General features: G+C 41.7%; 1 protein-coding gene across 1 annotated transcript; it reads left to right on the top strand.

Annotated features, from left to right (window-relative positions):
- The first annotated feature begins 4,510 nt into the window (after positions 1-4,510).
- C13H18orf63 (chromosome 13 C18orf63 homolog) lies at positions 4,511-35,906 on the top strand. The gene is made up of 13 exons (XM_060029576.1): positions 4,511-4,644; positions 7,096-7,174; positions 9,114-9,170; positions 10,941-11,052; positions 11,957-11,998; positions 13,457-13,533; positions 20,972-21,081; positions 23,706-23,802; positions 23,914-23,999; positions 25,185-25,368; positions 33,049-34,047; positions 34,238-34,327; positions 35,808-35,906. Exons 1-12 carry the CDS (start codon positions 4,511-4,513, stop codon positions 34,292-34,294), a joined length of 2,034 nt encoding a protein of 677 aa, XP_059885559.1. The 3' UTR covers positions 34,295-34,327; positions 35,808-35,906.
- The last annotated feature ends 36,183 nt before the right edge of the window (positions 35,907-72,089 follow it).

A 72,089-nucleotide genomic window follows, 5' to 3' on the forward strand; every position in this document is an offset into this window, starting at 1 on the left:
GACCCGCTTTAACCTCCGGCCTCGCGTCCCTACCTCTCCTTCCAGCTCCACTGCAGCCAGCTGGTCACCCTCCCGCCTGAGGCAGGCGTTCTGCTTGTACTCGGGATTCCCTCCCTTACAACGTCCTCCCCCGACCTGTGTGTGGCCGCCCACTCCCATCTCCTTTCTGTCCTACATGTCACCTTCTCCATGAGGCCTCGCGACCTCCGAAAGGGCCTCTCCCGGCACTCCGTCTCCCTGTCCCAGCGCACCTATCAGCATCTTCCAGACCGACATTTTACGCATTTATCGTATTAATCTATCCCCCAACCCTCAAGTAAAATGTAAGCTCCAGGAAGGCAGGGAACGCTCGGAACGCTCTTAGTTCAATGCTCCATCAGTGACTCCTACAAAGCTCCGGGCACACAGCAGGCGCTTAATAAATACCTAGGAACTAGCCCTTGCGCCCGGCTTCCGCTCCACGCCACGCCACGCTGCAGGGCCCCCCACTCAGGAAGTTCCACCGCCGGACATTAAGCGGATTCAAGGGCCGCCCTGCGCATGAGGCCGAACAGCCCGTCAGTGCGGCGAGCGCGGGGCTCGGCACCTGTGGCTCCCCAGCGGCCATACCGCTTAGATGCATCCTACCTCTCTCTGCAAGACAGCAAGGGCCTCGAGACGGGCCACAGCAGCGCCAACGCCGGCTCTTCTCTCGGGGAACCACGAGCGTCGGCAGAACAGCGCAGGCAGTCAAAAGCTTTGGCGGGAAAAAGTACGGCGCGCGGGGCATTCTGGGAACGCTCGGGGTTACGCTTGGGGTCGCGGGGGGCGCAGGGCATTCTGGGAGCGGTACCTCAGTGACGCCGGGAGGACGCTGAGGATCGCAGGACCGCGGCCCGGGAGACTGAGGTGAGGAGGTCGTTACCCGGGAGACCAACTTCTTGTCTGAGCCAGAGACTGAGAGGGCGAGCGGGGGAGGTCGCTGCAGGCCGGGCCGCTTCACCGCGAAGCTCGTGCGTTCGCGTCAGGGGGCGACGGCTCTGAGGGCGTTGCTTTGACAGGACACGCGTGCTGAAGAGCTAGTTCTAGCTTGTGAAAAGGGAAAAGGAAAGGAACAAAGAGTCGTTCTTTCACGAAGGCCCACAGGTTCCAACAGTAGGGCACCTTATTTAATCGGTAACTTATAGAACCGCCTTTTAAATAAGGTGCTTAAGCTAAATAAAGACCTTGGAGATGTTTCCACCAGTTCCATGCTGTGTGTTAAGAAGATGGGGCCCGGCGGGGCGGGGCTGGGGGAGCTGGCCTGTTGACCTTGGGAGCCATCCGTGGGCCCGCAGGAATCCGACCTGCAGGCAGGCTTTTTCCCCCCGAGGGCCCCAACAGAGGGAGAAACTGCAGAGGGGCCGAAAGTTGCTTAGACCTCGCCGCCCGGGCGTGCACAGCGAGTCTGGTTCTCCTGGGGTTTTTGAGTCATCACATGGAGAATCTTGTAGGTACCTGTTCCTTACTGGTAACACTTCACCAGGGCAGAAATGTGGTCAAAATTTTATTTTGGAGTCAGCAAGTTTTCCATTTGTCAGCTTGGACGTGAAAGATGCTAGTCTCCGATCAGTATGTTAATTAACAGTTTATCCATATATGTTATATATAGTATATCCGAGTTTCGAGCCTTAACGTTACAGTTCGTATACAATCTAGGGGAAAAAACCCAAACTTTTAATTTGTAAGTTTTGCCAATTATGAACTGAAAAAAAATTGTTTCAATGTAGTTCTAAATAGTAAAGTTAAATAAATTCTCCCCTATTCCTGAACAGGTCGGTGTTGTTTACATACAGTTTTCCGAGCACTCTTGGAAGATTGACAAGAGAAGGGGAGGACCACTCGCAGGAATTTCTTGGTGACTTTGCTGGAAGATATTTAAAGGAAAAGTGAGGCAGAAAGTACTTTTAGTGGGAAATGTGTTTTAGAAATGGAAGTAACAAATCTCTAACTTTCGCCCATGTCTTTGACCTATTTCCATTCAAATATGCACAGTTGTACCTCTGGGCCCAAGCCATAATCAGTTCTTTGTTTTATATTTTACTTTATATATTACTGATGCCCTTTACCAAAACGCTTCAGAGGAAGTGAATTTTAGCAGAATTGTGAAGTAGATTGTGTTGGCCTTGGAACTTTGTACTTCATTTTTATTTTATTTATTTATATTTTTGGCTGCACTGGGTCTTCGTTACTGCGCGCGGGCTTTCTCTAGTTGCGGCGAGCAGGGGCTACTCTTCATTGTGGTGCGTGGGCTTCTCATTGCGGTGGCTTCTCTTGTTGCGGAGCATGGGCTCTAGGCATGTGGGTTCAGTAGTTGTGGCTCGTGGGCTCCAGAGCGCAGGCTCAGTAGTTGTGATGCACGGGCTTAGTTGCTCCACGGCATGTGGGATCTTCCCGGACCAGGGCTCGAACCCGTGTCCCCTGCATTGGCAGGCGGATTCTTAACCACTGTGCCACCAGGGAAGCCTTGTACTTCATTTTTTTAAAAAAATTTCACAACAGTAAGCATTTACATAGGAGAGTAGAAAAGCAGAGAGAAGGAAGGACTGTTTCTATTTTTAATATCAGAAATCATCTTGATTAGGTATTTAACACCTTATGTGACTTTGTTTGTGTTAATCATTTCCAAGAGTACTTCCACTTTTAAAAGAATCTAAGTGATCTTTAATGATGAAAATTTCAAGCACTGTGGTACTTGAGTGAGAAAGATGTGTGGGGAGCAGAAGGGCATTGCCACTATTCCTCGAATGGCACTACAGAGACATTTGGCTACTGAGATCAGACCTAAGGCTGGTCACACTCCAGGTTCCAAGACTGATATGTTACTACTTTTCTTCTTAAAGAGAGAAAATATGTAGGTGTTTAAAGGTTTGAAGTACTAGAATGCCAGTTACCTTCCCTGGATGTATTTGTGTGCCCTAGAGAAATTGAGCTTAAATTATATGCTTTATTTTTATATTGCAGTTTTCTTTTCTGTTATACATAAGATAGACTCCAAAGATATGCTCTGTGAATTATCAACTGTAAAATGTGTCCCACATAGAAGTTTGAAAGCCAGATAATTAGTGGAAAAGGAAACTAGATAAAAGTTTAGAGATCTCAGTAAACATTTTCTTTCGTGTAAAATAATGAAAATATATTCTTCAACTTTGAAGTGCTTTATAGAGGTAACCTAAAACAGCAGAAGACTTTGCTATACATTTTTATTTTTTAAAAATTATTCTTGTCGGGCTTCCCTGGTGGCGCAGTGGTTGAGAGTCCGCCTGCTGATGCAGGGGACATGGGTTCGTGCCCCAGTCCGGGAAGATCCCACATGCCGCGGAGCGGCTGGGCCCGTGAGCCATGGTCGCTGAGCCTGTGCGTCCGGAGCCTGTGCTCCGCAACGGGAGAGGCCACAACAGTGAGACGCCCGAGTACCGCAAAAAAAAAACAAAAAAATTATTCTTGTCATAGGAAAGATTTCATTTTCCTGAAAACAAAATGAAACTTAAGAATAGCCAGAAACTTTAGAAGGAATTTGTTAAATAAAAACAATATAGTAGGGCTTCCCTGGTGGCACAGTGGTTGAGAGTCCCCCTGCCGATGCAGGGGACACGGGTTCGTGCCCCGGTCCGGGGAGATCCCACGTGCTGCGGAGCGGCTGGGCCCGTGAGCCATGGCCGCTGAGCCTGCGCGTCCGGAGCCTGTGCTCCGCAATGGGAGAGGCCACAACAGTGAGAGGCCCGCGTACCACCAAAAAAAAAAAACAAACAAACAATATAGTAGAAACATATCTAGTACCCAGAACAGAGTAGGCATTTAATACACATTGCTGGGGGGTTTTACATTATTTGTATTCAAATTATTCTATTTGTTGTTTAGAACTGCAGGTTTAAAATTCTAGCTTATATTTTTGGGGTGACAAAAGTGTTCTAAAATGTATCGTGATGGTTGCAACTCTGTGCATATAATAAAAACCATTTAATTGTACACTTTATTTATTTATTTATTTATTTTGCGGTACGCGGGCCTCCCACTGTTGTGGCCTCTCCCGTTGCGGAGCACAGGCTCCGGACGCGCAGGCTCAACGGCCATGGCTCAACGGCCATGGCTCACGGGCCCAGCCGCTCCGCGGCACGTGGGATCTTCCCGGACCGGGGCACGAACCCGTGTCCCCTGCATCGGCAGGCGGACTCTCAACCACTGCGCCACCAGGGAAGCCCTAATTGTACACTTTAAATAGGTGACTTGTATGTTATATGAATTACATCCTTATAAAACTTGTCCCCCCCCCAAATTCTAGATTATCGTTAGAACACCTCAAAGGTAAAATGTGAATGATATTTAACTGCTGATGTTTGCTAACTTGTTTTTATCATCTTATACTAACACAGTATCAAATATTCTGTAATGAATTGGTATTGAAACCCTATTGGTAAAATAGTTTGCTACCCTTTTATTGTTGTTTATTTTTAAAGGCCTGATTACTGAGACATTCAGTCAACAAGGAAGTATGAATGACTCTAGGCAGCAGTCACTGTTCTTCATCGCACTTCCAGATTTACACAAACTCTGTGCTGTCAGGATAATATTGAGTAATGGAGTGGCAGATAATGAGATGAGGAGTACACAGCTGAAGATATGCAGGTAAAAAAACACATCTTATAAATAAGACTTTATAAACTTTTTGAGACCTTTAAGAGCTGTTTTAGTAGTATCTCCTTTAAAGCAAAATACTCATTTACTCAATCTGTTTATATAATTTTGAAATAAAGGAATTCAGTTTTGTTCTAATCAGGTATATTGAATTACATTTAGGGGAGGACTTGAAATACTTGAGATAGACTATCTCACTGTTGAGTTTTTATATTTGTGGCTTCTTGTCTGATATTTTAATTTAAATATTTTATAGACATTGATGAATTAAATCAGGGTCCCAAAACATAGAGATAGTAATAAATATATATGAAATACCTACTGTTTTTGAAGCACTTTAGGAGATACTGTAAACATTTTAGATTAATATAATTTTTAAATTTTCAGGTTGATATAAGAGTATTTCTGTAGAGTATTTCTCCAAGAACTATCTTGAAATATGACCCAAGATAGTCTTCGAAAAACAGCTTAGTTGAAGCCTAAAGTATAACACTGTGATTACTGAGGTCCCACCATGTATTCGTCCCTTAAATTGTTTGAGACATTCAAAAAAGAACTCTTAGAATACGTAACAATATTATATCTGTAACTGAATTTCTTGGAGAGGAACAAACACGTATAAGATTGCTAGGGGCCAGAAATAAGACACTCTTGGGGTGTCCTCCATTTTGCTCTTATTTATAAAACTTTTCTCCTGCCCACTGTATATTTTCCCACTCAGGTGCAGCCAGGAGTCTGTACCCTTCCTGCTAAAGTACAATTTGATACTCATTGAGCATTCACTTGTGACCCCTTTGGGAAACAAATAAGTAGAAAACCTTAAGAGAGATTTTTTGCTGTTCACCCTCATATGGGTCATGCCCAAAGAGAGGGGTGTTCTGACTCATCATTCCAATCACTGACAAAGAGGCTGGAACAGAGACAGCAGAGACGTGGTTGTGTCAGACAAAGGCAGGCCTTGCAAAAGCACGTACCTGCTGCACCACAGTTCCAACAAAGATGAGGCCACCAGAAACAGATTGACCCATCTCACCTTTTGATGTAATCCCATACACGCACACTCCTGGTTTTTAAAATTTGTTTCCTTGATGATTAATAATTTTGAAAATTTTTACATTTCTACCTCTATTCCCTTTTATGTTTTTCCCATTTTTTCCAACAAAATTATTGATGGTAATTTGAATTGTAATGATTGTTGTTGTAAGTTCATTTGGCTTTTGAATACTGAACTAAAACTGCTACCCCACTTCATTCTGGCTTGGAAAAAAATTCCTTTTTGAAGAAAAAGCATCTAGTCAATAGTTCTCACACTAAAGTAGTTGATAACTTCACTGATGGGTGAATCCTTAGACTCTTTCCTCAAGTGCTTCTGACCACTACTTTTAAAAAAAAAAAAAGGAAAATGGAAGAAACAGGAATTTAAAAAGCTGGATTCTTCACAGTGGTTAGACTTTTTCAGGTCTATACTTAAGATAAAATTGGAGTTTGTTTTTTTTTTTTTTGCTGTACGCGGGCCTCTCACCGTCGTGGCCTCTCCCCTTGCGGAGCACAGGCTCCGGACGCGCAGGCCCAGCGGCCATGGCTCACGGGCCCAGCCGCTCCGTGGCATGTGGGATCTTCCTGGACCGGGGCACGAACCCGTGTCCCCTGCATCGGCAGGCGGACTCCCAACCACTGCGCCACCAGGGAAGCCCAAAATTGGAGTTTTAAAAGAGAAACTTTGGGGACTTCCTTGGTGGTCCAGTGGGTAAGACTCTGCACTCCCAATGCAGGGGGCCTGGGTTCGATCCCGGGTGGGGGAACTAGATCCTGCATGCATGCCACAACTAAGAGTTTGCATGCTGCAACTAAGAGTCCGCATGCCGCAACGAAGATCACACGTGCTGCAACTACGACCTGGCGCAGCCAAAATAAATAAATAAAATTAAAGAGAAATTTTGGTTCACAGATGAAAGGAGTTAGGAAACAGATGCATGGACAAGTTTTCATATTAATATATCTAAAACTTTATAATTCTTGTAATTCAAATCTTGCCTGATTGCTTACAGTGTTCAAGGTAACATGCTAAGTGTGGGGAGAGATACAGAAATCTATAATACAATCCTTGGCTAGAAGAAACTTAAACTTTTGATTGGAACTAGGCAATTTTTTTTTTTTTTTTTTTGTGGTACGCGGGCCTCTCACTGTTGTGGCCTCTCTCGTTGCGGAGCATAGGCTCCGGATGCACAGGCTCAGCAGCCGTGGCTCACGGGCCTAGCCGCTCCGTGGTATGTGGGATTTTCCCGGACCAGGGCACGAACCCGTGTCCCCTTCGTCAGCAGGCGGACTCTCAACCACTGCGCCACCAGGGAAGCCCGAACTAAGCAATTTTTAAATGTTCTGGTAAAGTAAAAACAGAGAGTGGGCAGTCCACTTTAAAATTAATACATTTCATCTCCACAGGCAATTGCTGTTTTTGCACCAAGATATCCTGACATCACCTGTACCTGAAATATTTACCCAAATTTGGGTGGTGATGGCGGTTAGTATTTTAACATTTTATAAAGTATTATTACTAATTATTGGGAGCAATATTGATAAACATTAATTCAGGTATTAATTATAGCTCAAATTGAACATGGTTTATGAAGACAAATTACGTTGTGTTGTAGGTTGATCAAACCATTAACAGACTTTAACTTTGATATACCTGATGTTTAAGATCCATTTTTGTGGCTCTAAATTCATATTTAGTTTTCCCTGTCATTAATGTTAAGATAAAGATTATCGATGAATAAAATACGTTACAGCATAATTTCAAGATAGCACAGACTTAATCCTTTTCTTATATTTTATTCTTTAGAATTACATTTAATATAAAAGAAGAAATTTCTTGTTCCAGCAGATCTCCAATTGTTTTTAAAGAACTTAAGTCAATAGGTTTTTTTTTCTTTTGAATTTTATTTTATTTATTTTTTTATACAGCAGGTTCTTATTAGTTATCCATTTTATACATAGTAGTGTATATATGTCAATCCCAATCTCCCAATTCATCATACCACCACATGCTAAATAGTTTTTTTTAATTTGGAAATTTCATTAAAATTTTTTCTTAGTAAAATTAGAACAAGAACTATATTTCCAGTGCTGTATATAACTGGGAATGATAAATGAAGTACCAAGAATCTTTATAAAAATTATATTATCCTGAGATTTTTGTCAAAAATCTTTCTGAAAATCCTCTTATTCTGAGATTTTAATTCCCCAGAATCTAGTGAAATCAATATTTAATAACAATGCTGATAGACCATTCAAAATCTTCTTCAGGTCTTTTATTTTTCTTCTAGGTTTTATGGTTGTATGTCCATCTTTTATCTTTTCATCCTTAATATAGCTTTTAAGAAAGACAAGCTGTTGGTGAACCAGTAGACAGTAAAGTCTCTTATTTGTGTTTTTTTCTACCTGAAAAATTATGAAACAAGGAGGACATTGTTTTAGAGTTCTAGTAAATTCTAGTATCCTAATCTTAGCAAGAATAGTAAGAGGAAAATTGCCATCTAGAAATATGTTTTACTTTCTTACAAAGATATTACGCGCTGTAAAAATTTTTACAAAAATATTTAAAATAGAAAATGGGATTATTATACATACTATTTTGAAACTTACCTTTTATTTCCCCATTAGCAACCTGGGTATTGTTCTGTGTCAGTACATATATTTTACTAATTTTTAAGGATTTCATTGTATGGGTGTATAATAATTTAATTATTACCTTCTAATGCTCATCTGAGTTTCTAGTCTTGTGCTATTATAAACAATGCTTCAGAAAGTGGAAATTATATCATTTTTATTTATTTGGTAGTTTCTGTGGGTTAAATTCTCAGATGTTGGATTTCAGTACATTTTAAACTATAATCTACATGCTGCTAAATTGTGCTCTGAAAAGCTTGTACTAGATTACATTTAATAAATAGTGTATGAGAGAACCTATATTTCGACATCCTCATAAGCACTAAATATTAGCAGTCTTTGCGTATCTGCCAATTTGTTAGGTTAAAAATATCGATGATATCTTCTTTTAATTTCTGTTTCATTGGTTAGTTGGAACACCTTGGCCTTTTGAACTTTCTCTTGATCTTCCACTTGTGTCCATTTTCCTTATTCATGTTTAATAAATTATTGTTTATTAGGAAAGGTATTAAATGTTTATTATATGAACTTCATTGGCCTTTTCACTTATATGGTTTCTGGATTCGGGTCACTCCCAGAAAGGCTTTCCTCACTTTGGAATGTACCCACGGATTCTATTTCAGGAAGAGAAGAATGATTATTACCTGCTTCTTTGTCCTGGGCATAGAAACTGTTGAGATGATGGCCCTCTGCTTTGCTCTGCTGTATAATGTTTAAATTCTTTATGTAGTGCATTATTTAATAATATATTTATGTTAACTCCTTCTTATCAATGTGGATTTTTTTAATAGATACCATTTTATAAAGCTGGAAAACTTAATGCTTATATTGAAAAATATGGAGCTAAGGTAAGTTTTAAAAAGGATAATAATTCCAGACATTGTTTATATTGATTTTGTATTCAACTTCTTTTGTGAGTAAACAAAAATTGGAGTATCTTTCTCATAAGTTATTGCTATGCATGTGAAAGAACCCAACATTTTTTTTCCCAGAACAATTATTTTGTGCACATTTAGTAGAGAAAGACGGGAAGAGTCTTAATTTTGTTGGGTACTTTCTTGCAGGCATTTTATGTGGCATAATTTCACTTATCATCTGTATCTTCCAAGAATAAAATATCCCCATTTTTACAGGTGAAGAAAATGAAACCCAGAGAGGTGAAAATATTGTCCACAATCATATAGCTAATAAGTAGGGGAACAAAACAGTATAGATTGTATTTCCCGTGGTGGTGAGTGTCTGGATCTTAGCAAGAAAAAAAAATGAATACGTGGAGTTGAGCACCTGTCATGTCTCAGTTGCTCAGGCCGTGGAGACTTTGCTGGAGCTCCCTTCATGTCTCTGCATTGATCTCTGAGGCACTGTATTCTTGGTTATTCTGGCAGCCCATCCAGGCATCACTGCTGGCCTCTGTTCCTAGACCTAGTGGGGTTAGGGTTAATGAGGTTTTCGGTCATCTCCAAGATGAGATGCTTTCTTTAAGTTCTAGGATGATAAGATCTCAACAATACCGGGAGATTGTTTGCAGTTCCCTGAGAAATGTTTGAATAACCTGAAAGCTGGTTTTAGCCATCATTTACAATCTGTGGGAAGGCAGTATTCTTTCCCACCCTTGTGGAGACCTCATGATTATGCTCAGTTTTTCTTTATATAGATATTTTCTACATGATAATAATCACAGTAGGTATCTATAATATACTGAGCACTTTACTTGTTTCTGGAGATAAAGCTGTGAACCAGATAAACTTCCAGCCTTCAGGAATCTTAAAGTAGGAAATAATTCCCTCCTTTTTACTTATTGGGTGACAGTTACTTTGGCTCGCTCACTTTTCTACATGCTAGCGAAGGCAATGGCAGTGTTTTCTTCTGGGCTACATTTGTAAGGACGTTTGTATAGCAAACAGCCCTGAGAAGTTTCCTCATATGCATGTGCTATTCCATATGTAACTGAATACTCAAGGAGGGACTCCGCTGATCTCAGAGTTTCTCTCTATGCAGCTCTCTTCTCTCAATACTTAACCCCCAAACTCTACCTTCTTTGGCCTCCCTGGACTCTCAGTTCTGTCTGCTCAACCCACAGAGCCCACTGCCTCTTCCAGGATTCCTCCTCCCTGCACTGCAGCCTGGAAACCCTCTTTAATCAATATGCTGGGGGTACTCATGAATTTCCCATCTGATCATTAATTCTGTACAAGTAGAGATACTCTGCTGGTTGCATGTGTGCCCATGTAAATATTTAATTGTTTTGTGATATTGAACTAGAGTGAACCATAATGAGAAATATTACAGTGTAGTTCTGGACTTGTTTCCTTTGTGTACAGCAAAATACAAAGTAAAGTTTAAGGTCCTAGCACTGGAGCTCCAAAAATTTAGGCTTATTGAGCCAGGATAAGCAGGTAGAATTTGCCCATTATAGTCATAGTTTCAAAGTGAATATATTTTAACACTTCTTTAACTTTAGAACCAGATAGGATTAGCTGTAGTGATGACTATAACTTATATCCAGGATATCCCAGTTTGTTAGGTGGTGATCTAAACACACAGACATTTTTCTCTGAGTTTATAGGGACATAACAATTGCTGTGAACTTGCCCATATTTTGTGCTTTAATATTTTAGGTGGAGGCTCCACAACGAGTAATTCCTGTAATTCTTCAAAACTGCCTTTCATATTCACTCACAGCTAGACTTGCTCCAGCCTGGAATAAAGCTGGCCATCTCTTGGTGCAAGGTGACTTTATCTCTTTCAGTCATTGGGGCTTTCTGAACTAGCTTACTGCTATTATGTACATGTGTTTTTAATTTTAAGATACATTATTTTTAGGGAATGGTTTTTAAAGCATAGCCCCAAACAAGGATTCTCAAGCAAGCCCACATCAACATAAGTGTCATCTCCTTACTTTGGGATTATATCTAGAGGGCTCCTAGTGTTTCTTTGAAAAAAAATGTTTTTATTATAGAATACTTGACGTTTAAAGAGGAATAAATATAAGTTATGTAGCATTATAATAAAATGAACACAAATTACCAGAATTGTTGGAACCAAAAGTCTGTTTGAATTTTTTGTTGAGATCTGTTCTCTAAATATTTTATACCAGGAATAAATATTTGAGGGAAGAACTGGGTATTTCTGTCCTTTTAATTGAAGAGATACTTTTTGAATGATTATATTTTTTCTCTGAATTGTCATTAGATATTCATATAAAACTTCATTTTATCTATTTATTCATTTATTTATTTTGGCTGTGTTGAGTCTTCATTGCTCCATGGGCTTTCTCTAGTTGCGGCGAGCGGGGGCTACTCTTCGTTGCGGAGCACGGGCTCTAGGCACACGGGCTTCAGTAGTTGTGGCACGTAGGCTCAGTAGTTGTGGCTCATGGGCTCTAGAGCGCAGGCTCTGTAGTTGTGGCGCATGGATTTAGCTGCTCCACGGCATGTGGGATCTTCCCAGACCAGGGATCGAACCTGTGTCCCCTGCATTGGCAGGTGGATTCTTAACCACTGCACCACCAGGGAAGTCCCTAAAATTGTATTTTAAAGCATTTTTCATAGCTTTGATAATTTTACATAAAAAGGTTATATTAAGCATGATTTATAAGTTTTAATAATATGGCATATCCTATGAATTTTTTAAGGAAGAGAATTTCTTTCTCAGATGGGAAAGCAAAGTGCTGTTGGTAAGTAAAAATACATAAGTTAATAGTTAAAACATTAATATAATAACAGTTTAAAGAATGGTACAGATGGTTAGGTTGTTAAAATCTTGATGATTAGGTTATATCAGAATTTAATCATATATTGTTATAATCACAGTTTTACTCAGGAAGTCACCTCTGGTTCAAAATATACGTTCTACTTACATAAGAAAAAAAATTCACTTCTCTTAATTGGAATAAAATCTATATTTTTAATTTCTCTACTTAAAGAAAACTGTGACCAAAAAGGAGTTTAATTCTGCAGGCATTTATAAAGTATAGTTTCCAGAGCCATATCATAAGAATTCTTTAGTACTGTTGTAAGTAAAAACTTTCTTTTGAGTACATGATTCTTTTTCTTCTTAAAAAAAAATGATTGTCTAAAGAGACACACATGATCTAAAACACACAGTTTACAATATGGTTTAATCTAATTCTTTCATTGATGTGCATGGTTGTATTGCAGGTAGACATGTTCCTAAATAGTAGTCCAGAGATAGCAGATGGGGGAAATCCTGAGCCAAGTAGACATTATTGTCAGTCATGGTAGCTTTTACCACCATTTGGCCATAGCCTTAAATCTCAGACTAGCACATGTAATCCACAGAGTATTTGCTCTGAGTTGACTTCTAAGCTGAAGCCTATTTGCCCTCATTGCTCTGGTTTTATGTTTAAGTTGGACAGTGGCAGTCACTGTGTATTAGCTCTGGATGAACGGGTTCATTACCTAAGTTTAGTTCCATCCCCAAACACTGTCAGGAGACTACAGCTGTCGGAGGTTAAAGATAACAGCTTAGGAGAGCAAAATTCCTCGCTCACGTGTTAGAATTTTTTCTTCTAGTTTTACTGAATGTAATATTCTATGGCAAAACTGACAAATTGTAGATGTGTAACACTACCAGTACACCAGAAACCCCCTCGTGCTTTATTCCAGGTACCACTATCTGACTTGTATAAGTAATTTTAATCACAAGAAAGCAAGATAGAAGCCTTGGGGCTCTGAAATATCTGCAATATATCTGCCAGTATATTTGAGGACATTTGTTAGTAAGACTAGTGAAGTCAAAAGCATGGCCTGGTACCTCTTCTAATTTAAGAAGAGCCTTCATCTTTCACATATAATAGATGTCAGACTTCTAAAAAGTATTTGTTGAGTTTTCCTCTCAGTTGTGGGATGTCTCATTTTTCTTACTGTAACCCTACCCTACACATGCATACCCACATATGCTTTTGTCTTCTTTTAGGTGTCTCATCTATAGACCATCAAATATTATATGGTGATTATTTGAATTTTACCATGTGTGAAAAAAATCCGTTCTTAACTGAGTTTCCAACTTGAATAAATTGAGTTAAATTAATTTCTTTTGTTACTAAAATACTTAATTTGATAGGATGGAGTAATAATTCCGGAAAGTTCATGGTTAATAATTTTATTTTCAGTATTAGACATCAATGTAACAGAAACTCAAGTTTGTCTAAGCATAGAAGCTTACACAATCAGACTGCCACCACCTCAGGTACCACATATTTTGATTTCTATGATTAACCTTACTATACTTACTGTATAATTAATATATTTATTATTATTACTGATATGCTAGGAGGTTTTAATTTTTAACAAGAAGAGTGATAAAGTTTTTATTATCAAAATCCATATTATTAAATGCTTGCTATATTGATATTGTCCTAAATCTGTTTACCAAAGAAAACACAATTCTGTCAGTTTAACACAGATCTAATTATATTACTCCCTTGCTCAAAAATCTTTTTAGGTAGCATTCAAGACTCCACAACCCTGCCCTGCCTCAGCACCCACTTCGTGCCTCTTCTTTCATCTCCAAATATTAAAAATGCTATTTCAGCTCATACTAACTGTAATAACCCCCCATTGGCATTATTAGAGCTTTTTCTTTCTCATCTATTTTTTACACGTAACAGTTTTTTCCTTCTTAGTGGAAGGATGTATCTTTTATTTTGCTGATTCTCATAGCACCCAGCATAGAATCTTACACATTAATGGTAACTCAGTAAATGTTATTTTCCTTCTTCTATGACAGTGGTTCTCAACAGAGAAGGGTGGAGGGCAAAATTAGTGATTTTGTTCCCCGTGAGACATTTGTAATGTCTGCAGAAAACTTGGCTATCACAAAGTGGGAGGGGTGTGTTGCTACTGGCATTTAGTGGATAGAGGCCAGGATCCTGCTAAATATTCTATAGTACACAGGACAGCAACCCCACTCCCATCCCCACAGAGTTTTCCAGCCCAAAGTGTCAGTAGTGTCCAGATTGAGAAACCCCACTCATAGCACAGATGACTCTTCCTTTGCTTAGAGTGCCCCTCTGAGTGGCTATACATTATGCTTATTCTTTAAGAGCCAGCTCAAATGCTACTTTATTCATTTCTCTATAATTTTTTGATTACCTGTTACGTTGAGGCAATAGACAAGTCAAAAACGAATAGGATCTACTTTCTGGCCTTCAAGAGTTATGTAAGCCAGTAGGAAAGCTGAATATAAATAATTGGAATCGTTACTGAGTCAAAGCTGGTACTGCCTGCTGCACAACAGTCCAGTAAATTGAAAGTTGAGGTGTTGGGGCAAGGAGTAGTCACTTGCCAGCAGACCGAGACTGTGGTGGACTAGTATCCCAGAGACCCATTTTACCTGAGTTAGAGTTCAGGCTCCTTTTATACTAAAAAGGGAGGGGTGTGGCTAGTTGTTGCAAACTTCTCCGTGCCGAATTCTTTGTTCTTGCAGCTGTCCACGTAGGTCAGGTCACTGTGTTCCTGTAAACCTCCAACAAGACAAGTGTTATTCTCTGTTCCACAACTTTTTATCTCTATATGAACGAAAAGTGTTATACCTTTAAAGGTCAAACCTGGGAGGCAGAGCCTTGAGAATGGGCCATCGTGTATATTTCAAGTTTGTTCTTCTCTGTTACAGATTGGGCGGCATAACATGAGTATCTGGTACTGATGAGGAACCTTCCCAAGGCTCCAAACCCACTGTGGTCTCTCACCCTCTTTTAAACCTTCACACTACTCTTCACCATGCTCACATACTTATTTGTATTTTTATTTAGTTAGTTACTTTAATATTATTTATTTATTTGGCTGTGCCAGGTCTTAGTTGTGCCACGTGGGATCTTTGTTGGGGCATGTGGAATGTTTAGTTGCGGCATGCAAACTCTTAGTTGCGGCATGTAGGATCTTGTTTCCTGACCAGGGATCGAACCCGGACCCCCTGCATTGGGAGCACAGAGTCTTAGCCACTGGACCACCAGGGAGGTCCCCCTATTTGTATTTTTAGAGTTATACTCATTTCTGTATCTCCAACTTGCCTTATAATTAGCTTCTTAGGGACCAATATTGTGTTTTACTGCCCTTTGAATTTCCTACAGATGATACTTCTGTTTTATATATCTGAGATTTGAACCAATTAGAGAATGACAAAGAAGAGTATGACATATAGAGATCAGAACACCACCTTTAGTACTAGGATGAGAATATAATTTATCATCCAAAATGAACACTTTTGAGAGTGAAAGGGGCACTAGCTAACCTAATGGGATACTGGCCCAATGTGTATGAACTGGGATATGTTAAAAATTAAAATGAGATCAATCAAAATTGTATTTATTAATTTATTGTGCATAAAGCTATAGTTTGTGAACTGGGAGTCTTCAAACCAACAGTGGAATGAAGCTCAGAGGTGTGTTGTTATAGGACGGCTTATATAGCAAAAATGTGGAAGCTGTTTAATCTTTATAATGATTGGTTATAGCAGTGGGGTTTCCAAATGACAGGGGATTGGTTAAAAGTTATTGTAGCATACCACTTTGGAAAACAGTGTGGTTCATTTATGATTTTTGGAGGCATTTACAAGAAATAATCTAAGTTAAATTTTGCTTGGGTTGCAGAATAAGCTAAATTAGGTTTTGCCTTTGTAACTTAACTGGTATTGTCTGCCTAAGGAATTTTCAAGTTTGGTCTCCATTTTAATTATTTTAACAGATATACGGTCACACTGTTTATTACTGAAAAAGAAAAACAGCTACTGGAGAATGTGACCTGTCTGAACCCTAGAATTAGGTAGATTGACCCACGAACTTATGGCAGTAACAGAAACCCACAGATTCACTTGGGAGATCAGGCACCATTCCCAGTATGACTGAGAGAATACAGAACACTCTTTGCCAGCAGGCCAGCTCCCAAGAGGACGAGGTAGGAGTTGTCCCAGTTTAACCAACCAGATAAGCCATCCCATCTGCCCTGGGAGGGGTGAGTGAAGGAGGAGAGTGACTTCATGAATATGTGTTAGTACATCGTTCTCGACATGGAAGCAAACACCAGAAATGGGGGCGATACGCTCCTCTCTTCTGTTCAACATTTACACTCAACAGATGCTTGTTCAGTTTATTTAAATTGATTCCCTAAATTATAATTCCTCATCAGTTCCTCTAAATCTCACTTTACTTATACTTTTGATATGTCATTTTTCACCTCCAGACTGCTATAAAAATTAGTTTCATACATGTCTATGTTCCTACTAAGTTGTAATTTCTTTGAGAGTCTGGGTCCTGCCTTATTTACCTTTGTTCCCAATATACTAAAAGATAATTGGATTGAATTTTCATTTTATCAAAATCTAGTATTGGTTATAGGTCCGGAGGGGGGAATAAAGGTGAGGAGGAGGATATTTACCATCTCTCTTCTTTCCAGTTCATCTTCTACACTTTCATTCTCCTTATTAAAAATCTACCATGGCTTCTATTATCAATAAGATAAAATCTCAAAACTCTTTAGTATAATATACCAGTTGACCCAAATTCATCTCCCCCATCATTGCTCTCCAAGTAGCCAAACTACTAATTGTTTCTCAAAGATAACATGGTCTTTCATACTTGCATGTGTTTGCTCATACTGTTCTCCAAGCTTGTCGTGTCCATTCTCTGGCTTATCTTCCCACTCGTCTTTCAAGGCTTATTTCAGATATCACCCCTCTGTGAAGACTTACACAACTCCCAAGACTCATCTCTCTCTGTGCTCCCCTGGCCATGTGTATCACATATTCTTGTCCACGTAACTATCTCATTAAACTTAGAAGTCTTAGAAGGAAGGGCCTGTGTCTTAATTGATTTTTCTATCATCAGAGCCTACCATACTACCTGTCACTCCAGTAAATATTTGTGGAATGAGTGGAAGGTTGAGTCGAGTAGAAGACTAATTTATATGTTGAACTAAGTGACATTTGTTTCTGTATCCTATTTAATTCCTGTGGGCTACAAATTAGTAGTTTTCTAAATTCTGATCTTTGATCCTATCTAGGCAAATTTTAAGACAGTTTATCATAATTCATTATGAGAAATGGGATTTTAGCCTTTATCTTTAGAGTTTAAATGGATTCAAGAAGTATTTGAAACAATAATTTACTCATTTATCAAATTTTAGACTATTTTAAACTTTAAAATAATGCATTCCTGACAGTTAAGTGTTTAAAAAGAAGTTTATATGCATAAACTGCCGTTTTACTGGTTGATGCTTTACAATTATAATTGAATCCACAGTTACATGAGGAACATATTCCAGAATAGCATTATGTAATCTTAATGCCTTGATCATTTAATTATACGGAAAATTTGGGAAATGGGCACCTGGAAACAAATTTGTATTTACTCCATAGACAACTATTTATTGGTTGTCATTATGTATATGTGCATGGTGCTGATGGAAGACATCTTTTCCTTCCAGAAGTTTTTATCTTGGTCAGAAGAAAAGGCATGCGCACACAACTTACCAGGAGAAAGGAACATTTCCTCAGCACCGGTTAAATTCACACACCGAAAAAATTCCGTGTAGGCTTAGAACTACATTAAAGTCCCCAGTTCTGCACTTAGTAGCAGTGCCTCTCTGGGCATGTTACTTAATTGCCCTGGATCTCTTGTAAATTGAAGGTAATGATATTTACCTCATACAGTGTTAGGAGGTTAATGGGATAAAGTACATTAAGTGTACATAGTAGAGGTTCATAAAGGATGGCTATTGTTATTACTTTATAAGTAAATCGAGACACAGAGTTTAAGTAATTTGCTGTAGGTCATAAAGGTGAATAGATTCAGGATTTAGATTTTGTCCTTCCACTCTCTTCTTTCTACTACACTACATCATACTTCCTTCACCTAGGCTTGGGTTCCTTGGCTCAAATTTTTATGTCCCAAAGAGCCTTACAGAAGTACATACCTAATAAGTATTGAGTAAAAAACACAACAATTGAATAGCAATTTTTTTGGCAATAGAGTATCAAAATAATTGTTATAGGAACTATGTTTCTTTAGGAGTTCAGAGAAAAAGGAGATGTCTGAGGGAATTCATATTTGAAACCTTTGGAACTTTGACAAAATTTTCCTCTCTTCTTGAATCAGCTCCTTTTTTGATTTCTCTGAAACTGTTTTGGTTTTTTTTCCCCAGAATCTCCTCCATCCATTCATGGCTCATCTTTCTCTTATCACAGTGTAAATGTTGCTTATCACACTGTAAATGGAACCCTTGGGTTCCATTTTCAGCCCTCTTTTCTTCTCCTTCACAGGCTCACCCATTCCAGTGTTGAACCTATACAATGATACCTCCCAGACATCCTTGTGTAATTTCAGCTTGTCTGTCCTTTCTCTGATACTTTCACATGAATGTACTAATGGTACTCAGACCCAGTTGTGTCTAAAACTGAATTATTTACTTGTCACCCTCCCCAGCCCCAACTCTGCTCCTCCTTTGAATTTACTCTTTTGGTCACTGGCATCAACAGCCAGTAAGTTACCCAGCCAGAGGCTTCAGGGTCATCTTTGGTTCTTGCTTGCTATATCCAATCGCTCTTCAATAGTCTACCTTTGTCTTTGAAATCTCTTCCTCTCTGTCTTCATTTCCAGTGCTCTAATTTAGACTCCTTTCCTTTCCTTGAACTATTAAAATGGTCTCCATTTTGGCCTTCCTGTTTCCAGCATTTTTCCTTCTTGTTCTCTAATTTTTCCTCACAGTGTCAGCAGAGTTCTCTTTCTAAAACAGATGTCCCCAACCTAAATATCTCTAGTATCTCAATGTTGCCTAGGAAAGATAAAGTCCAAATTCTTTAGGTTGGCATTATAAGGAGGAAGTGATATTTATTGAGTACCTTCTTATGTGGGTTTGCTCACATAAGGACACAAATATTTGTTAAGTAAATAAATGCAAAGAGTTAATAAATGATAGGTAAATCAGAGTCTGTTGGAGTGTATAGTGAAGAGGTGAGTGGTTTGCTGGTCTTCAGAAAACTCTTAAGTTGCGAAAGACCAATATAAACATAGTGCTAGTATCATGGAGATCCCTGCAGCAATTGCCTTGAGTCCCTGAATAGTGTAGAAAATACTCAGAAGGATATAAACACAAGCTGTGTAAGTAGATGTATGTTAGAACTCATAAACTGCAAACATTTGGAACTGATACCCACCTTCTCTGAATTCGATTTCAGGTTCTCTTTTCCCTTAAATAATTTATTCATCCACCTGCAGCCAGTCTTTTCTAACAGTCATAGCCATTCCTGCACTGACCATCTTTTTCTTAACACACAGCTCAGGCAACTAATCTCAAGCACAGAGTATCACAGCACAAGATTTATTTCCAGTGTACAGCACAATAGGTATCTTTTCATTCTTGGTGTCCTTTCAACATGACCAGCGCTTATCATCTTCCTCTTCCTACATCCATGGTTTTTTGCTCTGCCCTGCTCCCCATTTCCGTTAATCTAATAAATGCAGTAGAAATTCAGAGAAGGATAAGTCAGTGAATGTGGAGGAGAAGGGTCTAGATTTAGGCCTGTAAGGTTTGTATTGGTAGAACTCAGATAAATCAGAGTGGGGGCAATGCTTTAAGCCAGTGCATTGTTAAAATGCTTATGACTTGTCCAGGCAGTAAAAAATTGGCCAGGTTAGCTGGACTTCATTGAAAAGCAGTAGGCAATAAAGTTAGAATGTTGTTTCCCAAAAGATGGATGATAAGGGCAAATGATTGTGAACCGTTCTCTCTAATCTTAATACAGTGTCCTCTCACCCATTAATACTATATTTTCCACCTCACTTGAGGTCTCTCTAATCTCTGGCTCACTGTAAGAAAATGCCCCACACTTCCCAGGGTGAGAAAACTTTAAGTGGCAAGTTGTTGGCTGCCTACAGGCTTAAATACCCTACAGACAGGGCACCTGAGGACTGCAGAAAAAAGCATTCCAAGACATGGAAAAGGGATACAAAAGCAGAGTGAGAGTATTGGCTCTGTCCTCTCGCCTCCAAAAGACCAGATAGAGGTATAACTCCCTAACACATCCTCCACTTAAAAAAAATTTTTTTTTTTTTTTTTTGTGGTACATGGGCCTCTCACTGTTGTGGCCTCTCCCGTTGCGGAGCACAGGCTCCGGATGCGCAGGCTCAGCGGCCATGGCTCACGGGCCCAGCCGCTCCGCGGCATGTGGGATCTTCCCGGACCAGGGCACGAACCTGAGTCCCCTGCATCGGCAGGTGGACTCTCAACCACTGCGCCACCAGGGAAGCCCCTAAAAAAATTTTTTTTACTTTAGTTAAGATGCTATTCTGACAAAATGTAAGTACCTTCCTTTGGACAGAGATTCAACTTCTTATAAATTAACATAATTAAAGAAACTGAAAACCAGTTCAAATAAGTACAAAATAGGAGTTTGGGTTTGGAAGATAAGAGGGAAAGCATGAAATATTTGATATACTGTATAGAGGAGAAACAGGATGAGCTGACACACTGATTACATTATGTAAAGTGGTTATGTATGATTCAGTGTAATAGCCTTTGAAACTATATAATGCATAACTGACTGTGTAATAAATCTGTGTTGTTTAATGTTTCTTTTTGTTTGCCAAATTCTTTTGAGAACTTATGCATTAAAATCTTATTTCTATTCAAAGCTAAGAGAATTTGATATTTCTCAAAGTATTATAAAGGATTTTGAAACTAACAAGAATGCTGTTATTACGGGACATTCGATTTTGAGCAACTGGTGCTATGTTTTGCCAAGGTGAGATTTAAATTTGTAATATCTAGGGTGGGTTCAAGATAGTAGTTGTCTCTTATTTTGCTTCAACATTGATATGTGCAGAAGTATAAACCATTTTTGTGAATTTTTGAAACTGAATTATCACTTTAAAAAGGTATTGAAACAATGTTGTCATACAGAAGCCATCAAATTACTAAAATAATTTTGTTATACATTTACATTTTTTTTTTGCTGAACATATATCCAACAAAGGAGCTTTACTGAGAATACATAATATATTGAATATATAAAGTACTCTTACAATTCAACAATATACAATTCAATTAAAAAATAATTAAAGATTTAAACAAGTAATTCACCAAAAAGATATATGGGTGGCAAGTAAGCACATTGAAAGATGCTCAACATCATTAGCAGTCATTAGGAAAATGCAAATCAAAATCACAATAAGATACTGCTACATACCTACTAGTATAGCCAAAACTAAAAAGCCTGATATAATATTGATGAGAATGTGGAGGAACTGGAAAACTTATACATGATTGGGAAGAATGTAAAATGGTACAACCACTTTGGAAAACAGTTTGGCAGTGTCTTTAAAAGTTAAACATATACTTACCATGCAGTTCAGCCATTCTACTCCTAGGGGTTTACCCAAGAGAAAGGAAAGCATATGTCCATACAAAGATTGACATGTATACTCTGATGTGTATAAAATTGATGACTAATAAGAACCTGCTGTATAAAAACATAAATTAAAATTTATCAAAAAAAAAAGACACAAATGTTCATAGCAGCTTTATTTGTAATAGCCAAAAACTGGAAACAACCAAATGCCCATTAAAAAGTGAATAGGTAAACAAACTGTGGTATATCCACACAATGGAATATTATTTGGCAATAAAAAGGAATGAAATATTGATACCACAACATGACTAAAGAATCCCGACCAAAAAATAGTACATATTGTATTATTCCATTTATATAAAAATCTAGAAAATTCAAACTAAGGAAGAATTGGAGGGATTACAAGGACAGTTTGGAGGGCGATGAGTATGTCTGCTATTTTGATTGTGGTGATGGTTTCATGGTACATACATAGGTCAAAATGTACCAAGTCGTACAGTTTAAATATATGTAGTTTATTGAGAGTCAATCATACCTCAATAAAACTGTAACCAAAAAACTACCTTATTTCAACTCATTTTTTGTTTTTTTGAGATTATGAAATGTTCTAAATTTACTGTGGTGGGAGTTCCCTTGTGGCCTAGTGGTTAGGATTCCAGTCTTTGACTGCTTCAGCCCAGATTCAATCCCTGTTCGGGGAACTGAGATTCTGCAAGCCATGTGGCATGGCCAAAAAATTTTTAAATAAACAAAAATAAAATTGACTGTGGTGATGGTTGCACATATCTGCAAATATACTAAAAACCACTGAATTGTATACTTTAAATGGGTTAATTAATTGTATGGTATGTGAGTTACATCTCAATTAAACTGCTTAAAAAGGTCTATCTATTGGGAATTCCCTGGTGGTCCAGTGGTTAGGACTCTGTGCTTCCACTGCAGGGGGCACGGGTTCGATCCCTGGTTGGGGAACTAAGATGCCACATGCCACTGGATGTGGCCAAAAAAATAAAAATATCTATCTACTTTTTTTTTTTTAATTTACGTAAGAGTTTAACAATTTTTTTTTACCTGGAGGAGATACTATAGGCAAGTACATGATTAAAAGTGGGAATGTATATATTAAAAGTGGGAATGTATATATAGAATCTGACAATAACAAGTAGAAACAAGAACTCAAACAGCTCCCCATTCTGGGTCAGCAAACAGCTTGAAAAACCTCAAACTGCCATGAAGGGAGAGCATCATTTTACTGTGTATACATAGTACCTGGGACTATACTGATAAGCCAAAAATGCTACTCTATTTGGTAAACTCTGCTAAACAGACCACATAAACACAGTACACTTTAGAGAGAGAATCTTAAAGTGCACGACTCTAAAGTCCTCTGATATACATTTACGTTTTTATTAGACCTAGTTTTAAAACAGTAAAATTTCTAGGTATCTCATTACAAAATTACAACTATTATAATAATATCAATAGAATATTATAAACTTGTACATATAATTAATGACTCATTATCATTTGATATGAGCTGTTTTAAGTTTGTACTGTCTTCAGGGGAAAAAATGACTTATTATTAACATAAATATGACTATTGGCATGAAATTTTAACCTGCTTAGGCAAAAGAACTTTCAAGCAGCATATACACAATGCCTTGGTCATTGAAGCCAAGAAAAGGTAGGTAGGGAACAAGATTTGACTCTGATTCATTCAGCTCTTAACAGACTTTTCCCTAAAGTCTAACAATTATCAGGCATACCTCTATGTGGCAACACTGTATTCATTAGTTTGTGTTTATAACTGGCTTATTGTTTGCATCAGTTCAACTTAGTTTTTTCTAACAATTCTAGTTGTTAAGAATTTAGTACAATGTTAATTTAGAACTGGGAGCAAATGAGTAGCTTATTTACTTATGTGTTGATAGTTGCTAAAATTTTTGAATGCTTTCCAAATCACATAAACTGTATCTAAGCATTGGCTCATAATACTTCACCACCTCTATCTTTTATAGTATGAAAATGGGACAAATAATAAGTATTCTTCACACCATACCCCCTGACTGTCCTTTTCACTCATATGAAGATTTCCAGATGCACTGGGATGACCTGGTAAGGAATAGAAACATATATTACATTAGTAGCTATTTGATTTTACTTCTTGTAATTTAACCTTAAGTTTAGCTTTCTCAGGAGAATTTCAACTTTGTTCTTAATTTTTAGTATAGCTATAAGCTTCCAGAAAATTATGGAACTACTAAAATATACTGCAGCATCTACTTCAAAATGATAGGAGGAAGGATCTTCACATATCCTTTACAGATGCTCTCTGCCCACCTTACGATCCAGGCTTACTCCTGCCCTGATGTCATCATTTTCAACCTTCTCTAAGTTCAAATGAAGCTACTTTCCCTCTACTTCTTTTTATCTGAATAAGTATTTTTTGTTTTCCTTAGAATTTTGCTATTTTTATTTGAGGATGAGCTTAATAAAAATATTTTTTCCCCTTAAACACTACTGCAACAATTTAGACAGCAGAAGAAACTTTAGACTAGATAGGAAAAATGTTTACATGATTCCTAGTAGAAAGTAAGAAAATAATTGCAGGCTGCTTAGCCAAGGGCTCCCTCCTGTGGCATGCTGGATATTACTGAAAGGGTAGAATTAAAAGAATTAGTCATTTAATGAAATTTTTTTTCAGAGTATTTAATTTTACGGTCAAAGTTTAGAGGATTTGAGTTGCACTTAATGCACCCCATTGATTCAAGAAAATATTTTTCTTAATGTTATTTTTAAAAATCAACATACAAAAAGCACACAAGTGCTCAGGTGAAACTCTTCCATCTTAATTAGTACTTATTTCACCATTTCTGTCTCTTTATACTCTGACCAGCTGGAGTTTCCAAATGGAAGAGGGAGGAGCCTAATGTTCTCTTTCTGTATTCTGCATTTCCTAACCCAAATCTTAATATAAAACTGAGGTTGACAGGTATCAATTTTTCCCCTTCATTAGATGCTAAGACATTATTCCAAGTCTTCAGAATATTTTTCATCAGAAAAAGTAATTGCTTTTCTCAAAGAACTGCTTTTAGAGCTTGAGTACACTCTATACATGTTGTTTCTCTGTACTGAATTTTTACTGCTGTTGGAGATGCAACCTGTTTATTGTTTACTATAAACACTTATTATTATAATCTATAAAGGTCATAGTATCTTTTTTATAAGTCATTTTTTTTAATAAATCTTAGTTTGCCAGTCTGTGTAGAAAGCCATATAGTAAGGGTACTGTGAGTTGTCTTTATTGTGAGTGTTAAAATTTAAGCAGTTAAGATTCCTGTGAGTAAACGTTCTCTATAGCTTTGGATAATATGGAATAAGCAATACATAAAATATTTAGGATTTAGTTGTGTGCCTTTTAAGACCGTTTTACTTCCATTAAAAAATGCTGTCTTCTATCTACAGAAAATTTCCCACTGTTCTTTAACAATGTTCAGATACCCTCTCAGTTGCATCAGAAGTCAGCCCATACAGTTCTTTCCAAGGGTAGATATGGAAAGTGTGTTGAAAAGTTTTCTTTCAGATTTAAAATCTAAGCTGCCCCATATATGTGGATTTCCCATAAAGATGACAACTAAACCGTTGTACTACACACAAGAACTAACTAAACTGTATCTGCAGGTAAGAGATTTCATATCCTACCAAGTTCTCTAAGACATGCTATGCACCTTTTGCCTTCAGTGATGGACTACCTATCCACTGTGCTATAAGTCTTTTCTCTCAGTTCAGTGTTTCCCTAATACTATTTGTCATTGTTGTACTTAACCATTTGTTATTGTCATTATTAATATTATTATTGTATTTAACTTGGTATTATGGTAGTAGTTGTTTACTGTTCTATTTCTTCTAATTTAACATGACTTCCTAGAGGGCAAAGAGCGTATTCATCTTATTCCAAGTTCCTGGTACTTAATAGGTGTTCATTAAATGTTTTTTCAAAGAATAAATGAATAAATGATCGTATAGGATAGTTTGGAAACATTTGCCTCATACAAATCCAAGTTTTCTTTGAAATTCTGCCACTAAGGTCATTTGAGTCTGATTGATTGAAAAAGCCTTTGAATAATTCCATTTATAAAAATTGAATTATGGTAGCATTTTCATTGTAAGATGATATGCTAAGTGAAATCTTATTTATGAAAAAAAGAATAAGTAGCAATTAAGCAATATTGATGAAGAAAATATGATGGCCTATCTTCACACTCAATAGAATAAGATTTCTTTGTCAAAAGGAAACAAAATTAAAAGGGAAGTTTTTGAAGAACAAGTGGAAATTCAATTTAAATTTTTCAACAATGATCTTTCTTTTAAATGACAAATATGTGTGTTTTCATCAAAAGGAAAGACGGAGGTTTGAATAATTTGAACAGTTCGGAATGTAATATGAATTATTTGAATATTTCTGTGTCTTCTGAGTCTCCTTTCTTGACTTATAATACTAGCGTCTTGTTTTATTGTAGCTTCCACTGCTCCAGTGATTTAGGCTTTCATGTGGTGTTGACTTGCTATGGCTCAAACACTATGCCTAATGGCATTTTTTTCAGCTTTTGCTGCCATACTGCTTGCTTCATTCTCTTTATAATCCTCGAGTAAAATTCACCAGAGCCAGTATTTGATAGATCCCTTTTATCTTTTCTAGCCAGGTCACACCATCTGTCACTAGCCAGCCTGTGGATCTGGTATCCTTGGGTTAGGGGCTAACACCTCATATAAATGCTATAAAAACATAACAGCCAAGATATCTTGGCTATAAGGCAAGGCCATTTCCTTAGAAGGGAGTGTGCGTGGACAAATACCAATTGACATCTTTATGATCTTTATGAATCTTAAAATTTTGCCCTGACATAACATTTTAAAAAGTTTAGTTGTTGGCCAAGTCCAAATCTGAGGAATTTAGAAGATATGTCATTACATCATGCATTTTTATTGAATATATTTATTGAATACCTTATATTTCCAGCCTACATCTGTTTTGAAAGTGGTGAGTCCAGACAATATATTTGTGAAAATTTGCTTCTTAAATGTAAAATAACACTTACTTGGAAATTCTGGTCTTTATATTGCTTCTGACAATTGGTACATTGACAATAAGAATTTCTCCTCAGTTTTATGGAGTGCCTTCTCTGTGCCTTCTCACTTAATCATCAAAATAGACTCTTGGGGTAAAAAATTGTTTTCTCAGTTTTGCAGAAGAAGAAACTTGAAGCTCACAGCATTCAAGTAATTTAACCAAAGCCACACAGTTAAATACATTCCAAAATTAAAACTGAAACCCAAAGAATGGATTCTTAGTTCTAAAATTGGAAAACGTTTAGATTTGCAGTTAAGAGCCAGACTCTAGAGACAGGCTGCCTAGGTTTGAACTCCTTACTACTTGTATAATCTTGGACAAGTTATTTAATCTCCCTGTGCCTCAGTTTCTCCAGTTGTAAAATGGGGCATAGTAGCAGTGGTAGTAATAGCACCTGTCACAAATTGGGCTCTCTAGGAGGCCTACTCTGAAATGGAGTCCAGTGCGTGTGATGCTTATCGAGAAGTGCCCTTGGAATCAACACCTACAGACAGCAGGGAAGGAAGAATGGGTAAAGGGAGAAGTCAAAAGCAAAGCAGGTGCCAGATAGCCATGGCCAACCTTCTGAGGAGCACAGGGGCTAAAACGGCCCATCACAGTGGTTCTGCATTGGCCAAAATAGCCAGGCCTTTTTACCTCTTCCATCTGTCGTTGGATTTGGGCCACCTGGAGACAGGCAGGTTCTAGGGTGAGGTGGGTCTCCATAACTGAGGCAGTCTCTGCAGGGGCTGACTGCCAAAGGTGGTTTGCTGACAGTACCCTGGCAGCAGGGGAGCAGCCCTTTCTTGAAGGGAATCTGGGCAGCACATCACCATTTCCTTCCCAGTACTTCATAGGGTTTTTTGTGTTTTGTTTTTGGATTAGATAATCCTATTTGGAACAGTTCCTTGTACTTGAGCTCTCAGTACATGTTAGTTCCTATTATTGTTACAACCTTGTTAGCTCTAAGTACTAAAAAGAATAAATTAAAAAAATGAAAAACAAATTGATCAAACTACTTGATAAAACTCAACTGACTTAAAAAAGTAAATTAGTAGGAGTGCTTAGCCAAACTAGCTTTTTTTTTTTAACTTACCAGAATTCTCCAAGATACATAAAAGAAATTACTATAGTATAACGAACTCTTGTATGCCTATCATCTGGCTCCTCCTTGATGGATTTTTGGGGTGGGGGTAAACTGTAGTATTTTAAAACAAATCCAAGATATGCTGTTATTTTAATCTGTAAAGACTTTAGTATGTGTCTTTTTCTGATAAGAGCTTTTTAAAAATATTATGTAATAATAATTGATTAATATCACCTAATACCAGTTCATACTGCAATTCCCTATTTATTTCAAAGATTTGTTTTAGAGGTTTCGTTTAAGTCAGAATCCAAGCAAGGTCCACATAATTTGGTTGTTCTATCTCTTAGATCTCTTTTATTGAATAACATTCCAAACTCCCCTCCTTTTTATTTATGCCAGTTATTTGCTGGGAAAACTGGATCATTTACCTGGAAAATGTCCCATATTTTGCATTTGAATGATGGCTTCCTTGTTGTGTCATGTCTTTAAATTTAACACATTCTTCCAAGCGCCATATTTCCTCCAAACCTGTACTTAAATCCTAAGCTTAACTGAATCCTGGTTGGACTTTAATCAAGAAACACTCAGGTGGTACAAGACACAGAACCAAATTTTAATAGAAAAAACACGTTTGATCCATCATTTTGATCAGTCCTCAAGCTTCATTTAACAATTTCCTTAATTCTAGGCCTCCATTAGATGTCCATTCATATCTAAATATAAGTTAAAGCTTTTGGTTTCCCTATAATTTTATGTTAATGTACAAAATTATATAAATTGTATGTAAAGTTCTAGAAATTAAAAGTCAACTAAGCCACACTGACACCTGGCAGAATAATGGTAATAATGTGATAAAGCATACGTTTTTTTGTTAGGTTATGACCTCACAAAGCTTTGGTTTGTTGACAATTTAAGTATTTTAAGTTCTGTGAATTACTTATGATTTCATCTGTTGTTTACATTGGCCCTTTTTGTAGTCTTTTTAAAATTTTGAATGTAAACCTAGAAGAGGTTTCCCCCTTTGGGCTGTTTACTATATTTTAGAAATTGAAAGAATGAGTAAATAATACATTGACAGGCTAGGGAGCAAAACAAGCTCCTGGAAATTATTTCCACCAGATATATATTCCTGAGAGACAGATGAGGATGAAACTGGGTGTGAATATAAACGTTTCAGATACATATTCTAGATAAGTTTTATATCAAAATACAGATAATCTATTCTTATATGAATCTGCCTAGAATGAGTTTTTCTTTTGGTATCTCAAGTAGTAGGTATATTGTTTAACAGTTACTACGGTTTATGAAAACCAAGGGTCTAAAAACGTTCTTTGATTTTCTACAATTGATTTCAACTTAGTTCTTGACCTGTTTTTCATCAAATGGAAAAAATTCAGTCTAGCCATTTTAAGATGATTCAGCCGCTTATGACAAAACATCTTTTTGAGGTAGAATTTCATTCAAATTTAAGAATCATTCTCCCCGTGATAGCATCTACGTACAGGGGAAAGCCTACATAGGGTGAGGGCATTTGGTGTGTTTGCCTCAAATGGTCCACATCAGGAGAATGAATGCCCTAAGCTCTGTTCCAGACACCTGCAAAGCTGGTGAGTGGACACTTGGGCTTCTGCTAACTCTGCAACTGAAAAACCAAAGGCATTCATAAGTAAACTTTTCAGCAGAAACTACAGAAGTATGGCTTTACCTCACTTCTTTCTTCCAAATATTGTATGAGTGCATCTGACTGGTTGATCCTAAATCACATCCTGAACCCTAGCTGCAAAGGAGAAAATGTTCATTTTAGATTTCCAGGCTCTAGAAGGAATGCTAGAAGGAGGGTGGAATGGGTATTGAACACCAGTCCACCGTATCCGTCACGTCCATCACACAGTCACAGCTGAGTAGTGGAGGGGAGAGGGCAGGCATTAACTTCTTGACTTGCATTAGTCTGATGTTGCTGGTCTCATATGGTATCTTGACAAAGATGGTGTACAAGGTGTTCTTCTAGCTCCTTCGTACAGATGGTCTTCAGAAGAACAGCTGTAGCCCCTCTTGAATTTCTCTAGCGCTACATGTCAAACCCTGTTATGGGTAGAATTGTGCACCCCTCCCCCCCACAAAAAAATTGACATGTTGAAGTCCTAACCAGCAGTACCTCAGGACATGACCTTGTTTGAAATAGGGCTGTTACAGAAATGATGAGATACTGGCATATGTGGGCCCCTAATCCAGTGTGACTGGTGTTCTTATATAAAAGGGAAATTTGGACACAGACTCATTTGCAGGGAGAATGCCATGTGAATATGAAATGGCCATCTCCAAATTGAGGGAAGAGGCCTAGATCACATCCTTTTCTCATGGCCCAAATTCTGCCAGCACCTTTATTTTGGACTTCTCACCTCCAGAACTTTGAGGCAATACATTTCTGTTGTTTAAGCCACCCAGTTTGTGGTGGCTTTGTTATAGCAGCCCTATCAAACAATACAAACTCCTTCTTGATGCGTGCTTTTTCACTCAGCCTAGCAATCTCCTGGCATTATAAACCATTCCTCAGTTAGCTTCTGCATCACTTCACTCAGGGTCATGAAAGCTGGCTAGTTCCTCTTCTGTGCCCTCTGCAAATTATGAGGAAGTAAAGAGGGGCGTCTTCTTGCCTCACTGACATGAATAAGACTCCAGCTTGAGAAATCTACAGACAAAAGTGAACCCAGTCACCTACTTTGAGCATCACCCAAACCTTACCCAGGACTTTATTGGGGACTTCCCACTTCTCCCACGAATAGCCGTGGTGGGAGAAGGAGCGTTATTCTCTGTGGTGACTTTGTATTATGTCAACCTGAGTACGCTGTAGGTATGTGTCCTTGAATTCCTTCCTACATCGTTCTGGCTTAGGGTGGCACGTGATTGGGAAGGTGGAGGCGAAGCAAGAGCTACGTTCACACAGAGAAAGTCTGTGTGAGGCCAGTGTTGCAACTCAGCCTCATGGGGATAAGCTATGGCAGCTTGTTGATGTGGAGCAGAAGTTGGGCCATAGCTCCATCTACCCTGACCACATCTCCTCCTTCAGCTCTCTAAATCCTGCGTCGGGTTTGTATGCATCTCCATTGCCAAGTGCACCAGCCCTTTTGTAGGTCACCTGTACTATGATGTCAGAGGCTTGTAGTTGGTAAGAGACCAACTGCTCTCTGACATTCTACTCCATTTTTCAAGGTGGCTACAAGGTCACCCAGCCACATGCCCTTCTGACCAGTGACAACTCTTCTATTGTAGTATGGGGTCTATGTCCCCTCCTTTTGGATCTGGGCAGGCCTGTGATAGAAGTGATGCTACATGACTTCCAAGACTAGGTCATTAAAAGAAAAACAGTTTCTTCCTGTCTCTTGGGACAGTTGCTATGCCACATGTGAGGGATCCCAGTCTACATGAAGAGGCTACCTGTAGGTATTCCAAATGACAACCAGTGTCGATCATCACACATGTGAGGAAGTGATTCCAGCCCCAGAGTCATCTAACCACAACTGCCTGAGAGCCTCTTAGCTAAACCATGTCAAATCCCAGAATAAAAAAATAAATAAATTTTTTTTAAAAAATCCCAGAATCATTAAAGATAAAACATAATTATTTTTGTTTAAAGCCACTAAGTTTTGGTATGATTTGCCTAATAAGTAAGTGGATCACTCACTCACTTTTCCTCTGCCTGTTCACAACTCTTATCTCCTAAAATTCTGTCCTACTGTCCTCCCAACTATATTCAACAACTGAATCTCCAGTAAGGGAGAGAAAAACCAATTGTTCTGGTTTGAATATTGTTCCAGATTGTTTTTTTTAATTTTATTTCAAGGTGTGAATCTATGTGTTTTTTATGTCAGAGGGTGAGAAAAGAACTCTGTGTTCAGTGTTTCCGATTATTGTCACATGTCTCTCTTTTACAGACACTAAGACTTAATAGGTATGTATTTTAAAAGACTATAAGCACTTCCCAGCAACAGATGAATAGATAAACAAAATGTGGTATATACATACAATGGAATATTATTCAGCCATAAAAATGAATGAAATTCTGACATGTGCTGCAACATGGATGAACTTTGAAAAGCTAAATGAAATAAGCCAGACGCAAAGAGACAAATATTGTGATTCCACTTACATGGAATACTTAGAGTGGGCAAATTCATAGTGACAGAAAGGAGAATGGTGGTAACCAGAGCTGTGAGGAGAAGGAAACAAGTTATTGCTTAAAGACTATGAAGTTCCTGTTTGGGATAAAGATAAAGTTTTGGAAATAGTGATGATTACACAACAGAAGTACAGTGGGGAATGTACTTAATGCCACTGAATTGTATGCTTAACAATGGATAAAATGGTATATTTCATGCTTTATATTTTTCTACAACAATTTTTTAAGAAGACTATGAACACTTGTTTCTCTTTGATGTATCTGACAAGTCAGTTTGACAAGTACTTGCTGAATTGCTTCCAGATACCAGGCACTCTAGTAGGCAATAAGATTGCAAAATGATTAAGACACAGTCACTGCCCTATACTCAAAATCCTACTTGTTCTGAAAGGTGTAGTGTAGATGCAACCACCTCCTCCATTAATTTAATTTCTGAGTAAATGTTTTGTTAGTAACTGTGTGAAAGATTTAAGCATGTGAAGGATGTAAGAATAAGTAACTCATAGTTCCTACCCTCAGAGAATCTAGTATCTACTTAGGGAGACTGAACATGCACACTAAAAGATAAGAGCATTACCTTGTCCTATTTTTTTGGTGACAAATAGTAACTGATAGAAGATCCTTGGGAAGTTGAGAGGGAAAAAATGGAGAGAAGAGGGAAAGACATTCTGAGAGAGACAGCAGAACGAGCACATTTGGACGACGATGGTAGCAGCTAAGGGTATAGTTTTTATAGTTGATTTATATACAATTTAGAATATAACTTCATCTTAAAATATTACCTTGAAAGGATGGTATCTAAAGAAGGATACAAATCATAAGAAATATACACATGTCCTCACTAAGGCTCATTTGTTTGTTTTTCTTTACCTGTTCTATGTATTGTAGTGTTACTTTTTATCCTTATTTTGATGATATCTTATATCATTTCTTTTCCATTAAGGACATTATTACATTTTCGAAATTTCCTAATCTTTATCCTTTCAGGAAAAGAAAGTCAAGCCGCCTAATCTAACCACTAAACAAAAATTCAGGTCCTCTCTGGCTCAGGCCCCTTCCACAAGACCTGCCCAGGCTCAAAGTATTCCACTTCATTCAGTAGCCACAGACCGCAAGGTGGAGCTTTCGGTCAGCCAGCCGAAGCCCTATGTGTCCTCAACTCTGCACCTCCAGCCAGAATCTGTTCAGAGCAGAAAGAAATCCCTGCCTGACAAGGCAGCACAAGTACATCTGGAAGTACCAAAGCTCAACAGAGGAAGTACTCAAGTTCAAGACACAGATTTTAGCTCCCAACATAATATTGCCCCTAAATTCATACCAGTTTTCAAAAATCGACAATTACAGATGAACAAAAATATCTTAGAACCTGACAACCTGAAAAGAAAACATGTTGTTACAGAATCTAAGTTGCTTTCACTTAAAACTAGTGTGATCCAGGATGATAAACTGAATTTAGATCCAGCTATTAAAAAAAGATCTAATCGCAGCATTCAGATGAAGACTTCTAGATCTCTGCAAGAAAAAAACACTGAGTCCTTTGAAAATATGACAGAAAATCCCCCTTCTAGTGGAAAATTACCGGTCATGAGTTTAAGTGAAATTAAACAACTACCTAATAGTTCAGTATTTCAGATGTCAAATAACAAGTTAGGTGTAATAAAAAGTGTTGTTGACTTCCAAGTGAATGAAAAAGAAAATTTGACAAGCAAATACATAACACAAATTTTAGGGAAAGGCCACGAGTCACTAAAAGTGAAAAGACCACCACACATTTTTGAGTCAGACACAGAAACGGAAGATTCCCAGCTGCTGCAGCAACAATCAGTTGATCAAACTAAAGAAGCTGATGTAAGTGACCACCAGTTAATAGTAGACAGAACAGCCCTGAAGTCTAAAAGGAAATTATGTCAGGACTCTTCAGAAACTTCAAAGAAGCCTCACTCCAATACTATCCATTACGGACAATCCAGTTCTTCTAAGAACCAGGTAAAAAACCTAAAAACAATTTTAATCTGGGGATATTGACCATGTGATAGACCTTTAAAACCCCTAAATAAAGATTTAAATGATTTGCCCAAGATCGTCTAGAAACACAGTAAGAAACAGAGTATCTAACACAACTGCAAGTATGTACAGTTAATTTATAACAAAATGTGATTCTTCTATCTGGTTACAGATACATAACTTGGACAAATCAAAACATAAGAAATCTCTCATCTTTCATAAAGCTTAGGACATGGATGTGAAAGAAGGAAATACCTACCAGGTAACTTAGGTGATATCTTCTGATTGGTTGATTGATTGATTATTATTTGGCTGCGTTGGGTCTTCGTTGCTGCGCGCAGGCTTTCTCTAGTTGCGGTGAGCGGGGGCTACTCTTCGTTGTGGTGCGCGGGCTTCTCATTGCGGTGGCTTCTCTTATTGCAGAGCACGGGCTCTAGGCAAGCAGGCTTAAGTAGTTGTTGCGTGCGGGCTCAGTAGTTGTGGCTCGTGGGCTCTAGACCGCAGACTCAGTAGTTGTGGCTCGCGGGCTTAGTTGCTCCGCCGCATGTGGGATCTTCCCAGACAAGGGATCAAACCCTTGTCCCCTGCATTGGCAGGTGTATTCTTAAACAGTGTACCACCAGGGAAATCCCTGATTTATTTTTTATTACATTAACAAAATTGGAATTACCAAGTTTATGTACCAAAGGAGCTACTTTTAATTCCTTGAAGCCTTAAAATCAGCAAGGAAATAGTAAATGGTGGGGACAGTACAATCCTTGACTAAGGACTGTACACAGCAACTGTAATGTGTTGTAAAGGCCCCTAAAGAGGGATGAGGTAGAGAGAGGTCCCATCACTGGCTCCCACCCACTCTGTTCTGGGGTCTTTGCAGACTAAGAACAAGGCGCGGTGCAGACTAACTAAAGATACAAGATTTCATAGCCATTAGAGAACACCTACCTTTTGGACTCTTACCCAAGATGATTAACCTTAAATAATGTTTCAGAAATTAATCATTAAGTTCAAGTTAACTCCAAAAAATTTTGCAGTGCTCGCTAAATTTAAACTTGAGATTTAGCTGATAAGGCTGAGTCCACAGCACTGAAATCACAAAACCATGCATCTGGAAATTGCATTTTATTCCATTCTGCCATCTGTTTAATCTAACAAACATATTACTAAAATACCCACAAATACTTTTTTGCATAGAACTGTTGGAATATTTTCAATTCAAATTTATTATGAACAAACTACAAAGCATTTTCTTATTTTGTTTTCCAAATGCTGTTTCTTTCTATAATTAAAAGAGTTTTTAGCCTGATTTGAATTACCAAAAGATACTTAAATCTATTTTCATATATTGTATAATGTTAAGTTTCATGTAGTTTTTGATGGCTTACTATATGCAGTCAGTAGGTGGTTGAGGAAAAAATGTATGTGCTAGCTAGAATGCCTTAAAATTTTTTATTTTCATTTTTAAAAATAAATGAAATCTACTCTAGATCTCATATTGTTTTAGAAGTATAGCACTTTCCCACTTTGAATTACTTAAGACCTAACACAGTTTTTAACAATTAAAACATCTGTCCATCAGCTAGAAAGAATAACATAATGAGAAAAATCATAGGATATCATAATAGAAAAGAATTTCCCCAAAATATAAAATTAATATATACCCCTGTAAAATTGTTAAATAATACAAAACAGTTTCAGGAAAAAAGTAAAAAAACAAAAAAACCACCTGCAATTCCTCTTTGCAGAGATAACCACTCTGAACAGTGGATGGACACACATGCACTCCTGTGAACATGGAATGAGGCTCCATACGCTGCCGTGGAAACTCTTTTATCACTCAGCAGGTTTCTTCATAGTTGGTTGGATAGTGTTCCATTGCAATGTGGATATCCTATATTTAACTATCCCTACTGATTGACATTTAAGTTGTTCGCAACCTTTCACTATAACAACGTCATGTAATTAGTCTAGTACAGTTCTTTGCAAAATGCCAGTTATATAGTAGTTTTGTTAGTTGGAAATATCTTTATTTTGTGTTTTTATTATTGAAATGTATTTGAATTCATTATTTTTACTGTTGAAATTTACAAACCACACAATATACATAGTATAAAAAACCTCTCAGTACCTATCACCCTGCTTCAACAATTATTAATATTTTGCCACTCTGTTTCATCTATTTCTCACAGATACACTTTTTTTCCTATACTATTTTAAAGCAAATTCAATATGTCATATAGTTTTACCCATAAATACTTTAGTGTATATTTCTTACAGATAAGGTATAGCATATTTTTAAAGAAAAAAAAGAATGTGTATATATACATTAAATTTGGGGGGTTCTACCATATCTTCATTGATTCACTAACTTTCATTTTAGTGTAAATATGCAAACTAACAGGAAGCCCTCAATAAAAATAAAATCTATTTCACAGAAGAACTAGAGCCTTCAATCATATAATCAAAATATTGGAGGGAGATTTATTTGTTCAGCCTTATTTATTAAGCCTATGCTATGTGCCAGGTAGTAGGTTATACACTGGGTTACTGAAATAAGACTGCAATCGGCCATGTGGTCTCTTTTCCAGCAAACCCATTCTGGGTGCCTGGCAAAGACATAGGAGTATAAATGTATTGAAACAAATGTCAACAATGATATTTGGTCCATATTACAAATAAATTATCTAATATATAAAAAGAGGGAAACAGAAATGGAGCTTCTCTCCTAACTAGTATTCTGGCTTTCAAACATTTTAGAAATTTAATTTACAAAATGTGATATAATTGTTGTGGTAAGATATTTAAAGAAACCAAAATCCTCATTAATATTCCACTGAAATAATCCTTCATTAAAAAAGAGCCAGCAGAGAGTCAAGTATAAGTTGAACTTAGATTTTTTTAGTGTGACTCACTGCTTTTGCTACTTTACTAAACCACTGCAATTAAAGGCAAAAATGAATACAAACTTTACTTCAAAATTGTAAATATAATTCTTGTTCTTGAAATTGTGCCCTATTAATTTACTGTATAGCTTTACTGAAAAAGTTTCTATTTTCCAGAATTATCTCTATTTTATAATTATTCTACCATTTTCATAGGGAAATACATCTGGTTTAAAGCCTATTTTGAGTGTGCCTTTCTCATTCTAAAACTAGTATGATAGATAACTAATAGACTGCAGTAAAAAACAGTATGTCACTTTGTGAGGACGTGGTGAAAATATTTGTTTGTGAAGGTGCTGTTAATAAGGATATATATTTGGTCACTTGGTCAGTCGACCACAACCTGTACTCATTCTTGAAACCAGTCTTCCTCCTGCTCCGTGGAGCTTTAGGCTGTCTTCCTGCTACTGTCCACTTATCATGTCTCAGGTAATACAAACTTATTTTACTATTAGACTTAGCAAATCCAATGCTTAAGTAGTGTGTAGTATCTTCCAATTCTTTATGTAAATAATCTTGATAGCCCCTCCTCCACTCCGTTAGTGTCTAAAATTTAGAATTTATAGGAAAGTACTTCTTTAGATAAATATTAACTTATATGGCAAAGCCTGCTTATGTTAGAATCAGTCTATTCTCTGGTATAAAGTAGGTTTATTTTTCATCTTACAATATTTATCCTAATGAAAATTTACCAGAAAATATGTATACACATATAACATATAAAGACATATACATATATGTGTGTGTGTATATATGTATATATATATATTTAATTTACTGTAAAGATAAATTGATTGATTAATTATTTACTACTCCATGTTCAGAGACGAGAGTCCAGACCAAACTGTTGTGCTCAAATTCACTGGAGAAATCAGTGAAGATTTTGGTTCATTATAAAGAAGATTTTGGTTCCTTGTTTTAATTTATATGCATTGTGGAATACCCCTTACCCTGCCCCAAATCATTCTTCACATTCCAATTGTATGTCAGTTTTAGAACCATTACAATTTTGAAACTATAAACAAATGATTTTGTTTGCTTATGTATAGGTCAGCCATGGCATTTAAAAACCGAGTCTGCTGAAATTAATGCTAAAAATCACCTTCATAGAAATGTAAAAAAGCTTTTTTTATACCTTTCATATTTTAAATTTCACAGTATTTGTTGCTTACTATGTTACTATTTTAGTGATATTTTATTAGATATTACTATATTATACATTATATTATTTATATTTTAGTTGTTGCTTACATAACAAATAAGTAAAAAATACGGGTTAGTCAATGATTCGCTTTTATCTGACTAACCAGTTCACTAACCAGTTCTTGCTTTCTTTTTCAAATTGCTCATCATCTGCTGTTATGCTGGAACTGACAATATATTGGGTATTTATTGATACTTAAGAATGGTCAGTATTAATAAATGCTTAAAGATGTCATGGTTATTATCTATTGATGCTTAAAATATTTATGCTGTATCCTACATAGTGTCATAGTGTTTTATTTTTAATTAAAAAAACGATTTCAAATAGATGTATTTTTCTGTGTCAGAGTGACTATATAGGAATGGAAAGGCTTAGATAAATTACACATTCTTTTACCTCTGTGGTTCCATTTCTTAACATGCATTTGCTGCTGGACCCACGTAAACTATTTTAGGTTCTCACCACTTTACACAACCTTTATTCTCGAAGTCTTTCATTCTTTCATACAACAGACATTTATTTAGTATTTGGCATGTGCCAAGAGCTATTGTAGATGCTTGGGATATATCAGTGAACACTGGCAGGGAAAGACAGACAATAAACATAACAAATAAATAAATTATATAATGTATTAGAAAGTGACAAGTGTAGGAACAAAGAAAAATAGAGCAAAGTAAGAGACATGGTTTAGGTAGGCTTCCTTGGGCAAAGACATGCAGGAGGAGAGGGAGTTAGCCACATGGATATCTGAAGGATGAGCTCTCCAGGTCTAAGGAACAGGCTATATGTTCAGGGAGACATCAGAGAGCCCAGAGTGGCTAGAGTTAAATGGGCTGGAGAGGAGAAGCCAGGAGATATGACCTGATCAAGAACACATACTTTGACCCTGAGTGAAATGGAGTTGGGACCAGAGGGGTGACACATCTGGCGTAGATTTCAGCAGCATCATTCTGACTGCTGTGTTTAGACTAGACTGGGGTAGAGCAGAGTTCAGGAAAAGAAATAGGGAGACCCGCTGAGAGGCTGTTGCAGGAATCCAGGCAAAGATGAAAGTGGCTGGTAGCAGAGGAGGAGGTGAGAAGTGGCTGACTCTGGATATGTTGTGAAGGTTGAGGTCCACAGGATTAGGGATGTGAGAGAAAAAGGTGCTGAGGAGGGCCCCAGGGCTTTTGGCTTGATCACTTGGGAGGATGGAACTGTTATCAACTGAGATGAAAAGGAGCAGGCTTTGGAGTAAGAGGAGGACTGAGGATTGACCATTTCATAGCATGGAGGTCATTGATGACTCTGACAAGCAATTTCTGTGTCATGATGGATGTGAAAGCCTGACTGGGTGAGTTTAAGAGAGAAGGGGGGCACAGGGGGGGATTGGAAATCACGAATGTAGACTGCTCACTTGAGAACAGTCACCGGTGGACTTTTCTAACTCATTTTCATTTACTCCTTAACAATATTATCCTGTGATTACCCCTTTCTTGAAACACTGTTCTCCCATGACGTCTGTAATCTTACATCTCTGGACACAATTTTTCTGTTTCCTTTACTCACTGGCATTAAATATCCCAAAGACCTTGAAGGATAAACAGTGGTTATGCCTGACACATTTGGGACACAGGAGGAACAGTAAGAAGGATATTCCAAAGAGAAGAACTAAAACGAACAAAGGCCCGATGAGGTTACATGTGTTTAAGGAACAGTGAATACTGATTCTGGTGTGGTCAGCATGTGCTTCATGCAGGGACCAGAATGAGTGCAGACTGGGCCACGGTGATCAAGGAGAGTTTTAGGCATGTCGAAATCATCTGGAGACTATTCCAGAAACCTAATCCAAGGAGCAGAGAATAGAGAGTAAGACAGTACTAACAGACCTAGAAATAGCTGGTCAGGGAAACTGGCTGTGGATGGCACATGCTGGAGAGGTAGGCTCAGAGATGAAGCTGGATTTTCAAACTTGACCAGTGCGAGAAGAGCATTCCCCTTTAAAAATACAGAAATGAAGGAGTGGTAGGGAAGATGTAACAGGAAGATGACTGATTCCGTCCATCATAAACTGGGTTGGACTGAATCAGTAGACAACTAGATTAAAATTCAGGACATGGTATCGTTTGGGGAGTCATCCACATAGAAATGTTAGTTGAAGGCATGTGTGAGCGTGTAAGCAGCAAAGAGAAGAACACAAATGACAATTTTGAGGACAGGATATCAATGCATAAGGAATGGGGGAGAGGGAGAAGGTGCAGAGAAAAGCAGTCAGGATAAGGTCAGAAAGCAGAGGTGTGGAGTTCCAGAGCCAAGGAAAAGGAGGGTGTGTGGTGGCAACATTGGTGTCAGTAAAAGCCCAGGAGAAGGAGGCCTGAGAGGCAGAAGGCTTCGGTCTCAGAGGTCCCAAGTGGCTGCTGTGGTTCAAAGGTGAAGTACAGAAGATGGTCAGGTGTGCAGGAAGCAAGTGCTGGAGTTTTCTGTGAGAAGTTCGGCTGTGAAGGGAGGACGGTCATTGGAAGAGATGGCAAGATCAAAGGAACATTTGTGATCTGAAACAAAAGTGCAAACACTTCAAAATAACCAGAAAAAAAAGAAACGCTGAGAATATAACAAATTAATAGGATTTTTCAATTTTAAGCTTTTCGTCTATGATTTGTAAAATTTCTGAAAACTGCTACCACTAAATTTAACAGATCACTCATAAACAGTTGATCATCTTAGTTTATCAGCTTGTGTTTTTAAGAATGCTCATGATTGATTTTTTTAATATTACATGTATCTTTCATATGTTTTCTGCCAGTGAAACTTTTCCTAGTTTCTACAAAAAATAAAATGCATTAATGTTTTATTGCATTCCACAGAGATCATCCTTGCTACTTTATATTATTAAATTTCTGAATTTAAATATTCAAGGAATATTTTACTGTTAACATTCAAAGATGAAAGAAATTATATATAGTATGCAAGTAATATTTTAATATTTTGTTCCCCTAGCTTGTATCCAGAGGATCGTTAGGAATTATTTACATTTGGTAGCCTACATTCCTGTATAAAAAGCGGAAATCTGCAGTCATATTCAAGGAGAAATCTGGCAAAACATGATTGGCTCTGTGGTTTATTATATATCTACTTATCTCATCATTTTGGAATAAAATATTTAAATCTCTGAAGAACAGGAGTTAAGCTGCTTTAAAATAAAATCCTGGGTCTGCATGTAGAGGGAACATATGTCAGTATAATCATTTAGCTAAGATGAATGACATAATGGAATCTTATAAACATGCTGTTTCAACCATTATAAGGTTTTATTGCTAAGAGTAAAAATTTTATATAAATTGTCTTTTTCAAATTCATTTCTAGCTCTGCCCCTTACCAATACTGCCATACTGAAAAAAAGAAATAAATATGGGACTTTTATGAAGCAAAGACAGCCTCACTACCCTCATTTCCCTTTGGTTCTCAACTTGGTAAATTCTTGTTTTAGTCAGAATCAGAATTTGAAAACTAGCTTCCTTTCTGGAGTTCCTGTTTTTGATAATGGCAAGCTAGGTTATTCAAACTAACCCTCTCATGGAAAGCAACTAATAATGCTGGGTGAATTTTTTAAAGTTCATGAAAACATCCAAGAACCAAAATGACATAAGGAATTACAGTCTAAACACTAAGAAAAAAACAGAAAGGTAAACAGAATTCAAAAGCACTTTTGCTTATAAGATATATGATAATCCAGAGCTGAAACTAAGCTGTTTTGATGCCGTTGAGGAGTGAGGGGCACAGAAATGTAAAAGTCCAGAGCCTGCAAAGATGCAAAGCCTAACTGGAGTGCCCACCACACCCTGCAGCACACACACTTTGCCGGGATCCCGAAGCCTGTGCCCATGAGCCGCCAGTAACTAGCGCCATTCTCTTCACCCCCAGCAGGCCACCAGGGTGCACCGCCTCAGTGGGAGAGGAGTAGGCAGAAAAACATCCCTGTAAAGGGGCCCCCAGTGGATTTCTGCCCAAATTTATATCACCAAGGTGATCCAAGAAACCTCAAACCAAGAATTTAGTTTAAAATAATATCAGAAATATAAAATTATCAGAAATACCAAAACCTTTAGGGAGAAAACTAAACTTTATTGAATTATATTAAAGAATATCCAAGTAAATGGAGAACTATGTCACGTTCATAGATTGGAACTCAATACTGGAAAGATTGAATGTGATTTTGTTCCAAATTTCAACATGTTTGTTTAAAACTTGATAAACTTATTGTAAAATTGATACGGGAATGCAAAGGCAAGAATAAACAAAGGCTCTTAGAGAAAAACAAGAAGGGAGAACTTGCTCTCCAGATAGCAAGATTTATACAAAGTTGTAATAATTAAAATGGGGGACCTCCCTGGTGGCGCAGTGGTTAAGAATCTGCCTGCGAATGCAGGGGACACGGGTTCGAGCCCTGGTCCAGGAAGATCCCACATGCGGCGGAGCAGCTGAGCCCATGCGCCCCTAGAGCCCATGTTCCACAACCAGAGAAGCCACCGCAATGAGGAGCTCGCACACCGCAACGAAAGCAGCCCCCGCTCACTGCAACTAGAGAAAGCCCACATGCAGCAACGAAGACCCAACACAGCAAAAAATAATTAATTTTTGAAAAAATAGCCAATATGATATTGGTATGCAGATTAACAAACCACTGGAACAGAGTCCAGAAATGGGCCGATACATATACGATTTCATACTGTCACTGTTTATAATAGCTCAGACACAATCTAAGTGGCCATTATGAATCTTCCAAACATAAAGAAGCAAGACATGAATGAGCTTCCATTCATGCGTAGTCCAAAAACAGGACAAATTCAGCCATCCTGTTTAAGGATGCATATATAAGTGTAAAAATTATAAAGAAAGGCAAGAAATTGTTTAAAAATCCAGTATAGTAGTGCCTCATGAGGGAGGAAAGGAATTATGACTGGGGCAGGTAGATGATAGGGATGGTAGGGAGGTCCTTCTGGAACAGTGGTAGTATTCATTTTACTTCCTGTCCTGGGTGCTATTTATATAAGCATTGACTTTATAATTATTCATTAAACTGTACCTGTATGTTTATGCACTTTTCAATGTGTGGGTTATATTTCATGTGGTGTGTGTATGTTTTATTTTGAGAAAAATAATACCAAAAAAATACCCTCACACAGTGTAGAAGCCTGAAGGGTCTTACCTTTGGGGCTGTAAGGTAGTAAAATGGGGCTGTAGTTCATAACAATTGCATTCTGACAGTTCTCTGAAGGATGGTGGTCGCCCAGGGCTCTCAGAATGTAACAGTGGCTTGAAAGCAGAATGAGGGGCTTTATGGGGGGTTGTGGGGATGTGCAGTGAGGGCAAAGGGCAACAGGAATGCAGCATGAATTGTGGGGTCACAAGGTTGTTTAGTCCTATGAGGCTCACCTTTTCCTGCCTAGAACAATGTGGGGTTAGGATGTTTCTTCATGGTTTTCCATCCAGCAATTCAATTTCTAGAGGTTTATGCTGACAGAATCACTGGATAAGAAATCAACTATGTTGGTTGCTAACATTGTTTTAGATGGTAAAAAATTTGGAAACACTACAGATACCCATCAAAACAGTATGATGTCCTTATAATGGATCCCTACACACTATTAAAAACTATGCCCATGATAAGTGGAAATGCAAGTTGCAAAACTGTATGTGATATGAACTGATTTTTATTTTGTTAAGTGTGTGTAGTCATAGAAAATGGAGAAATACATGCTTAACTATTAAAAATAGTTTTCTTTGGAGAAAGGGTAGAATACGGGTGATTTTTGCTTTCTATTTTATACATGTCTGAATTGTTTGAATTTTTAAATAGGTGTTTTATAATGAAAAGTTTTTTATTTTGGAATAAAAAATATGTTTTATTGTCATTGAATGCAGTATAAGTGATGCCGCCACCTGTAAAAAGGATTTCATGGAACTAGCTTTCATTAGACCTGCTAGGATGCAGCAGTTCACTTAGCATTTTCTTCCTTTGGAGGTGCTTGATGAGTTTGTTTTTGGATGGTAACAGACTGCAGTTAGAAGACTCGTAACATACACTGAACACTCTTTGTGTATCAGGCAATATTCTAAATGCTTTACAATAATAATTCATTTTCCTTCACAATAGTCCTTTAAGGTACACACTGCTCTTGAGTCTTACAAGCACTTGCACGCTCATTTGCCCGAGATACAAACCTTTCTTCAACTAGTCATTCTCAGTCTTTTCTCTCCTTCACTGCTCCCATGTAAACTCACCCCCTTTAGGAACATTTCTCATTTCACTCAGTGCATCTCAAGGTGGAGGGTGAGGGTTTAGAGGTGATGCATGGAACTTATAAGTTTGAAAAAGCCCTTCAAGATCTAAGGTGTGTAGGAGGGGAGCTCCTTCCCCCTTCTCCTCTCTTTCCCTTGAAAATCACTCTTCATTGGTTTGGGCCAGCACCCAGAAGTCTTCCCAGTTTACTGCTCTGAGAACTATTTGAGAAACCAGTGTAAATAGTTATCAGCAGAATATTAGTTCATTATGGAGTCATAATCCTAGGTGAGAATTAACCTGAAATGTAATCCAGGGCCTTAACAAAGGCCCTCAGTAATCTTGAGTACAGATAAACCTGTGACTTGAGTGAGCTCCAAAAGCCACCACCAGGGATGACAAAGATGAAGACAACAAGTTGAAGTCTGGTGTTTTCCTGCCCGTAGCTGCCAGGAAAACACTGTCGACTGGCAGTTTGTGACAAGGGCTTAGAGGTGTGATAGGATCAACAAGCTATGAAGTCCCGCGTCCTACATACGCTACTCTCTTTGTGCCGTCTGTGTCCTGTAGTAATATCTTTCCTGTTAATTGGAATTGCAAATAAGATGTTAGAGATGAGGATGTAGGCACGCACAAGGCAATGCCAGTAAAATGTTAATCAACGACCAAATTCAAAGAGGTTGGGAACGCGTTCAGATTCTGGGCTCAGAGAACCATCAAATGCACCAGCCTTTGGGCCTGCCTGGGACCATTTTGAACACTCGGGCTGGGCTGAGCTGGCCTGGAAACTGCCACAGAGCCAGTGGGGCTACAGGCATGCCTTGGAGAATGCAGTGGGTTTTGATAAACAAATGCAGACGCAATAGAAGATTCTGAAACTGGAAAATCCAAACGTGTTTAGGGAATTGGTTGGATTCACACACAACTTATCGGAGCACAACACATCTGTTGTGTGAATTGAGGTGCGTTTATACTGTACAACTCCATCTCAGGTGGCAGAGAGGCTGGATAGCACCTCAAATAAATGCACAAAACTCAATCTGTATGGACCTACTGTGGGTCCAGACAGACGAGGCCTCAAAATGCCTTTCAATTGCTACTGGTTATTTGTATCAGCCTGGATAAGGGTTGTTAAAGGACTGGTACAGTCTTCATAACAGTGGTTCCCCAAACCAGTGCCTTTGGTCTTCTTTTATCAAATGGAGTTTGGGAATCCCCAACAGATAGAATCACTGACTCTGAGGTTCAGTCTGAGGATGCCAATTTGGGGTTGGAGCTTGTAGCACAGAGTTTGGGGAGCACAACTGTTTCTCAGCCAGCAACACAATCGAGATGATACAGCTGAGCTCTCTAACGAGGGGCACCTGTTTAACGTAATGGGGGTACACGTGGAAGCTGCCTTCCCCAATGGCAGCAAGACTTAGACTTTCCAATTCTGTTCCCAAGCAGAGCACAGGCCTGCCATTCAGACAAACAGTGCTTACTGGGCCTTCCTGCCCTCTATTGTGACAGAGTCTGAAACCTGGGAAGAAATGACAGACCTATGATTTTCACAATTTCTTAGGATTTAATTGGTGTCAAAGTCTGTTCCTGTAGTAAAATAGGCTGTTTTCAAGAAGTATTTGCTCAGCTTCTTGTAAGGAAACTTAGTTCGTCCTCCCTTCATTTATCATCTGACACCCACCAACAAATTCTCTCCCCTTATTTTTCACCCTCCCACTCTGATCCCCCAAAGCCAGCAATTAATCTTTTTTTTTTTTTTTTTTTTTTGCGGTACGCGGGCCTCTCACTGTTGTGGCCTCTCCCGTTGCGGAGCACAGGCTCTGGACGCGTAGGCTCAGCGGCCATGGCTCACGGGCCCAGCCGCACCGCGGCATGTGGGAACTTCCCGGACCGGGTCACAAACCCGTGTCCCCTGCATCAGGGCTCTCCCAATCATTAACATTTCATAAGTGTTGGCAAAGAACAGCCGTTTTTGTTTTGTTTTGTTTTTCCCCTTGAACTTGGGCATGGCCATCCCAAAGGCGCCGAGCTAAAATAAGAGGAGAAAACAGGACTGGGCATATTGATGAAACACCCACATTTTATGGACTTTTTTACAAGGTACAGTTCTTACTCGATTTAATTCACCTTGAAACTGTACCATCGTGTGCTTTCAGGCTATTACTCCTCATGCATTATTGAGACCCAGAAGACAGCAGACAGCGCTCGGGTTCTCCGTGCGCTGGGACTGGCCGGGAGGACTGCACAGTGGGGCGGCGGGAACTCTGAGCAGCCCCTCGCTGCATGCACAGCCTGTGCTCTCACCCGCTCCCCTCGGGCTTCGTGCCCCTCTCTGCGCATTCCCACACACTTGGCCACACACAGGGTCATGCATCCAGGATATTGATTTGGGCATCTCGTTGTGTGACAAGCTCTGGGACACAGTGAAACGAGGCTCATGAGGGTCCTCCCATCAGAGCCTAGGGCCTGGCAGCCCCTGATCTGTGCACAGGTGGCATCACCCCCAGGGTAGGTGGGCACCTCGTACCTGGCGGGTCACCAGGGAGTAGAGTCATGGATGATACAGCTGAGCCCAGAAAGATCAGTCCACAGTGTCCAGAGGGGGAAGCCGGAGCCTGGAGGTCAACATCGCAAGCTGGATTTGCCCAAGACCGCTCAGAGGGGTACCAGGAAAGCTAGGACTAGGAAGCAGACCCCCAAGCCATGGGCCCAGGTCCTCCCACCCCACCATCCTGCTCAGGCACACAGTTAACTGCCAGGAGCACCGTGCATTCGCTTCTAGGCCAGCTGCGGCGCATCAGGCATATGCCAGGGAGAAGGAGGGGTGGATCCCAACACGTCAGAAACAGAGGAAAAAGAAGTGCTTCAGGCCTGTAACACACAACGTTTTCTTATCTCTTAGACTTGCAAATGTTTGCCCAGCCCCAGATCTCTGGGCACATTCTCAAGGAACACTGCTACTTACATCTATTAAAAGAGTTCGCAGGGAGAGCGTGGTTGAGTACTTAGGGTTCCAGTTTATGTATTTACGGTCTCATGTTTCCCAACTTGAAATACCACAGTTAATGTATCAACATTAAAAATGCAGTACTCTAAAAAGAAAAAAATAAAAAAAAACCGCAGCACTCAAGGTATTTACTAATGTTTAATTTAATCTTACACATCTCTGGCACCTGGAGAAATTAGGAGCCTGGAGAAAAGAGTAACTAGCAACCACTCAAGTTTTAGAGGGCCCTGCAATCGCAAAAAGCATTTTTAAATGCTTTTTAAAATATGCGGACTTCCCTGGTGGTACAGTGGTTAAGAATCCACCTGCCAGTGCAGGGGACACGGGTTCGAGCCCTGGTCTGAGAAGATCCCACATGCCGCGGAGCAACTAAGCCCGTGCGCCACAACTACTGAGCCTGCGCTCTAGACCCCGCGAGCCACAACTGCTGAGCCCATGCACCACAACTACTGGGCCCGTGTACCACAGCTACTGAAGCCCGTGTGCCTAGACCCCGTGCTCCGCAACAAGAGAAGCCACCGCAATCAGAAGCCCGCGCACCGCAACGAAGAGTAGTCCCTGCTCGTCGCAATTAGAGAAAGCCTGCACGCAGCAACGAAGACCCAAAGCAGCCAAAAATAAGTAAATAAATGTTTAAAAAATGCATTTCTCAGCACCTCTCCCGTGAGAAGGTAGCTCTTCTCCAGAAAAGTAAAACTGGGTAATTTCCACAAAGTATTGTACGGGAGAGGGAGTTTAGAACTCTCCAGATTTACAGTCCAGGTTCACCTTGTGTAAAATTTAGAGGGGCACTTCCTCAGCACAGAGCTGGGCATAAACCCAGAATCAAGGGGTCACCCTCTGCAACTCACCCCATTAGCAATAGAAGAAGGAAACCCCTCACCCTGGTAGACTTTCATATGCAGAATGCGCAGATCAGTTGTATTATTTTTCTCTGACATGGTAAATCCTAACTTCCTCATACTTTTTCATGTCATTCTATAACATTAAAATAGTTTAGAGGGCCATAGTCTTTCAAATGACACGAATGTCCTTGCAGGAGCCGTGGCTCTCTCTCTTCGGCTGTACAATCAAAACAGCTGTGGGTCTGAGGGTACCCTGGCGGTCCCAGAAGGAGCACAGCATAAGTGTGTTTCTCAATGTCCCTTATTTTAAAAGGGGGACGTAATGTCTAACATAAAAGGAATGCATTGCTAATTGTGGAATTCCGTGTATCTACAGGGCTTGGGGAGGCTGGAAGAGGGATCCTGTCCTTGAACATCTCAACTCAGACAGTGCAAGCTGGCCCTGAAGATGACAACGGCTCCTACAGGCTAGATTCCTTGACTGTACCGGAGGAGGATGGTGCTCAAACGTGTCAGACTGGGCTAGGACCCGCATTTCTTACGCGTTCCCAGGTGATGCTGCCCTGAGAACCACTGGGCTGCAAGCACCTTTCTCAGGTAATCTCATGTGCTTGTAAGAGCATCTAAACCTGCCTTCTCTCTTTACTCGCTGTGTTGACAAGCATCGGATTTGAACCATGGTGTGTGCTGCAATGCCCACCCGCAATAGAGTGATTTACAGCAAAAATGTATATGTGGCCATTCGGATGAGAAACAGTATGAGAAATATATATTTGGTCATTCATCCACAGTTCCTGGCTCATAGGCCCCAAAACCCTTGGAATTCCGTGAGCGATAAGGGCAGTGAGATGATATCCGGTCTCTCGTCCTCAGTTCCTGAAAACACTTCAGGGAAGGTGACTTCTGGATCCCACGCAAGCGTGGGGGCTGGTTGCCATGTGAACCGTGTGATTAGAGAATGGAACTTTCAGTCCCACCCCCTGATTTCCTGGGAGGGGAGGGGGCTGGAGGTCGAATCAATCACCAGTGGCCGATGATGTAACCAGTCGTGCCTGTGTAATTAACCCAAGAGGACAGGGTTCGGAGAGCACCGGGTTGGAGAACACGTGGCGATCTGGGGAGAGTGGCGCCTGGAGTGGGCATGGGAGCTCCACAACCCCTCCCAGTACCTTCCGCAATGTATCTTTTCATTGGCGGTTGATTCTTATCCTTTAATATCCTTTTGTAATAAATCGATCTAGTGAAAAAACAGGTTTCCCGAGTTCTGTGAGCCATTCTAGCAAGTTAATTGAACCTGAGGAGGGGCTCATGGGGACCTCTGATTTATGGCCAGTCGGTCAGAAGCACAGGTAACAACCTGGACTTGGGATTGGCGTCTGAAGTGGAGGGCGGCCTTATGGAACTCAGACCTTAGCCTGTGGAATTTGATTCTCTCTCCTGGTAGATGGCATCAGAATTGAGTTGAATTTGTCAGCTGGAGTCCAAGAATTGCCTGTTGGTGTGAGGGAGCCTCCACACGTGTGCTGGAATTGGGTCTGGGAACCCAAAAGGCATCCCACCCCCATATTTTCTGTATTTAAAGTGATTTAGGCCAAATAATTTAAGGGGGAAAAAAGCGTTTAAGGTGAAAAAGAGAGACTATGAACTGCTTTGGGTTTTGTCTTTAAAGCAAATTCCTGGGCTCTGGAACTGTCACCTTTAAGCTGGAATCATGTCCATCTATTCCTGTTGAGAATCTCGAGCTCCCCAAGCAGTGTGTTCTTTTTCTGCTTCCTAATCTTAAAACTCACACTTCCTAGACAACTGCTGAGCTTAGCTTGTCTTTCCAGCCACTGAATTATTTAAGGGCTGTTACTGATTTTTTTTTTTTAAAGGAAGAGCAGAGAAATGTTAAAGAGCCCCGTCTAATAGAGGAAAATGACAGCAGATACAGAAGTGATTTGAAGTTCTGGCACATTTCTGTGCTTTAAAAAGCCAGTTCCAGGCTGGCCCATTTGCCACACAGTGACCCCCTGACTCTACCCACAGCTGCGTTTGGGGAACAGAGTCAGAAGAAACATCATCCCTCAGTGAGTGGTCCTTCTCCTCCCTTTCCGCTGGTTAAGTTCTGGAAGTTCCTCATGCAATCAAAAAATGTGAAAATGAGGTGGAAGTTGATAACAGAGAAATGAAGATAAAAAACAAAGGAGGCGGAGGGAGGGCCATGGGCCCTCCGAAGACAGCGTGGCCATCATTCTGTGCAGGGAAATAAATGTTCAAGGGAAGCCATTTATCAGACTCAGTCATATTACACTTACCAGCCATCCAGCCATTGGAGGTAGTGCTGCCTGTGTTGGACTTGGGGGTGAGAAGGATGGAAACTAGAAGGACCAACACAGGCCTTACCTTCAGGGTCTCACAGTACACGGGGAGGGGCCAGAATGATGGCCCCACTAACACGCACCGACCTAATTCCCAGAAATTCTGAGTATGTCACCTTATGCGGCATAAAGTACTTTGCAGATGTGATTATCATGGAATATTCGTGTGGGTCCATTGTAAGCACAAGGGCCCTTCTAAGGGAAAGAGGGAGACAGGGGAGTCAGAGAAGGAGATGTGAGGATGGAGCAGAGGTGAGAGAGAGAGAGATTTGAAGATGGCATGTTTCTGGCTTTGAAGATGAGGAAGGAGCTGTGAGCCCAGGAATGAGGTGACCTCCAGAGGCTGGAAAGACCCAGGATCCCCAGAGCCTCTAAAAGGAACACGATCCCACCGACACCTTGATTTAGCCCATAGGACCCATTCCAGACTTCTCCAGAACCCTAAGGTGATTAATATGTGTTGTTTCACAGGTAAAGTTGGTGGTAATTTGCTCCAGTGGCAGTAGGAAACTGATACAGAGGGACAGGGAATTAGAAAACATCAAGCAGCCTGAGGCCCACACTCCCAGCCCAGATTGGAGCACTAGCCTGAGTCCTGCACCCCCAGCCCTGATCAGGGCCTGGGCACGATAATTTGTTCCCACCTGGGGACTGGGGGGTTGGACACTGACCTGGGTTTCCATTTGTAGTGGAAGCACCCTGCCCAAGGGTTTTCTTCACCCACAAAACATATAGCTGGCCCCTTCACCTCCATTGTTGACCAAAAATCTTTAGAGACTTAAAAGGCCTTATGCTAATCTGGGTAGATTAGAGATTGTGGAAATTCCAGTGCAGTATTTTTCAGACCTTTCCCTACCACCCCATAGAAATGGAGTCTGAGAAACAGCTCCTCCAGGGGAGAACCCACTTAGAATTCTCCATCAGCCCAGGAAAACAGACTGCACAGCACCCCTGAGGAAGAATCTGTCTTAGGGACAGAAAGATTTATTAACAAGGGACACTCTCCAATAGTACTATGAATACTACATGTGGACAAGCCCTATATTAAGCATTCGGGATAGAAGAACTTGATTTAAAGCCATTCACTGAATGAGCCAAAAATAATTGCCCAAGAGGCTTGGGATAAAAGCCAAGAAAAGCACAGAGCAAAGCCCACAGAAATACATGAAGCCCTGACATACATTTGCTTCAAAATTTGTAGCTTACCAAACAATTGCAGTTGGTCCTCCCTTTCCTGCTCCCTATTTAGAAGGAGACCAAAAGGAGGAAATACATGGCCCCCAAGTACAGGTCAGGAGGAGTGAAGAACTCCCAGTGGCTCTGAGCATAACCTTGCTTCAGCCAGTTTCTTTATGTGGCAAAGAGATCAGACTTATTTGCTTTGGAGGCTGCAATAGGAAGTGTGGCGACAGGAAAGTGGACCAGGTGTTACTGAACTCTACCCGTCATTCGTTCCCCAAGCTGCTGAACACTGTGCTGGCCATGGGGACACACAGATGCAGGTGGCAGTTCACAGATGCATTCCACACCCTACCATGTGATATAGCGGGTGGGAGTGGAGTGGCTGGGAAGGTGTAGGCCATGAATTATGATCTGAAATGTGGAGGAATGACATGCAGCCCCAGAGGGACATACCTGGTGAGCAATTGGTGGTCTTGTCTTACTCCGCAGACAGCCAGGCCAGAGTGTGCAGGTTGACAAAACTTTGAGGGAGAGAGTGGGAGGAAAGAATGGTTGGCTAAGCTTAAGAGGAGATATGAGGGAGATAAGAGGAGATAAGGGATGGGAGAGAAAAACTAGGAATGAAACAGCTGCTGTAGGGAAAAAGAATCTTGGAGAAAGAATTTTTTTTAAATTACATTATTTATTTTTGGCTGCATTGGGTCTTCGTTGCTGCGCGTGGGCTTTCTCTAGTTGCGGCGAGCGGGGGCTACTCTTCGTTGCAGTGAGTGGTCTTCTCATTGTGGTGGCTTCTCTTGTTGCAGAGAACAGGCTCTAGGCACGTGGGGTTCAGTAGTTGTGGCATGTGGGCTCAGTAGTTGTGCTCATGGCCTCTAGAGCGCAGGCTCAGTAGTTGTGGCACACGGGGCTTAGTTGCTCCGCAGCATGTGGGATCTTCCCGGGCCAGGGCTCGAACCCGTGTCCCCTGCATTGGCAGGTGGATTCCTAACCACTGTGCCACCAGGGAAGTCCCGAGAAAGAACGTTTTAAAGAGGATTTTAGGAATTCATGTGATTTGCGATATAATATCCCCCTCCAGCATAAGTAAAATCAACATTACTCATCCATGCTGCTGGAGTTTGTGAGGGAATTTTGGGGTGCAAAGATATGCCAGTGTATCACTTAACATTAAATTTAGGCTGCATATAACAGGAAAATCCAAGACCTTTCTAACTTGGGATCAGATGTCATCTGCAAGCTCCTGCTCAGAGCCCAGCACTATCCATGCAAAGCCCAGGCCCCTGACAAGACCACATGCAGGTGCTCAGGGCTACACTCATACCAGGGCCTGACTCATGAGGGAAGGCGCCGTCTTGGAAGTGGGCCTTCCTGCCTGCTCCTGCTGTTTCGAGTTTGGCTTTCTAAACTCTAACCCACAGGATCTGTGAGCATAAAAAAAGTCTGGTTTTTATACTACCACAGCAGTAGCAACCATGAGGGAAAATAAACATATTTATAGTATGTCCTTGAATATATGTAGATCTTTGTAGGTCTTTGCACTTATTTAAGTCTCATTTATGTCCCTTCTTAAAATTATGTCTTTTCTTCATAAAGGGTGTACACATCTTTTATTAGATTTATCACTAAAGACTTTTGTTCTTGCTTTTGCTATTATAAATAACATCTCTACCAAGTACATTTTCTAACCATTGTTTGCTTCTAGCAAAAAGACTAAATTTCATATTAATTATATTTAACTCTTAATTGATTGGTATGTTTTATTCCTTAATTCATTTGAGTTTTCTAAATAATAAATTCTTTCCAGTATTTTACATATGCAATCATGCAATCTAAAAATACTGACATTTTTATTTCTTTCTTCTGATTTTTATAACTTTTATTCCTTTCCTTGTAATGTTGCATTGGCTCACTCCTGCACTTAGTACAGTGGATTTATTTCTGCCGTGTCATTTTGTTTTCTGTCTGCCTTCCTTTTTATTTGTCTCCTTCACCATTTCTATTTTCTATTGGATTTATCAAATTTTCTTTAGTTCCCCTCCTTTTTTTCTCCCGATTGGGAAGTTACAGTTTGTATTTCTCATCTATTTTGACGTGCATTCTTAAAAAGCAATTTCTTTTAAACACTCTAAATGATAACCCCTGATCTATATGCCCCTCTGGGCAGGCCCAACACCCTGGAATAGTCTTCCTGGCTCACTCTGAATCAAACTGCTCTGAAGGACAAGGCATCAGGAATAGCTTCAGCCTTCTCCAGTCTAGGAGATTCTGGTTTCTGGAGCTCTTTCCAATCAGTAATGCTAGGGAAGACAAGATGATGGGGAGGTGTTGTATATTGATTTATTATCTAATGCTGATTCCACTCAAATCATTGATCAGCAGTACCTGGCGATTGCCTCTCCGTTTCCTACTTAAGGGTCACAGTATTTTCAGAAAAGTGGTTAGCAGAGATTGACCTCTGACGAGTTGCCACTAGACTCCCAGTTTCAAATGGCTTCTACCTAAAAGTCCATGATACACCCCCCAATCTTTCGCTAAAATACTGGGGAGTGTAATCATCAAGGTTGCCATTCTCCTTAGCTAAACTAAACAAACACAACTCACATTTTCCTAGAGTTGCATCCAGGTGGTCAGAATCCATTTCAATATTTATTATCAAAACAGGAGACTGGAATTCCAATTTAATAATAGGACGACAGCTTGACTTTTCTCCCCTCAAGGTCTGGCTGACTTGAATTTCCTAATTTAACTCCTTTAAATTTTAGTAGCTAAGCTAAATTCCTTTCTCTCCCTTTGCACAGTAGGTTTCTCCATCAATTAAATCTTCTGCAATTAATTCTTCCCACTCAGACTTAAATTTAGTTAAAATTTCTGTCATTTTCTGGAACAAAACCACTCCCTCAGAATGTCTTCATTCCCAAGTCCTCTCCATTTCCACATTATTTTTTGTCAGTTATTTTAGTTCCACCTTGTTTTTAAGTTTCTCAAAATTCATCATTTTTAACAAACTGGGTCTTGCATTGCCCATTGTATTTTAGGGGTTCCACTTTCTTCTCACTACCCCTTAGTAATTCTCTCAGAGAGGGTTTGGCCTGGCAAATGTCTTAGACTGAAAATGTTATTTTACCCTCATTCTTGAATGATAAGGTAGCTGAATATGGAATTCTAGGCTGACAATCATTTTCTCTGAACATTATTTACTGGCATTTATAATTACTGATTAAAAGTCTGTTTTTAGTCCAATTGTCATTCCTTTATAAGGGATGTGTGACTTTTCTCTGAAGGTTGTTTATCTTTAATATACCATAGTTTGTTTATGATGAGTCTAATGTGTAGTTGTTTTTATTTTTCCTGTTTAGGACATTGTGTGCTTCTTCAACTTGAAGACTTAGGTCTCTCTTAAATTCTAAAAATCCTCAGTCTTTATTTCTTCAAATAGTTTATCTTCCCTGTTCTCTGCATTTCTTTCTTCTGAAGGAAACCTTGTGGGATCCTTCCTTTCTGAGCCAGTTGATATATTCTGTAGATACGTTGAAAGTTTTCATTCTGTCTTCCATGTTGCTTCTCATATCTTCATTCTCTTTAACTCTCTGTTCTGTAAGGTGACTTCTTCAGATCTATTTTCCAATTCATTAATGATCTCTTCAGTGACATCTACCTTGTTATGTTGCCCACTATTGAGTTTCCATTATGATAATTGTATTTCTTATTCCTAGAGTTTCTACTCATTCCTTTCTAAATCTTCCTGCACTTGTTTCATTGCCTCCCCTCCCTTTTGAGATTTCAAGCATATTTATGATGACATCTCTTCCAGATTGCTCTGTCATTGGTGCTTCCTGGGAGGTTCTTTATCCCAGTTGCTACATCTGATTACTCTCAAGTGGTAGTTTGTTTCTTCACATCATGTGTACTATTTGGCTGTGAAATCAGCTTCAGTATGAGCTCTCTCCACATGCAGCCCTGCATCTACCCTGGGATGTGGGAACATCCCTTGGGACTCCCTGGATTTCATCGTTTCTGGACCAGATTCACATGTTAATTTCTCAGCTGAGGGTTTCTGCACCTCATAGGTAGTGTGATTCAGACTCTACACCTGCAAGCAGCCCAGAACTCTGCTGACTCTTTTTGCACACATGACCCAGAGTGAGTGGTGTGTCTCTGAGCCATCTCCTCAGTCAGATGAACAGAAGTTTCTTACCCCTGCTCACCCCCAACCTTCAAGGTGATTAGCTCCCTACTGTAGGGTCCTTCCCTGGCTCCCCCGTGAATGTCAAATCCCAGCTCTGTGCCGCGAGTGGAAGAAGGGCACCTGTGTCTCCTCTCCTTCCTTCTTGCAGGTGGAAGCAGAGGTCTGAGAGCCTCACCAAGTTTCCATCCTGGTGCTCAGCTATGGCTTTGAGTTCCCTTCTTTCTGGCACTGCGGAATTTTCAGCCTGGATCTGAGTTTCCAAATGTGTCGTTGTTTTATCAAGCACTTTTGTGTGTTTTTGGAGCGGGGCCATCATGGAGGGGGGTGGGGTCTCCCATGTCAGCTCCATCCACCATGTGTGTGTTGACCAGAAGTCTGAGATCAGGGGGCAAAGTTGGAATTTTCAGTTAATAAAATAACCAAGTCCAGCTTGATACGAAAATCCAAGGATGCTGTCCTAGTGCCAGCAGTTCACTCTTTAAGCCTGAAAACTGCTCTGCTCCCCTGGGCTGTGAGGAAGGGGCAGTCTGTGCATCTCCCTTGAGTTCCGGGGTCCAACACTCTGTGCCCAGCCTACGTACTCAGACAGCAGCAGCTGCTGTCTGCTTATGCTTCACGGATGTCTCCTCTGTTGCTCCTAACTTTCTGAAGTCCGTGTGTTTATAAACCCCACTTAAAAATGCAGAGACTATGACCCAGTGAGATTAAGTCACTTGCCCAAGGTCATTCAGCCAGAAAACAGCAAAGCTGGGAATTCTATCTGAGGCTTGTCTGAGCCCCAAGTCCATGTTTTTGACCTCTCCTGCTCTCTGGAATCTTCCAAATGTTTGCTGAACAAATGAGTGTAGAAGAGGAAGGGGACCTACTCTGCACAGCCTCAGTGATAAAATGAGGTTAATGGGCAGAAGAAGCTAAATGGAAACTTACTTCGATTCACATTAGAAATTTTTATACCAGTTAACACGTCCAAATGGGCCTCCTTGGATGGTAATGAGCTCCCGGTCATTAGAAGAGCTCAGATATTGACTGGATAACCTGCAGAGATACTGCCAAAGGGAATTCCAGCCATCAGCTGAGCTGAGTGATTAGACTGGAAGGTTTTAGGTCCTCTGCAATCCCTGGATTGTGGGACTCTGGGACTCTAGCGAAAGCTGTTTTCACATCTATTCAGAGCCGGCCATTCACTGGACTATAATGCCTCTTTGATGTAATTGATGACCCAAATAGCTTTAAGCAGCTCTCAGCAGGTGGCCCAGCCATTGTGCAGGGTATCCAGTTCAGGGAGCTGCAGACACTGGGAGTGTTTTCTCTCTACCGTGGGCACGGCTTGGCAGCCCCCCAGTGTCAGGCTAAAGGAGATCTTTGGCTGGTAGGGCCCCAGCCTGTCCCCACGTGACGGTTCACGACCTCACCAGGGAGCAGAGGGGAGTAGAACTGAGAAGGAGAAAAAGAAGAAAAGAGAGAAGGGGGTAGGGAGGGAGAGCCTTTTGAAAGTGTTTCCCAGCAACTGATTTTGATTACCTTCCACCTTCACCCCTGCGGAAGGAAGCTCACTTTGCTTGTGCTGACTCAGGGGCTCAGGTGACAGCATTGATGCCCAGTTAGTCCCCAGTCCAACGAGAGAGATTAGCTCCCTGCTCTGGGGTCCACAAGGCAGGACGTGCCTATCACCCAGGTTGAGGGGGTGAAGCCCCGAGCGAGCGTAACTGTCCAGCAGACTTGTTTATGAGCAGGGTTGCTAGATCCAGCCCCAGCACTTTCTCTCAGCCACACACAGAGCTCAGTGCCCTGTATCTGAGCCCCGCGGGACAGGGCCTTAGTGGGAGCAGTTATGGTTCCTCCACCGTGTCCTCTTATGCTGGCTCAGCCTCAATGTGGCTCCATGTAGCACCTTCACCGTAGGCCTCCGGGGGCCCTGGCCTCCATCCCTCCCCTCCCCCCAGGGTCGTTGACCTTGGGAGTTCAAGAGGAGGGCCATAAATGTTGCCATGGCTCTTAGGAAGTCTTAGGCAGGCTGTCCTTCCTGAAACCTGCACATGGACTGACATTCCAGAATTAACATTTTAAAGAGGATATTGCTATGGTCTGAATGTTTGTGTCCCCCCAAAATTCACAGGTTGAAACCTACCCTTTAAGGTGATGAGGAGGTGGGGGCTTTGGGAGGTGATAGGTCGTGAGGGTGGAGCCCGCATGGATGAGATTAGCATCCTTATAGACTCCAGAGAGCTGCCTTGCCCCTTCCGCCTTGTGAGGACACAGTGAGAAGACGGCTGTCTAAGAACCCGGAGGTGGGTCCTCACCAGACACCGAATCTGCCTGGCTCTTGGACTTCCTGCCTCCAGAGCTGTGAGCAGTGACTGTCTGTTGTTTTATGAGCCCCCACCCCAGTCAGTGGAACCTGTTCTCTACAGCAGCCTGAACGGATGCAGACGGCTATAAAGTGCTGACGACTTTATCCTGATCAGTGCTCATCTTCAGATCCGGGCTCTACTCTAGACGACTGCCTACAGCTACTTAAATAGCGAACATCTCCTTCTGCTCATGGAGCCTAAGATCTCTGCACTGAAAATCGGCTTTTCCGTGTCATCCTGATCCAAGTGCTGGGACAGACCAGGAAGGAAGAGCCCTAGAGAGAAGTAGACCCACACAGTTCCAGGGATGGAGATTCCCATTCCCCTGCAGCGCTCCCCGCCCCGGGGGCCTGCTGGGTTTGTCCCTTGCAAAGTACACTTTTATTCCTTTCAGGTAGACATGGTCTTGTGACCCACTCACAACCATTTAGGAGTGAATCCCTGTGTTTTTGTGGGTGAGATTCATTTGTAATCCGATAAGCTCTCCAGGCAGCAGCTAAAGGGCTGGTACTGACCGAACTCCTTAATGATGCAGGTGGGCCCCAGTCGGTTTCTCAATCGGCTCCTAATGGCCCTGTAGCATTGTTCGTCTTGACCCTGCAGCCTGGCCTCGGCTTTTCCCTGACTTCTGTCGTTTGACTTGGACAAGAGCCAGGCCCCTGGGCCTCTCTCCGATGTTGTTGGTGTCCAGCCACAGGGCCACTTTCTGGCTAAAACCTCCAGAGCACCAAGCCAGGACATGGAAGGCCCCAGATCAAGTCACTGCACATGGAGGCACGAGTCCCCTGGCTACTTTAGCCCAGGAGCCACAGACCCTTCAAGCGACTCTGCAGGCCAGACCTGAACCAGGACAATAGGCGGGAGTGGCAGCTAGAGAAGGGGCCCCGGAGCCCCGCTCCCCAGCTTCAGAGCCAGTGTCAATGGGGGTGTGTCCCCCACCATGACTGCGTTGCTCGGTTTGGGTAACAGTCCTTGTGTTACCATGTTGTGTGAAGAGAGTCGTCCATACAGCCGAGAGACAAGTTAGAGGGGCCGTTCCTAAGTAGGAAAACCGAGTCCTGGGACGGGAACAGCCGTCCATGGAGTGCTCTGGTTTGGAAAACACTGTCACAGTCGTTTCAGCACCACCCCTGTGCCAGGCACTGTGTAGCGCTGGGGAGCAGACAGCCACTCGCTCAGGCCCTGGCAGCTTGGCAGGCACTGTGCCCAGTGCCCTTCAGAGGTCACAGCTTCCAATCCCAGACCAGGAAACTGAGGCGCACATCCACGAGTGGTGACATGCACACTTCAGCACGATACCTTATTGACTTCAGACCCCTATGAAGTTTGGGGGCACTGGATTCTACCTTATAAAACAAAAACAAACCAATCAAGAAAAACAGCTCAAAAAGAGGCAGTGTTCATTCAAGGTGTTGGACCGCACCCTGCAGAACTGCAAGGCTTTTAGTTGCCCAGCCTTGAGACCGAAGAAAGAGCCGGGAGACAACAGCAGAGACATCAATGGCTTAGTGGACAGGGGACCTAACACACCCAAAACAAAGGGTCCTGGAGCGACGCCCCACCGTGTACAGTAGACGGCAGGCAGGACATGGCAGCAATCTTCGCTACTCTGGGAGGAGGCTACAGTTTACAGGGGAATTGATGTCAGGTGGGCTCATCAGTTACCAGGGAAACCAGCAGCTGGGGCACGTCCCACACAGCCCCGCAGGTTAATGACCATCAGGGCAGATGTTTTCCTTTAATAAACTAGCTGGTTGGAGTCGTTCTGGCCTGGGGATTAGAACAGTCACTAGCTGGGGCAGGGGACAAGTGGTTCCTGTGAGTAGTGTCGGTGAGGCAGGGAGTGGTTGGGCAGGGGATGTACAGAGAGCAAGGGAACAGCCATCTTGAGTGGCCTGACCCCCGGGCCAACAGCAATCTGGGTGCGGGTCTTCAGCGCCCTAGGCGGCTCCCCGCGGCCATCAGACCAGCACGCGGTGCTAACCCAGGCCGCTCCCGCGATGGGTACGCAGGAACCAGGGCCAGTCCCCACGAATCATCCCGGCATCCTCCTTAAGGACACAGACTTGAGAGGGTTCTTTGAGAGACTCCACCCCGCTCCCCAGGGGCCCTGCTGGCGATAACCTACCCGGGTTCTCCTCTTGGCTTTGTGCTGGTCTCACAGCACATGTGCCCTTTGGGACACTCTCAAGAGAAGAACACATTCCCACACACTCAGGGTCGGGGGCACGGGCGCTCACGTCTAAGTCAGTTCCAAGCATTAGCAGCTCAGCTCGAAGGAGCTTCTCATCTTAAATGACTTTATTTGGTGTCAAAGACAAAAACATTATTATTCAAGTATTGCTTTAAGGAAAAGAATGTCTCTTTTTAAAATACAGTTATTTAAGTTCCGTGACCTTCTATTCATAGTCTTGAGGCACTTTTTAAAAATACTCCCTTCTGTCCGACCTCATCAGAAAGACTTGTGGACAGGCTCTTGATGATTTGTAACCTGCTGGTCTCCATTTCAGTATTTGCAGCTGCGACGCTTAGCAACTCCCCCCATCGTTTGCGTTAGTGAACTCTTGCTTCACAGAAGAATAAAGTTTCTCAGAGCAGTGTGGTTTTAGGTTAAAAGGACAAAAGAAAACAAGTGAAAATTGAGTAGCTCCTTTGGGAACTTGATAGCTCAGCCCAGAAACGATCTTCGGAACAGGTTGAAGCAATGATGATAATAACTACCATGTGGCCCAAGACGTTCACGACCGTCCTTTCCCGCGAGCCTCACTGTCACACGCGGAGGTAAGCAGAGCAGGACCCTCAGGCACATCCCTGCAGAAGCTGGGGGGCCTTTGTCCCTGGGGCTTTCCTGCCCTTCCCCTCCCACTCCCAGCCCTGAGCTTTGCTTTCTAGGCCGGCAGTCCGGAGTCCACTAAACTCCTGGGGAACCCAGCATCCTCTGCCTTTGTTTGCACAGCCCAGGCCTCCTCTCAGCTCTACAGTTCTCCTCCTCATCAAACAAAATGCTCATCACTCCGTGCAGCTGGTTTGGCTTATATTTAGGAAGTCAGTGAATTTGCTAAATGCCTGCATTTGGTCCTTCACTCAGACCAGTGTTGGGGTGTGCTGACTAGTGACCACCCCCCCAGAGGCCCACATCCTAATTCCTGGAACCTGCGAACGCTTCCTGATGTGACAAAAGGCAGATGTGATCAAATTAAGGACCTTGCAATGGAGAGATTATCCTGGATTACCTGGTGGCCCTAAATAATCATAGATGTCCTTAAAAGAGGGAGGCAGGGGCTTCCCTGGTGGCGCAGTGGTTGAGAGCCCGCCTGCCGATGCAGGGGACACGGGTCTGTGACCCAGTCTGGGAAGATTCCACATGCCGCGGAGCGGCTGGGCCCGTGAGCCATGGCCGCTGAGCCTGCGCGTCCGGAGCCTGTGCTCCGCAACGGGAGAGGCCACAGCAGTGAGAGGCCCGCGTACCGCCAAAAAAAAAAAAAAAAAAGAGGGAGGCAGAAGGAGATCAGACTATGGCAGAGAGGGAGGCGAGGTGATAAGGGGAGGTATGCGGCCACAAGCCAAGGGGAATTGGCAGCCACCAGAAGCTGGAGGAGGTGAGGAAAGGGATTCTCCCTGGGGGCTCAGGAGGAGCCAGCCCTGCCGACACCTTGACTCCAGCCCAGGGAGACTGATTTTGGACTTCTGGCCTCCAGAACTTAAGGGAATAAACTTTTGTTGTTTTAAGCCACTAGATTCATGGAAATTTGTTACAGCAGCTGCAGGAAACAAATGCAGGTGTATGATATGATAGTTTACACTCCCGGAAATGCCGTATTTGCTCTGTAGAAGCGAGTCCTTGCAATGGGGGATTCATCTACAGGTGGTGGAGTGTTCGGCAGAAGAAGGGCAGATTGGTGAGGCGCGTCCTTCAGCCAGCAGACCCTGCCTCAGCTCACTAGCATAAGGCTGGCCCCCTGGCCTCCACAAAGGACTGCACCAAGATCACTTTGAACAGGCCAGCGCGCGCCAGTTTTTAAAGACGTCCCACTTGATTGTTTTTCTGTACCAACGTTTGGCAAACCAACCTAGCTGATCATCAGAATCACACGGGGAAGCTTTTGTAAAAGGTCGGGGGGGAGGATTCCAGAGTCGCTGCCAGAGACTCTGGTTTAGAAGGTGTGGGATGGAGCCTGTACCTTTGCTGTGTTGGAGAGTCTTCACGCTCAGCCAGCTTGGGGAAACACTGCTGTGCGTGCACCAATATTCCTTCTTCTGAGAGCATTGCCTCACTCTATTTTTATAGCTAACTGCGCATCTACTGCTTCCCCAGATCAGATAATACTTAAGAAACCGTTTAGTCACGCTGAACACCCCACACTTCTAGCACTCAGGAAATGCGTGTTCAGTCACACCCTCCAGAGACTTGATTGCCTCCTGAGGCAGGATTTCACCATCAGTTCCAGAGGCTGGTAATGGGCGCGGCATGGAAACTCTTCATCTCACTCAGCTAAGTTCCCTATTCTTTAGTTTGTCTGGATTATTCATCCAAGGTGTTTATTGAGCACCTGTTACGTGCCAGGAACTCGGAATATAAAAGTGAATTAACACATACAAATCCCCGCCCTTTAATCCACACGGGGGCATCCCATCCTCTCACCCACCAATCTGAAAGGCCCCCTAAAGGGGTTGACCACTGTGTCTGATTTCTCCTTTCAAGGATGAGGAAACCCAACCCATCCTTTTATTCTTTGACCATCTTCCAGTCCAGCCCTGACTGCAATCCACCCATCAACCTTATGGCTCTTTCCTGCATCCCCCTCCAGATTTTCCTTCTTCCTTCGTGAATAGGTGGAGCACAGAGGATTTTTAGGGCGGTGAAACTACTCTGTATGATACTGTGATAGTGGATACGTGTCCTTGTACATTTGTCAACACCCATAAAGTGAACCCTAATATAAACCGTGGACTTTGGTTATGATGATAAGTGGATGCTGGTTCATCAGTTATAACAAAAGCACCACTCTGGTGGTGGGGGGGTTGATAGTGGCAGAGTCTGTGCTTTTGTGGGACAGGGGGTATATGGGAACTCTCTGTACTTTCTGCTCAGTTTTACTGTGAACCTAAAACTGCTCCAAGAAATAAAGTCTTTTTTTTTTTTTTTTTGGATATCATGGCTTGGTGTAGAGCTAACATGACTCAGTTCAATGCAGACTAGCTCCCACAGCTCATGCTAACCCATGTTATCCCAGCTGGCACCTGGACTTTTTCTAGAGGCAATGCAGATTTTAAAGCCGAAAAATGATGAGATTAGTGGGTTTTAGGAAGATGGTTGAATGGGGATTAGTTGAGCTAGCAAGGAATCCGGGGACCCATCAAGACTGTGTGGCAGGCCTCCTCCTGCCTCAATGCTCCCAAATCATTTACCTTAGAAACATGCGGGACCAGCAGAATTCCTTCACAGGCCCAAGGAAAACGCCAATCTACTTTCTCTTATCCCTGAATTTTGCCATAATAGATTCTAGGCATCCTCCTTTTGAGAGAAGAGGAAGCACCTTACCCGTGCTGGGTTATTAACAGAGATGAGTTCCACCCATGAGTTAGTGAACTTGGTCAGGAAGCCTTCAGGGTAGAGCTGGCATGCATGGCAAAGCACCCATGTGTGACTGGTAGATACTTGGCCATCCCCCTTAGGAATGAGGGATAAACTCCAATCATTTTACGTTAGGCATCCAGAAAGGGTCTCATACGACTGTTGGTCTTTCTCTATGGCATGCTTCTCTTTTCCTGCTCAAATGTCTGTCTCCACCATTTTTCATTTACGTTTTTAGTTTTTCTTTTCCCAACCAATTTCTTTGTTTAGGTCTCACTGAGTCTTCTTTTATTGATTCCCATTTATTTCTTCCAAGGAATCAGAAAGCTTAATGTCAGTTTCAATTTCCAAACCTGGGAGCAATTGAGAAAAGTGCTTTCTTCAGATCAATACTTCCTCCTGACTTGACATTGAGCTATTAATGATTACTTGGTGTATGATTTCACTGGGAAAAAAATAGAAGCCAATAAATCCATGCAATCAATGGATATAAAACTAGCTGGTTTTCCCTGAGATAGGTTTTATGGAGAGGCCACAAATGCTCAAAAGAAGCAGAAAGATACTCTAGTTCACTGCACTCCCATTATCCACTAAGCTTGTTATCACATCCAGAAATTAGGTCCGTTTGGCAAGAGTCCCTTCATGACTTGTTCTGCCAGCTGTGTGTGGACATCTCTTTTCCTCCCTGTGATGTCAAATGGACGACTTTGCCGGCCATGTCAGCAATTTACTCAGCAATTATAAGTTATTTACAGTCGCTAATTGACTTGTTGGGGTCCTTTCTTATTGGACCAAAAAGGTTTCCATTGTTTCCACTCTAGGTGTGAAGTTCAGTTATTCCTCTAGGGGCGCCCTAGGGTCCTTCTGCAGCTGCTCCTCCGTGAGCACCCCTCCCCCCTCAGCTTTCTCCCCAGAACTCCCTTCCTAGACTTGGGGGCACCACATGCTCCTCTCCCAGGCAAAGCAGAGGGAGATGCTGGCCTGCTCCCCTGCCTCTCTGCCCAGCCCCCATTCTGCATACCACCTCCTGTGAAGTTGAGGAAGATTCTCCTGAAGGGTTTAGAACAACAACTAAAGGGAATTACACGGTGGAAAAAGGAGTTTTGGGGGGGGTTGTGGGGTTTTTTGCTGCTTTGGGTCTTCATTGCTACACTTTCTCTAGTTGCGGCGAGCGGGGGCTACTCTTGGTTGCGGTGTGCAGGCTTCTCATTGCGGTGGCTTCTCTTGTTGCAGAGCACGGGTTCTAGGTGCGCGGGCTTCAGTAGTTGTGGCTCGCGGGTGCTAGAGCGCAGGCTTAGTAGCTGTGGCTCACGGGCTTAGTTGCTCCGCAGCATGTGGGATCTTCCCGGACCAGGGCTCAAACCGGTGTACCCTGCACTGGCAGGCGGATTCTTAACCACTGCGCCACCAGGGAAGCCCCAAAGAAGGAGATTTTTAACAGTACGAGATGGCATCACCTCCATAGGTCCAAGGGGAAGAGCACCCAAAACAGGCTAAGACCTTCACAGGCTCACCCCTTCTCTAGGCCACAAAGCTGCCCCGGGCACAGAACCCATCCTCAACCCAGGGCTGCCTGTCCCCTTGCTAGAGTTTGCCTTCAGAATATGCCCTGAGGGTGTTATCGATGGAAGAACAGGCTAAGCTGGCATGGGCTCCCTCAGTGGCCCCCTCAGGTCTCTTCATCCTTTCCTTCCAAACATCAAGCTGGTACCAACTGGTACAACATATGGACACACACACACGTACACCCATGCGCACGCACACAAACACGTGCACACCTGCTCCCAAATTCAACCTCAGTGAGGAGTGACGGAATCACATCCAAACAGAGGAATGCAAACATTCTCCTAAGAACCCCACAGTTTTCAAGGTCGTGATGCCGACAGAGGGGTGGGTGCGTTACTGCATCTTGTCTTAGTGTGTTTGCTCACCCCTCATCCCCCCAGCACCTTTTCAGATTATGCTTCCTCAGGCTGGAGAAATGAGCCCATTTCTTACAAAGGCATAGGGGGCTGGGCCATCCTCTCCAGCTGGGGAAGAGGGGAGGGAAGTGGGAAATTGAAAGGGAGTGTGATTTGTTCTTTCACTTATACACGGAGGGTTTGCATTTTAAAAGGAAACTTTCAAGATGGGGAGAAGGGTCAGGGAGGACCTCGCTCCTGTTCCCCTGACTCTTCTCATCTCTCCTCTCAGGAACAATGAGTGCTCTGCAAGCATGTTGGCTGAAAGGCTCCACCAGTGCGTTTATGAGGACTTGGCACCCAACTGTGAAAGGTTTCCAATTCCCGTGCTGATCTGTCATTTCTACTTTCTGTACAAGCTATTTTTTAAGGAAAGACTATCTATCTTAAATACAGTACATTGATAGATAGATAGGTAGAGATACATGATGGATGGATCCATGGATCGATGGATAGCTAAGGTAATAACTTCTGTCTCCTAATCTAACACATTCCAGCCATTTCCTTAGAACAGGCGCCTAACCCTTCTGGCTGTTTATTAGCTGAAACTGGGCCTCCCATTTTAATCTTCAGACTCAGCTGAAGAGGAGCTTCAGCGAAGCTGGAGAGGCGACGGCTGCGTTGACAACTTCATCAGGGATCTCAGGCCTGTGTGTTCCCAGGAAAACCCACGTTAGAACTTATCCTGAGCCCACGTGGACCCTGGGAATTGGCAGCAGGAGCAGCTGTCTTCTGAGGCCCTTGCCGATGGGCCTGAAAATTAGTTGCACCGCTGGCCTCTTCACCCACCCTGCCGTGAACTTTCCAAGTCACCATGTGGCGCTTCCTGTCCTCCCGTGAGCCCCTCCCATAATGGTCCCCCTGTGGGGATGTTCCAGTCCCTGGAAGCTTTGGAAAACAGAGTCACAAAGATGGATCCAAGGACAAAGGTATGGCCAAGACACAGATGTGCTGGTGTTCATTTCCAGCACACTCCTGCACACCAGCTAATGCTGGACCCAAACAGATGTGCTTAGTCATCTCTCTCCTCTGTCCAAAAAGTGTTTCAGAGATCACTATGGTACAGCCTTTGGGTTTGAAAGGAAATACATTTTCTCAAGAATCCTTAAGCAGAAAAACCAAAAACCAAACCAAAGCAAAATAAGGTATCAAAGGCCCCAAATATACTTTTGGTGAATTACCTTCAAAGTTTTACAAACCTGCTTTCTTTGTCTGCCATGTCTGTTTTATTCTCCCTGTATCTTGAAGATTTTAAGAAAAGGCTTCACAACGCCAATGTCCTTGATCAATTATGTTGTAGCAGCAATCAGAAACTTGCCACATCCTTGTGGAGAGAGAGGGATTTGAAAGGCACGTCTTTTATCTCTACTTATATTTAGGTATATAGTCTACTTGTCCCCCCCAAATAAAATAGGTTAATTACTTCAGAAAACTGCAAAACAAAAGAAGGCAATATCAGAAGTAAAGTCAAATTCCATCCGGTCAACATAGTTGAGTAAATAGTGCCTTGAATTTGAAAGCATTTCAAGAATGAACAGTACATTCAAATAATGCAGTTTTCTCTCCAACTACGAGCATAGCCTATCATAGACGCTGTGTTTATGTAGGATCGTATTCATAAATATAAATTCTAAGTTTCAGAGAATGTGAAACCAAGCCCCTTCCATGAAAAGAAATATCCATGTACCCCTTATGTTATTCAATAGGTAGCACATATTTTGAGTGTAAGAGCAGAGTTGCTTTGCTTCCCAACTCACAGAACAGTTCCGTACTAAGGATCTGAACAAAAATAACCTTGATTTTTATAGACTTGTATTTTTTTCTAAGGCCTTGGCCCATAATCTTATTAAATTTAACAGTTTAAAATAAGTTTCCCTGGGAAACTTTGAAAACTGACTCTTGGAAAACTTTGACTTTTAAAATATGTATTTGTTATGAATTTTTAATTACCAAACATGATTATTACCAAAAAATCAGAAATAATGCAGAAGGATATAATTTAAGAAGTGAATATCTATCCTTCCCACCCTCTCTAAGAGATAATCACAATTAGTAGTTTTGTATGTATACTTTTAGAGTTCTAAATACATATATTTGTATATACATACATTCTCAAATATTCGCATATACACACATGCACACAGAGGTGCTTTTTATTCTTTAACAAAAATTGAAATGTATGCTAAGAGATTAGATCTTAATTGTTCCTGCCACAAAAAAGAAATGGTAATTATGTAACAGAATTGTTAGCTAACATGATGGTGGTAATCATAATATAACATATATTATATGTTGAATCATATATATTATATTATCAACATGTTGTATACCTTAAACTTACACAATGTTATATGCCAATTATATTTCAACTTTAAAAAAAAAATTGGATTGTAATATACCAACTGTTCTGCAGCTGGCTGTTGTCATGTCAGGATTTATCAAGACCATCTCTCCTGGGTGCTGGAGGGCAGGCAGGGCAGGGGCAGTGAGCCCCGCAGGCTCCACCCCAGAGGGAGCAGAGCAGTGGGGTCACCAGGTGTGCTACAGACGCTGGCCTGAGGATGCGCTTTACAGAGGCTGCTGGAAGTGCTCATGCCCCAGTCCGGCCTGAGCCCTGCTGTCCAGATGCCAGCAGAACCGAGCAAACAAGGGGCACACCCCTGCCCTCAGCAAACTGGGTTGTGAATACCCCCAATGACCCAGATGACTCTACTTTTAAAGTTACGCATTGTTATGCTATTAAAGAAGAGAATGTGGCCCTTTTCCCTCCAAGAGGCTGCATAAGTTACTTTATTATGGAAAGCAGAGCACTGTAATTTGTTTTCCCTCCAAGAGGCTGCATAAGTTACTTTATTATGGAAAGCAGAGCACTGTAATTTGTTTTCCCTCCAAGAGGCTGCATAAGTTACTTTATTATGGAACGCAGAGCACTGTAATTTGTTTTCCAGGCTACAGCCTTTCTTGGTGGAGTTGCATTAGCTTCACGCCCCTGTCTTCTGGAGTGTCCACAGCTCTCATCACTCAGGCCAGCCACGCTTCAGGTCTTTACAGATAGCTTTGCCTCTTTGCCCTTTCACCGCTGTCTGTGGTAGCTAAAGCCTCCTGTTCTAAATGATTGGGATGCCCTCACGAATAAGTAGGAGGGAATCGATTGTTCTTTCAAAGAAGGCATCTCCTCTAGAATTAGACAGAACTCCACCTGCACTGGGCATCCCCTCCCCCGTTTCTCTCAGACTCTTCCAAACAGAGCCCGGGAGTGGGGGGCCCGTCATGTTGGGAGAGGGGCCTCATCGTGTACCCTGTGTTCACCACAGCACGGCTGCCCCTGGCCGTGGTCCTACTCCCACTGTCCATCTGTCAGTATCTTTCAAAACCCACTTGGAGTGATGATGCTTCTCCACCCCAGCAGGACAAACTGGCACCCCCGCCTCAATACACCACTTGGGGAGATCCGCTCTTAACCCTGGAACCTTATGCTGCAGCTCCAGGCTATGTGCTTTGTCCTACACTCTGAGCTCCCGTGACCACAGTCCCATCTTAATGACCTGGTACCTGGATCACGACGCCTAATTGTGTCCTGTCCTCGGTGCTCTCCATCCCGGACAGAGGGGCAGGGCCGGAGGCAACTGAAGACGCAGTGGTGAGAGGGGCCGTGATGGGCAGAAGCAGCAAGAGAACGTCCCAGCCTTCAGAGAGAACGGGGAGGCCCCTAGAAGCCCAGATTCCATGGGAGAGGACTCAGAACCAAAATCACATGGTACGATCGCTACAGTTGTCCATACCACCTGGTTTTCTTCCTGCCAACTGAGCCTGGGAAGGCAAGCATCGCACACGGTAGAGCTCTCAGTCCTTGATCATGGGCCAGTCACACTTGGGCCTGTCATTCCTTTGTTTTCTGATGAGAAGGTCGAACCCCATCATCTCAGGAGCAGCATCTGGCAATGATTGCTGCTCAGTCTGAAAGCCTTGGAGCCGGACAGCCTAGGGCCCAGGCATCAACCCCAATCGTGTACAAGCTGCGTGAATTCAGGCAAATTATTGGCCTTTCTACACCCTAGGCTGCAGCTCTGGGTTATGTGCATGTTAGTCATCAGTCCCTGTTAGAATCGAGATGATTAGATGACATAACACATGTGAGGTGTTTACTTAGTGCCTGACCCATAGTTAGTGCTGAAACAATGTCAGGCGCTGTTGCTGCTGTGACATTTTCTTCCCATGTAAGAAGCTATGGTGCTGTGAGTGAGTGCAGAGAACTTGGTGGATGCAAACGGGATAAAAGGGGCATGATTTTGCAAGGTCCCGCCTGGTCCTGCTAAGCATGCCAGCCCGAGGGAGCCTGCGTCCTGCAGACACAGACCTCCTCCGTGCATGCCACTGGGTCATCCGTGCAGGGCCACTCTGGGGTCTTCACTCTTTGCCAGCCCCGTCCTTCCAAGCCTGGTGGTCGGTCCAAGCCTGCATCCTAGACCTGCCAGGAGTTTGGGCTCAGCAACGTTTAGCGCCCTGAGCGCCCTAAACGTCCTGGAGATGCAGAGAGATTCTGCTGGTCCCCCTGCAAGAGCGGCCCCTGAGCGAAGCGTTTACTCGCAGTCAGCTCAGAGGCCCCTGGAGCTCCCTGAACTACTGGAAGCCCCACGCATGACGCGTAGGTGGAGTTTGATGAAGCGTTTGATCTCTGTCCAGTGATGGCCAAGGTCAAAAGACTGAGGGTTTGCTGCCTTGGACAGAATTCGGATTTGACCTCACATATTGTTCTCTCATCTCTAACACGAGCTCGTTCCAGCCTCAGTGTTGAGATGAGAATTAAATAAGCCCATGTTCGCAGAGCACCCACATGGCGCTCTACAGTGGGTGTCAGGGAGGGTCACAGGAGCCACTGCTGTGTGCAGAGTCCCCACCAAGCCAGGGTCCACACTGCCGCGGCCCAGCAGCCCCAGAGCAGGCACGAGTCTCAATTTGCAGACAGAAACGGTCATACAGCATCGCCAGTGTGCATGATGCCACTGAACGGTACACCTGAAAATGGGAAATTTTATGTTATGTGTATTTACCACAAGAAAAGAACCTATGGAGTGCATCGATTTCACTTGTCAAGTCCGAGCTACACGTTCCTGCCTGCTCTTTGCCTCTTTCTTTCTCAAGCGTTGCTGTAGACATTGGCCTCCTTTAGGAAAACGTGTGGGTATGAGGCGAGGTCCCAGGTGCACAGAACTGCACAGAACGTGTGGGAAAGAAACGCAATAAATCAGAATTGCCTGTAAACGCTTTGTACTTTGCCCTCCTAGAACTGAAAACCTACAGCCTTAACACCCGTGGAACAGGACTCTCTGCAAGGACGAGGGACTAGAGGGCCCCTCGGCCCCTCTGCTGCTGCAAGTGCCCTGACCCCGAGAAGCTGTGCTCGTGGGATGCGGTCTCCCCTCCCCTCCCGGGGACCCAGCCCCACCGCCTACAGAGAGGCTGCCCCTCACAGGGCAGCCCCCGAGTCCCCTGGTCTCTGCACAGCAGAGCACCCACAGGGCCCAGGGTCCCAGGGGGCTCTGGGGAAGGCCGGCTTGCAGGGGGTTCAGCCGAGTATTTTCAGAGGAAACAGCAAGATTAAAGATGTGGCGGGAGCAGAAGGTAAGCAGGAATTCTTTATAGTGAGTCAAAGTATTGATTCAAAAAGCACTACTTTGGAGACTTTTGTCGCTTTCTCAGAATGACATGCCTCCTTGTTAGACGTCTCCAGTTTCTTCTCCCTGCCTTCAAAGGCCTGTCAGGAGCCTGGAGAGGATAAAAGGAAAAGTGCTTAGAGAGAAGGAGAACAGTAGCAAAGAATGAAGTTTTGAAAGTGCCGAAGAGTCTGGAGAAAGTAGGTTTGGGGATGATACGCTGCCTTCCGTTCGGGGAAGCAGTGTGATGACTCAATACGAAGCACTGCTAACGAGCAGAGCCCAGCCCACTCTTTCCGGCTCTGAAACCCTGCGGTGCCTGCAAGACGTGGTTTGAAGGAAGGTGAGGATCCAGGTCAGCCAGGTCCTCTCCAGATAGGCAGATATTTCTAGAACACCCACAGGTACCCTGCATGGGAAAGGAACAGGTGAGAAGGGATGAATGGCCCCGAGTTTCTCATCATCACCACTGGAAAACCAAATCAAAACGCCCACAGT

The sequence above is a fragment of the Delphinus delphis genome, chromosome 13 (genome assembly GCF_949987515.2).
Source record: "Delphinus delphis chromosome 13, mDelDel1.2, whole genome shotgun sequence".
In the NCBI taxonomy this organism is placed as follows: Eukaryota; Metazoa; Chordata; class Mammalia; order Artiodactyla; family Delphinidae; genus Delphinus; species Delphinus delphis.

Excerpts from the sequence above, each read along its gene's own strand:
- C13H18orf63 (XM_060029576.1), top strand. The coding sequence starts at position 4,511 with ATGAATGACTCTAGGCAGCAGTCACTGTTCTTCATCGCACTTCCAGAT. Across the intron at positions 11,999-13,456 it reads GGGAAAGCAAAGTGCTGTTG|TATTAGACATCAATGTAACA; the intron begins GTAAGTAAAAAT and ends TTTTATTTTCAG. Across the intron at positions 21,082-23,705 it reads TGGTGCTATGTTTTGCCAAG|TATGAAAATGGGACAAATAA; the intron begins GTGAGATTTAAA and ends TATCTTTTATAG.